This window comes from Callorhinchus milii, unplaced genomic scaffold (assembly GCF_018977255.1).
Source record: "Callorhinchus milii isolate IMCB2004 unplaced genomic scaffold, IMCB_Cmil_1.0 Scaffold2, whole genome shotgun sequence".
In the NCBI taxonomy this organism is placed as follows: domain Eukaryota; kingdom Metazoa; phylum Chordata; class Chondrichthyes; order Chimaeriformes; family Callorhinchidae; genus Callorhinchus; species Callorhinchus milii.
Window position 1 is genome coordinate 100031596 of NW_024704743.1, and position 60948 is coordinate 100092543.

Consider the following 60948-nt stretch of genomic DNA (forward strand, 5'->3'; position numbering starts at 1 on the left):
GCTGTTGGTGGGACATTGCTGTGTGCAACTGGTTGCTGTGTTTCGTCCACAAAATATGGTTAATCCTTTTTTACGATATATCCTATGAAGCACTTTGAGATGTATCAATGATGTGATAAGGTGCTATGGCAAATGCAAGGATTATTATTATTATTTACTAAGTCATCAGAAGAGCTATATGTGGTTTCTTGCCTCTTGCAGGCATCCTTGTCAGCATTGAGTGGCATTTACATCACACAGCAGTGACAAGGAGAACAGAATTGATATTACCAAATTATTCATGGAAGTTCACTTCCCAATTGATAACTATAGATCATTTAAAAGACAGACCCTGTGACCAATGCTCAGTCAAGTCAACAGCACATAAGCTCAGTACCAGTCCACCCCTTTGCACAGATATAGAATGTGTAATGAGCTTTGCAACTCTTGCTTGGTGGAAACCTAATCCACTGCTGGGAGACAGTGGAGAAATCATCATGAGCGGTTTGACATTGGGGCACTGTGGGATCTATCTGAGTTCCATGTTCATACTCTGTGTCATATAACTTTAAATAAATCTTCCAGTATTACTGTCCTGTACTATTGTTATTTTATTGAGTTTTGCAAAAAGAATCCATGTCAAGATAGGTCATAAATTGATGGGAATATAAATTGGGAGGCTTTGAAAATTAAAAACACATCAAAACCATTCAAGATAAACCACAATTCCATGACCTAATCACAGCTCAGAGTCGGTACTGAAAACTATGGATGTCTTAAAGTACCCAGTCAGGCTTGGCTACAGTGCCCCCAGTGGGTGAATGGTCTAATGACGGTCTTGACTCACTCATGAACAATGCCACTCAAGCGAGGTATTGAAGGGCAGTTAGCAGCTGCAGAATTAGACTGGAGTGCAAGTCAGCATCAGCAGAGAAAGGGACAGTGATGGAAGGGAGATGTTAGTACTAGTTTTGCTGTGAGAAAACCATTGAAGAAATATTTAGTTGAATCGACTTATAAAAAGTTATAGAAATCAATATAAACTTTTATATTGCTAAATTATCAATGTACAGATATAGAGAGCAAACGCCATTGAAGATTATCTTGGCTTTATAGAAACAGTTCAAGAAAATAAACCCCATTGTCCATGCCAATTTGAATGTCATTCTCTGTGAGCGCAATAATCTCACACACAAAAAAACAAGTGGGATGGTAATTTCATAGAATTTTGATTCGGTATCAAATTCTCGAACTGAAGACAACAACAACTTGGATTTATGTAGCGCCCTCCACGTCAGACGGCGTCTCAGAGCGCTTACAGAGCGCTCAGAGAATGACAACACTGTAGAATGGATCTTTTAAGCATGGATGTGTACTGTAACTTATTGCACTGTTTAAGAAAAGCAGAGTTTATTTGACTATCCTGATGTCAAAGAATTGCTTCCACCAAATAATTGGAAAACATTCAGATTCAACTATGAAAATAGATGTATCAAAGAATGTAACGCATCTTGTGGACTTAATTGTCATTTACGGTTTATTTTGAACGTGTGTTTTTTCTGTATCTTATGCTTTTGTCAATTTAGTTCAGTTGGTATCACGCGTCTCTGGCTCAAAGCCCTACCATAAATTTTGAGCTTGTATTCTGGGCCGACAATCCAGTGGTGTACTGATCAAAATGTTGCATTGACAGAGGAACCCTTTTTTGATAAGACAAACCAAGATCCAGTCTGCCTGCTCAGGTAGATGTAAAGAAACCTACAATACTATTTGAAAAAGGTCCCAGTATCCAAACCAACAATACTCTAGATTAAATGACTGTTCACCTCTTGGGAGGAAATTATTGTTAAAATGGCTGCTGTTATTTTGTCCACAAAAGCAATCATTACACTTGACATCAGTTACTTGCAAACGGTTAGAGTTTTACATGATAAAATCAGTATAAAAACACGTTCTTTCAAATGCAAGTTATTGTTCTTATTATTGAATTTATGTTGACTCAATATTGTAATTCAGACATCAATAAAATGTAGATATTTTTTAAATAGAAACCCTAGTTATTCAATCAAATTCATTATTTGCAATTGTTCCTGAATGATGGACACATGAAGTCTAATTAAATGTTAAATGACATATGAAATGTTCAAATATCAAAATAAAATGGATTGAGAAACACTGGTGGATCCTGCATTCTGTGCTAATGGGTAAACAAAACCCCAAGGTATGTAAAACCTTCACAGCCATAACTTCAATTTTCCATATTGTGAAATTGAGCTCATGGTCTAGAATGATACTCCCAATAGGCGAGGACACGTTTGCAGGGCTATGGGGAGAGCGCGGGGGAATAGGACCGAATTAGATAGCTCTTTTCAGAGAGCCAGCACAGACATGGCCTCCTTCTGTACTGTTTAATTCTATGAAAACAGCGCTGGGATGAACTGCATTGTGGGCGGTGCTGCTCTTCAGATCAGACATTAAACCAAGATCCTAATCGCTTGGTTAAGTGGCTATTAAAGGGTCTGAGGTATTGTTCAAAGAAAAAGTTTGTCTCAGTGTCTTGGCCAACAATTCCTTGGACAAAATTGGTCATTCGTTTCATGGCTGTTAGTCGACATCACTGTGCACAAATTACCTACAGCATTTGCTTACCAAGCAGTCATAACAGTTTACAGAAAGCTCTTGTGAAGCACTTTGAGATGTTTCAACATAAATACAATAGTAAATGAAATTCAATAATGTATTTAGCAACCCACCAACCTTGCTTCAACAGCTTCCACCTCTGCGACCTTTATCAATCAGAACTGTGGGATCACGGGAAAACAACCTCCAAGTCACTCACTATCCTGGACGTTTTAGTCCCATTCCTTTAGTCACTGGGTCCAATTCCTGGTATTCCCTACCCAACACCATTTGTGGGAGTACCAACACCACAAGGGCTGGAGTGGGTCTGAGCCCTTGTGTTGGTACTCACCACTACCTTCTCAGGGAAGCCAATCCTGCCAGCATCGACCACATCCTGAGATAAAAAAAACCCCACTTTGGTGCAATACTAACACCATTCACCTACAAAACAGTCACTACACTGTGAAGTGCGTTGAGACATTCTCCCAACGTGAAAGGCGCAAATATCAAATGAATGGATCACCTCTGTTACATTATGAGAGGGCGTCCCAAGCCATGAGAAGCCACCTGCTCAGACTATTGTGGATTGAGGAAAAGAAGAGCTCCATTCATGCATACTTCACCCAATGCCACATTCATAATGTGTGCGTCCAGATAATGAGGTCAGCAATGCAGGGCATCACAGTTAAGCCCAATCTCATCATCCAGTGTTCACAATTTTCAACAAAGTCATTGGATAGAAAACATGAGCTGAAGCCTGGCTGTCTTGCCCCCACTGCTCAGTAGCTGCGGGATACTGTAGCACTCACAACACACACTGAGGTTGAGATCAGCTAATTTAGTAGAGACTGGGATGCAAATAAGTAATCTTCCATTTTTGTGACCTAGTGCTGAACCGGTTCCTTTACCATCAAAAGAACTTAAGGTCTCCTGTTAACTGGGTTTACCTCCAATTTAAAATTCATCCATTAGTCATATGGTTGGTGATGCAGATTAGTTGCTGTGTTTTTCTTCTGTATAACATTCAATTTTATTTCTAATCAATTTTATTCAGTGCTTCAAGACATTCATTTCATGCAAAAAGTATTATACAAATACAAATTAAAAGTATGCCATAAAAACAAAAAAAGTTTTGTATTTTGTCTTTAATTCCATGGTTTTAAGAAGAAATCTCCTACAACATGAATAGTGTGTACACACACACACATGGATGTTATTGTAGATTGTGTTAAATACAATATGATGGCTTCACAATCCAACAAAAAATACTGATGTTTACTGAAACTTTGTCATTACTGCATTTCAACAAGCAGTTTAGCTGTGGTTTCCTTAAACTAATGTACATGATGAAAAGTTGCCAAATCTCAACTTAATGCCAATACAACTTCACTCAGTAAGAAGCAGGAGAATTGTACCCCAACATCACCATGGTTCGGGGGGGAAAATACACAAAATGACATTATAAAAAGTCACCAATGGTACAATTTCTTTCTTCAGAGTTAAAAGAGAAGTATTCAAAGAAAAGGCATTTAAATTACTATCCTCGCCAAAAATCAAGAGGATATTGAGATCATCCTACATGACATGAGATTTAAAACTTTATTATAAAATGTGCTTCCAAAAACATAAAAAGACCCTTAGCAATAGGATGTTTAATTGTGTTCCCACGAGTGTCTTGGCAAGGGTAACTAAAACATTATCTTCTTTTTTCAAAACAATACAACACTCGAGAGCTCCAGGATAAGCGCACTGAAGCTATTATTTAAGACAAGTTGAAGTAACAGAATATGATTACTTCTGGAGCTTCCTTATGATCAGTACTTTACATACATCCATTTTAAAGTGATTAATTCTCTTTTCATATGGTGTGTTCTCATAAACACACTAATTTACATCTTTCACAGAAAGAACAAACTTATTGTAATAATATTGTGCAATGCCCTAAAGTAAAATTCTTCACTTACTGTGTTCCGTGTTGCAGGACCGACAAACATGAGTGAATCCCATCAACAGAACAAAGGCTTTTATCACGAAGGGTATGTGGCAGAAACTTGGGAGTATGACCAAATACCTTTGGAGCAGAGATTCAGCTGCAAATCTTCAGCTAAAAGTCAAACTTTTCTCTGATATATTCTATAACGTTGCTGCCACATATTCTATTCGTGCTTTCAAAGTGCTGATTAAAATGTGAAAACTTGCGTTCTATGTTGGGCGAGGTGAAGCGGTACCCACTGAAACCAGAAGTGAAATGAACTTGGGAACTGTTGTGGAATATCATTGAGTTCCAGGTTTCTTTCATTGTACTTAGCAGTCTCTGGGCACCACTTTTCGGGGTATAAAAATTAGTTAATATAGCTCTGCTGTAAAGCATCAACTTAACCCTGTAATCCAAGCTACTTGATCAAAAACCTTTCTCGAAAGTAGCAACAATGGTGGTGAGTGCAGTGGGTTAGACACGATGTGCAACATTCTTACATAAGGACACAGTGGATCAAAAAGAGGGACTTTCCTTTCTGATGTAATGAATAGATAAAATGAGGACTAAACTATGTTCCTGAGAGAATTCTGCTGGTATTAAACTGCGTGACCTTAACTTTAAACATAATGTTACCACAATAGAATTCTTGGTCCTTAAAATAAACTGAATATATCTTTAGAAATCTATACCTGAATCGAACTTGAAAAACACTGTATAAACACTGGAAAGTCTTTCGAAGAGTGTGACCAGCAGCAATATTTAGGCTAGTTCTTCTAGCCTGATGTCAGGGAGCGGATCTCGCCAATAGTTGAAGTAGCTGTACTCGGGGTAAATGAAAGCAGAACACTGTTCTTGACTGAGCAAAGGGAAAACATGCTCAACAAGTTCGCTCAGCCGAATGTACCTAAAGATGGAAAGAATTAAGATGGTCACTCTCGAATGACATGCTCCACACAACAAAGAGCCAATACTATGTTTGAACTATACATTCGTCTTGAAGGCTATTACAATACTCACGAAGATTTATTGCCTTTGGTTTGTTCCTGTATCAGTTCGCCTCTTGGATTTACTGTGAAGATTCTATAGTCCGGGACTCCTACTTTTTTGTAGGCATAAACATCCTTTAAAATAAAAGAAAATGCTGAAAATCCACTTGTGATCAAAACCAAGCAGTCTGGGTTTTATTCATCAGAATTGGGTCAGCTGTAAAATCAATTTAAAGCGTGCACTCTCCAGTTTGCATGCATTTTACATTAATAATTATTATTATAATAATAATACGTTTCAGCCACTCTTGTGGTCTTGGTCAGTGACAACAGTATCACCTTACAGACAGTTGTGTAAAGTGAACGCGGTCATAATGAACAAGGTTGAGACTGGCCAAACATATAGGCATCATTTTATTAATTTGGATTGAATTAAACTCCACATCCTGGAGAAGCCAGTGCATTTACAAAGAATGGAGACAGGCCCATTCAGTCCAAAGTTATTTATCTCCACATGTATATATATTATATTACATATACATATTATATTACATATATATTATATTACATATACATATATTGTATGTTGTATAATATATCTAAAAACATGGAATATATATTTATAATGTATTCCATAGATTTTAAAGTTTGAAGAAAGATTGGGATGTTGTGAACTTACATTTGGTCTGTTCCCAAAAGCAGCATAGAAAGGTTGGTTGCAAGGATTAAATAGATTTTTGATGTCCTTTAAACATTCAATCTTGAACTTTTCCGGTTTCTTCTCGATTACCTCCCTGTGACCAAGTAAATAATGGCAAAAATCATTATCAAAAAACACACACAACTGCATAAAATGAACTAATGCACACATGACACGTTCACTGTAAAACACATTACATTTTACATTTTTGTGGGTAGAGGTTTACCTTTGGTTTAAAGTTGTATGTAGAATCAACAGGAAGAGCCAAGAACACTGGCTGCAAAGAGCAGAGAATGTAGTACAGCAAATAGATTTCCAGAAAGAGAGCTGCTGAAAATCCTGTGACGTACCTATGAAAGGCTGAGAAGAGGCTGCTGGGTGCCAGCAACAAGGGTCCTCGCGGAAGGATCGTCCCCTTGTCATTCACCCAATGTAAATATCCTCTCGTCATGTCTGCCATCCCAATGGCACGTGCTGAACAGTAGAGAAACTTGTAGCCATTCCTTTAAATAATCATCACAGAGAATAATGAGCATCTTCGAGGTAAATCATTGAGTAGGTAACACGTCAGTGATATCAATCTCTTCTGGATTAATTAACTGTTGAAGACGGGTTGTTTAAAAGCAATCCAAATAAACAAAGATCACTGTTCCTTGAATAGTTTACAGTCCAGAATATTTCATGGAACTAATGTTTAGTTTATTTTTGTTAGTTTCTTTTCCCTTCCTAAAGGAACAGGAAAACACATATGCAAGTGTGTGTATTGTTTGCAGGACTTTGGAAATAGCACTCCAGATTCATCCATTCTCTCAACTACTCTCTCTGCCTTGATAGTGCGGCTAAAATATGGAAATTTACCAAATGGGGGAAAATCACATTTGTTCACTAGCACAAGATTTTTCATCTAAAAATTAGCTGTAAATATTTCAGATACTATTACATAATCAAGTTGCATCACCTTGTACTTGGGTACTTTACTGCGCATCATTTGCTTTGGGGTTTGAAGCTATACATTTGAAGGGAGAACCAATATGCTGGTATTTTCCTTGACAAATTGCTTTAGTTTTGCTCGCAAATCTAATCTTTAGAAACCAGAAGCCTACATTTCTCACATGAAAAGTCAGTCTAAATTTTAAGTGCAGAATTTGGGAAGATTCTTCATTTCAATTTTAATTTGGAAGCTGATTTTCCACTGGTTTGTTTAAGAACAATGAGCAAACAGCTTCCAAACTAAGGCTGAATCTTTAGCAAGTCCTTAAATATTCAGACATCTTAATGAATTTCTGGCACACATCATTCACAAAATATACAGTCAATTCACTTTACAGTATATTCTGTGAAGCACTCTGAGATGTCTCGAAGATGTGATAAGGCGCTATATCAAATGCAAGGATTATTATACGATAAAATGTTCCAGTGTAAATATCCAAACTTTCCTTCAAGAGAACAGAATCGGTGGAGTACAGTCCAAAAGAAAACAATGACTTCACGGACAGAAGGAGCTGGATGGTTGAGTCAATGGACTTCATGTTCAAAGCCTGGTGTTAATGCAAAACAAACCTACATGGATGTCTAAATCAACCAGTGACAGTACAGACAGGCTCACTTTCTTGCCCGATTCTTACTACTGTTACTTTGCTCACACTCGACTAACAGAGGTACGTACTCGTGTATTTTATGGTAAAGTTGAGCAATCCCTGGATGTGTCCAGTCCTTGCCCAGCTGAGGAAGGATCTGCCCCAAGGCATCAGACCTGCAAGAAAAAAAACAAAGGTTAATGCAACACACAAATGGCAGAATATTAATACAGTCCATCTTTTATTATCTAGATCTATTTTTAAATAAATCCAAAACACAACTACATTTTTCTATTAAATAAACAGCACCAATATAGAGATTTGAGTATTACTGGCTCTTAATGTCACATTTATGATATCAATGGCTCTTAATGCAACAGTTTCTATGGTGGCCTGAGTTCCCAGTGACCAAGTTACAGTGCAGGGAGGAAGCATACATCATACACCACACAATGTTAACTTTTTAAATATCATGAATTGCGACATTCACCCCTAATCTGTGGGAAAGGTCCTGTGCAGCTACGGAGTCAGGAACCTACATTACCAGTGCATATGGATAGGCTGAGTACTCAGCCTTCCCATACCAAAAGGTGCATTGTTTTTGTCCTCTGGAGTAAACAGCAGCAAAGAATACAAACTCCTTTAGATTTAAGCAACATACCAAAAAGAATGAAATTGCATTTTAGAAAATCAAAAGATGTTAACATAAAAAAGGAAACTTTGTGCAAACAGTTTTCCATATACAGTGCAGCCTGCTAGAATGCACTTCTTTATAGTGAGGATTTTATAATAATATTGATTCAATTTCTAGCCTGTTCACTTTCCACGTGCTGGCCAGCTCTCACACAAAAACGACTTCTACGTTGTCAAGTTGCCGCCAAAGCCACAACGCACATACGATAAACACAGAAAGTGACTGATGACCTGGAAGATGGCCTTTCTTTAGTGTGGGAAAAGTTGCTGGGCAAGGAATGAGCCGGCCATCTGCTCATATACGGAGTGAAACCACCTCTCATGTCTCTTGTTACATGGATCCCAACCACTGCATTATAAGAGGGCTCCTCCATGGTCAGATCTTTTCACTTCACTGTTCTACCTGCATGTCACTCATCAGAGCTATTATCAGAGTAAATTGGTACTAACATGAATGCTTCCATATACAAAACATACTTGGTTATGGTTCCATCAATATCGGATATGATGACTTTATCATCCCAGTTCCAGAGGTAGATTGTTCCTTCACAGCGACAGGTACCTTGATACTGAGTTGTTATGCTGAACACTGCATCATTTGGCCCCTCTTTCAACTTAAGGCTGGCCTGTGGAATGCAAACAGTAAATGCGAAAACTATAATTATTTATGTATTTCCTGGCTTCCCATCTCACAAAGGATACAGTTCAAGATCCTGGTCCTCACCTTCAAAGCCCTCCATGGCCTCGTACCCCCCCCTACCTCTGCGACCTCCTAACCCCCTACCAACCTGCTCGCTCCCTCCGGGCTCCGGCCTGCTTCATATTCTTCACCTCACCCGTCCCACCATTGGTAGGTGGGCCTTCAGCCACTCTGCCCCCACCCTCTGGAACTCCATCCCGCAGTCCCTCTGCCTCACCCCCTCCCTTATGACCCATCTCAAGATCCTCTTCTTCGACTGTGCTTTCGATCACCCTCCATCCCCCACTGCCCTCCACTACCTGGATCCCCAGCTCAGGTCTGAAACACTGACTGTCCAACACCTTGAGACATCCTCCCAACGTGAAAGGCACTATACAAATGCAATTTTGTTGTTGTTGCTGTATATAGTTATTGTGATTCAGACATCCTTGCACATTTGTGGTTAAATACATAATTGAAGAAATGCCGCTTACAATTTGATTGGAGGACAATCTCAGAGATTTCTTGTAGGAGATGGACCCTCCAGGAGTGGCATTCGCTGCAAGTTTTACATCCCTCTCTGTGGATTCATGTCGTTTATGTGAATCTTCATCACTGGAAAAGTCTTCTTTGGACTCACTAGAAATGTTGAAATGGAATGAAAAAGCATGAGATATCCTGATCCACATCCGGAATAATTCCACAGATGACTGATAGGTGGAGCTACAGCTCTCTTGTAAGTACTGTACATTCAGCCAGCTATCACAAGTTCTACATATGCATACACCTATGTGTGGAAATGTCCCAGTCTCTGGATTGGAACGTACATTCTTCTCCCCAGTGGGTCACACCCTGCTCACCCAATTCTATAGTGTATGAGGCACAGGTAGACAAGAGCCAAGGCTGATGATCCCAGCAAGTGCATTGAGTTTAACCAGCTGAAACCACATAGCTTGGCATTGAGAGCAGAGTCCAGCAAGTATTCCACTAGTTGAACAGCTAGGACCACCCTACCTGTTAGATGCTTAGCTTGCAGAGTGAACAGCAGTAGAGAGTTAGTTCTATATACTGTACACATGAATAAAATGACTTTCTTGGCCCACATTGATGGGAGTAAGAATGCTTGAATAAAAAAATCTTAATTTCAATAAAACCACTATAATCCTGGCAGTGGATGGATAAAATTAGTCATTTACTTCATGGATGTTTGTAGGAATTTGCTGTGCACAAATTGGCTACTGTGTTCATCTACAAAATAGTCACTATACTTTTATAGTAACATTCTTTGAAGCCCTTCAAGATATTTTGCTGATGTGATAAGATGCAATATTAAATGCCAGGATTATTATTAAACCCTAATAATACTCAAGGCTCACACACAGAATAATTGCTTGGGAGAGATACTGAAAGATCCTGGCACCCAGCGAACTGTACCTCAATATCAATTATAGCCCACAAGTCAAAAGGGGAGAGTAAACAAAAATCACTTTTTCTAAAAAAAAGCAAGGCCACAATTTGTGGAACATTGCTATGCACAAAATGGCTACTCGTTTGCCAACAAATAAACAATCACTATGCTTGACAGTAAAATTTGGGAAAGTGCTTTGAGATGTCAACAACAACGTGAAAAGCCGCTATATCAAATGCAAGGATTATTTAACCTTCTAGCGATAGGATTTCCATCTGGATCAGCTTTATTGTCTTCATTCAGTTTTTCCTGTATTGCTTCTGGCTGCCAAAAGAGAAACAGAACTTATCATTGCATTTCATTTAAAATGAAAGCCAAAGCAAGATATTTCTTACACATCACAGGATGTATGACAGCAATTTCGCCTCTCACCCATGGACAAAAGTATTAAAAGATTTTCCTCCGACAGCCAACCGGACAAAGGTGAACACTAAACCACACAGAATAGATAACCCAGAACTCAAAATCCTTTTGTGCTGGTGTCAACCTGGGAAATTAGCAGTAGAGGCTCCACAAATGGCCCGAGCATTTGGCTCGGTGTCAGACTCCGCCACTGTCATGTGGTCCGGGACACTACCCCGCGTGAAGGGCGCTATTTCATGCAAGTTGTTATTGTTCCTCCGGGGACAAATAACTTGCCAACAAAGATCACACTTTGAAAATTGTAATGCAGATTGTGGGTGGAATCAATTTCCAATGGAAGGGGGGAGAAATTTTGGTCAGAAAAAACACTCCTAGAAAATTGACTGGAGTTTAATTTTGCCAGAGTGACAAAATTAACCATTGGTTTGGAATACATCAAGTCTAGTATTACCTGAGTGATTGTATTCTCTCTCTTGCGCCAGAACCACCATCGACCGGACTTCTTTGGCATCTTCTCTTTAGCCCAAGCATCAATTGTGGTCTGCAGGCAGTGAAGCAGAATTGGTACTTTTAGAGCTGTGTTCATTTAAGCAACAAAATCCCCATAGTCCGTTAAAATCCCCATAGTCCCATAGGATGACCATCAGAGAATATTAATTCAACTACAAGACCCCATTCAGTTTCCTTAAATTTAAAGATTTTGTGTTTGATTGATTACAAGAGTGGGTTAAACTCAGATTATATTATCTAATGTGGAGGACTATGTGGAGCCCTATAGCTCGGTAGTTAAGAGCACTCGTCTCGCAAGCGAGAGAACCTGGATTTGATTCCCGACAAGGTGAAATGCTGGGCAAGTTTCCTTACTCCCCAACCCTCTGTTTACCTAGCAGTAAGTAGGAACCTGGTTGTTAGTCGATTGGCGCATCACCTTTCCTTCAAAAATAAATAAATAAAAATTTGGTCAATCAATACACAACTGTTTGTGGGACACTGCTGTGCGCAATTGAATGCCATGTTTCGCCCACAAAATATACAGTCAATTCACTTTATAGTATATTCTGTGAAGCGCTTTGAGACGTCTTGAAGACATGATAAGACACTATCAAACGCAAGGATTATTATTACATTGCATGTATATATATTTTATATATTTTTTTAAAAATCACATAAGCTTGAAATCCATCTTTACTCATAGTTCCCTTTTACAATCACCTGAAGTTATTTTCCATGGTTCACAGACTTAAAAAAAAATCGCTCAATTATCTAGTTTACAGGCAGTTTGAGATTGCTCAATCCATCCACTAAACTGCCCCATTTTTTTTAAATATATGAACTGTACATCTTGGTGGTAGGGGAGTGGGGGACAGAAGAGGGGAGGGATAAGTGTAATGGGGTCATACAACCGATGCACTTTGGCTAACAGTACATCTTTAGTTCCACAAAAGGGATAGGTGATCTTAAAAAACAGCATTACCTAGCAGCTAACAGATTTTTTTGTTTGATCCTCTTGCACGGACAGGATGTATGTTTTGTAACATTAAACAATTGGGCTGTTCAAGTAATCTTCATCTTATACTTTACCTTGGGGAGGCTCTTCTGGAAAGCTTGCATGCTGAGGATCATAGGAGCTGCCAGCGCCCAGTTGAAGTATCTGTAAAAGTACACATTTTAAATAAATCATGTCCTCAATAATAACAACGAATCCTAGAGTTACGTGGATTAGTACAGCACGGAAACAGGCCATTTGGCTCAACTAGGAGGCAAAGGCACCAACTCAGGAGTTTAACATTTATGGGGTAGATTATCAGTTAGTTCTTTGGTTGAAAAACTTTGGGCTCCTTAGAATTTGCAGGTGTAATAACACGTTCCAAAAATGCTTTGTGTGATAAACTATTCTTATCTTGCTCTAAAGAATCTAAACCATCCTTGCCTTAAATGTAAGGCCAATAACTATGAATTCTGTTGTGCTTCGTTTAAGAATTTTTAAAAAANTCAATGCCTCAATTTATTCAGAGAAGTGGACTGACACCTAAGGGATACTATATATTTACTGAAAACTGCCATAAATAAAATGCACAAAGCATAAATTGCATGCGATTTGAGAATATTTTACTCTAAAGCTTGGCTAGGAAATTATGATAGGATTCCTCATTGTGAATAAAATGTAACTTAATAAACTGCAGATCAATAAACTAACCAGGTTAAAATAGATGAAATTAAAAACTGAATAGATTGTTGATTCAAGCAAATGTATTTATTAAAAATGCATTAAACTGGAAGAAAAAAGCCAAGAGCAACTTTCCTATTGGTTGCCATAAAATTAAGCAATATTTTAGTCCAAAATGCACTTCACACAAACTCACCAATAAGAAGATGGTCAGTAATATTGTTTGATTACTATACCTGTTACGAATTCTTATAACAAGATTAGGATCATCTATAAGGCTGGGATTTTCCGCAAATTCAAGATGGGTAACAACGTGCTTCAAGAATTTTTCTGAAAAACATTTTTTGTTAAAATGCTATTAAAAAGTATTGAAGCTGAACTGTCCTATCATGCTGTTTACTAGTACGATGAGGTCAATTTGAACAACTATAAACAGGATTACACAGATGTACAAACTGTGATATAGAATGAAAGTGGGTAATTCGGCCCAAATAGTCCGTATTTATAATAATAATCCTTGCATTTGATATAGCGCCTTATCACATCTTCTAGATCTCTCAAGGCGTTTTACAGAATATACTGTAAAGTGAATTGACTATATATTTTGTGGGAAGCCAATTGCGCACAGCAGTATCCCAAAAGAGTCATAGATTGAGTGACCAAATTATTTATTTATTTTTAAATTGTATTTTTTTATATAAAGGGATTATTATTCACGGAAAAGCGATCCACCAATTGACAACAACCAGGTTCCAACTTACTACTAGGTAAACAGAGGTGTGTGGAGCAAGGAAACTTGCCCAACATTTCGCCTTACCCAGGAATCAAATCGAGGTACTCCAGCTTGTGAGACAAGTGCTCTAATCACTAAGCTACAGGACTCCACATAGGTTTATATCCACCCTCGCCCCACCTCCTATTAGGATGTGAACCATTCATTCAAGTTGCTTTCTAAACCCTTGATCCCTTTGATATACAATTTAGGAGACACGGTTCATTAATAGGTGTATTGTATCTTTAATCCACAAAAATTAAAGGGCCACACTATCTACCTAACGACCATGTAATCATAAATGCTGGAAAGGAAGCCTTCGCCCTGATTTCTCAGTCACTGCTCATTTCAGGCTTCACAATTGCTGCTTAGAGGCAGCCGTAAAGACATCAGGACCAGGAATGGTTGCCTGGATTATACTTAGAGGCTTAACAACACATGGTCCTTTTCAGTACATTTCTAACCAGCTATTCTAAAATACATCATATGATGTAGAAAACTCAAATATAACAATTCCGCAAGTGGAGGAACACTTTCTGCTGAAGCTTTCAGTTTCAATCTCAGGTCCTACCTTTGGAAATCTCGGTATTTTCGCTGAAACCCCCACACAGAGAGAGAACAACATCTGGCAGGTCAGCTGCTGAATCTGAAAGGCATTCTGTGCCGCTGTCCATTGCTGCACTCCCAACCGACTGTGGGGACTGAGAACCAGAATGCGTCTCCAATTCGGTCCAGAGTTTGGAATTGCTATCAATCTCGCTACAGAAAGGGAGGAAGGAAAGGAGAGGAACAAGGTAGCGATTTTTAGTTTTGGTACTGAATCAGACTAACTCGCACTGTGCTGTTCCACAGACCTATTCTGAAAACATTATGGCTGTAAACATCCCCAATGTTGAACCTCAGTAAATGTTTGCAAAAGGAAATGTCCTTCACCTCATTCGTATTAATAATAGTAATCCTTGCATTTGATATAGTGCTTATATTGTACAAATAGGATTACCATATTTAGAAACGCCCCAAATTATTCCACAACACGATTTTAGTGCACATGCAGTTGGATCCTGTTGTGATGTGATAGTTTAGGCACACAAAATCATACCCTGTGTTATAATGGGTCGTGTTATAATGGGTCGTGTTATAAAAATGGCTGCTGGTTAGCACTTCTGGGTCATCAGGTCACCTCAAGTTTGTCTGATATTTGTCCCCTTGACTGTTCTTCTGGGGAACTTAAGTGTTCTGTCCTCCTGTGAGGAGTGTTGGTAGACTATTTGACCATGGAAAGCAACTTAGCGGAGCTGGATTCTGCTCACCTGTCAATCAAGTGAGGAGCAGGATCCCTCCCTCACTAACAACCATGCCCCAATTTATGCTCCAGCTGAGATTAGTTATCTCAGAGAAGACCAGAAATTCAACAAACTACCATTTTTGATCTCTTTGGTGCATTAAGCAGCACCATTACCTTCTCAGCTGTCAGGAAAGCTTGCAGTCTGCTGCATCAAAACCAAAATAATGAAGGGAATTATTAGACAAAGATAACACTGTACCTTTTGGGAAAATATCGAGCTGCAACTTCGGGCTCCAAAACAGTCAGATCATCCAAATAGATGTCATCGGGCCCCTGATGCTGACTTCGTTTACGGAGACCTGTTTAGCAAACACAGTTGGAATAGAGGCACCCATAGCTGCTAAATGTGACATTGACTTTCCAAACTAGTCCAAGGACACAATCTGCTCCCAACTCAGTTGGTCACCAACTTTTCCTGTTAGAAATGGACAACACCTGATCACATGCAGCACTCCCTTTAGATTTTCAGAAAAGAATCCCCCAAAATATAAAACTCCTGATGATTTGTAGATCATCAGCAAGCAACTCTCTATGTAGTGCAGAGAAGATACAAGCAGATACAATATAAAATTACATTTGTATAGCGCCTTTCACGTCGGTTGGAGGGTAGGCGAAGGCATGGTCGAAGAAGAGACGTGCCTTGAAGGAGGTAAGAGAGAGAGAGATGTGAAAGGAATGAGGGATGGTGTTCCCAAGGGTGCGGGCGGAGAAGCTGACGGCCCAACCGCTAATGCTGGGGATGGCCGGGCGGGGGACGTGGAGCAGGCTGGAGCCTGCTGAGCCAAGGGAGTGGACAGTTTGATAAGGGGTTAGTAGGTCACAGAGTTCGGAAGGGTCAAGGCTGTGGAGGGCCTTGAAAGCGAGGATTTTAAACTCTATCCTCTGAGGGATGGGGATCTTGTGGAGCCGGGCAAGGGTGGGAGTGATGGGTCACGGAGCCTGGTGCAGGAGAGGACACAAGTTGCAGAGTATTGGATAATCTGCAGCTTGTGGAGGGAAGAGTTGGGAAGGTTGACAAGCAGGGTATTGGCATAGTTGAGCCTAGATGTGATGAAGGTGTGAATGAGGGTTTCGGTGGCCTGAGGGGTGAGGCAGTGGGGGAGCCAGGCGATGTTGCAGAGGTGGGGGAAGGCAGAGCGGTCATGGCATGGATGTGGGGGAGAAAGGACAGGTGAGGGTCAAATAAGATACCTAGGTTCCTGACTGGCTCAGTGATCTTACTAACCTTCGTCGATCTACAATTTAAAAAAAATTCATTTAGATTTCTCAATTGATAAAAAAGGTGCTCCTGCTTAAATAAATTTTTATTTATTTGAGAACTGAGTTGATCCTTTCATTGCCCCCCTGAAACCTGGCCACTCCACAAGATAAACATAAAACTAATGTGGCACACACAGAAATAACAACACCATGTACATAAAATTGGCTCAATTTTAAAACAGGTGGATCTAAAAAGTTAAAAACCTTGTAAGGCATGACATTGTTTGGTGTCAGCACAGACACAGATGGTTAAAGAGTTGCATTCCGGTTACCAGGATGACATAGCTTTATGCCAACCTGTCAATATTAATTATGTGGTTTAAATGAACATTTACTCTTATTCCAGAGGAAGTGATCTTGCTCCAAACTAATAGCAAGAGGGAAACCATACTTTCCTCCTCCTCTCCCCTTCCAAGGAAGATGCACGAGCTCAGTTGGTTAAACCACACTGATCCAAACCAACCATATTAATAAATTAATCCCATCACAGAATTATTACACTGTACAACCAGTGTAGGTTCTTGGTTTTAATTTCGCACTTTTGAAAGATCACGCAAATTTTATTATAATTGTGCAACATTTTGAACATAAAACATTGTACGAAAAAAAGGCCTTTCAGTCCATCAAGACCATGCAAAACCTAACTAATAAACTTCTCCTTCCCGGCTCATTTAATCCACTGCAAAGTTTGCTGCATAAACCCAGGAAAAAACACAGAGAGCTGCAAAATATCTATCCATCCCCCTACCCCCACCCACAGACTACTGCCTTCCTAGCACAGATTATGTTTTCCATGTACAGAAAAAATATACCTTTTTTCTTTGATGGAGAATCAGTTTTTGCGACAATCTGTGCATCTGTTGCTGCAGGAGAGGAGCTGTCCACCTGCGATTCAATTTCGACTGCAGTTTCCTTTGGATATGGTGATGGCATGATGACAGGATGTTCCTGCAAAGTGTCAACCCTGCTCTCAGTAGCAGCTTCCCCAACATCTACCAGAGCCCTGGGCTCAGGTTTTAGTACTGCAGGAGCCATGGCTTCCGAGTCAGCATCCTCGTTCATGGCATCAGCACTCAGGATAACCCTGAAGTGAGTGCTATCAGACGGAGTAATTGTGAAGGTTTTCGGCTCTTCCCATCGCTCTCTTTTGTTAATCTACAAAGACAAAGTGATAAGGACAATTCCACTCGAATCCTGAAAAAGCACCATTTGGAGCTGGCACAAAGCGGAAGACTGCAATTTTTAAAAAAAATCATAATTTGGTCACTCAACCCATGATTGTCTGTGGAACACTGCTGTGCGCAATTGGCTGCTGCTTTTGGCCACAAAGCACACAGTCACTACGCTTTACAGTATATTCTGTGAAGCACTTTGAGATGTCTCGAAGACATGATAAGGCGCTATATCAAATGCAAGGATTATTATTATTGTTGACCTACAAAGTCATGAATTAAAACCTAAGTGCATATTTCCCTTTAACCAAAATTTTGCATATTAAACAGGTTCTGCAATGGAAGATAAATAAAAATAATAATCCTTTCATCTGATATAGTACCTTTCACACTGGGAATGCATTTCAAAGGACTTCACAGGATTTACTGTAAAATGTAGTGACTGTTTTATGTAGGAGAATGCAGCAGCAAACTAAGATAGTTGGTAGCATTTATGTTACCTTGTACCACTGACACATCTTTAATAAGATCCTTACAATTGAGTACTTTTGAAAAACTATTTTCTAAGTTTCTGAATAAGCTGAGGGGAGTTACTGATCAAAGCAGAATAAAATCATGAGCAATATTGGAAACGCCCTCACTATCAACGCTATTAACAATCAGGCGTGTACTTTTACCACAAACAATGACTTGGGTACATATTTTAACAAATCGATACATTGCAAATTCACATTAAATGATCAGACATGTATTTAATTATTGAGCTTTCTTAAAAGATCAAAATATTTAAAAGGAGCAGCTTCAGTTTTATTTAAGAATTGATATTTTGCTAATAACAGTGGAAGAATTTTGCTTAGTGCAACGGAATACATTACCCTCGTCGACTCTGGAAATTCTCCCCATGACCACTCCATATGAGATTCGGACATCAGCAAGTTAGCAGAAGGTTTCACCATTAATTCAGAGTCACTTTTGGGGGAAAAGGACTGTAAAGGAGAAATTCTGCACAGAAGGGAAAAAAAGCTGTAATTTTAACAGAGTTCCACATGTTTCAGAGCAAACTGTTAGTTATTTATCGTTCTAGTTAGTCAGCAGATAGAAAGCAATAGGGAACTTAATTTAGGACCACATTACATACCCTTCAATGGCCTCCCAGTCGCCATCTGAATGTGGGTAATTGTCTTTGGGTTGAAATTTCAGAGACTCCAACTCATTTTCCTTTACTGGAGAATATGCAGGTCCCCTGGATGAAGATCACAATAAAAAAAGCTTAGTATCCTTTTTTTTAAAAAAAACATAGGAACACAAATTTACATTGTTTTTCATGGAAGCGCTGAGCTACATTTATACAGTGCATGCAAGCACTCAGCTAAGTTTACACAACCCATTTACTCATTGATAGAACACAGAGGAGATATCAAACAGAGCGTAATCATTCTCTTCTATTATTTTAACATAGACCGACTCACATAGTACCAAAACCAGCAAAAAGGAATTCTAAGGGGCTACACACAAAACCAGCGAAAGGAGAAAAAAAGTTGCTTTGCACATATTTTTACCTAGGTGAATATACTGTATTCTCTTCATCAGAACTAATCTCCATTTCAAAGATGTCTTCATTTCCAGCTGATGGCGGCCGTTCATCCTTTCTGCCTTCTGCTTTAGTCTTCTTTCTGCGCCGCTTTTTCTTTTTCACTGAGCCGATGCTGCCCATAGCCTCTGGTTCAGCCTGCTGCCCAACATTCCCCAGGCATGGTTCACTTTCCATGTTCGCACATTTTCCCAAATTCCACTCGAGAGCCTTGAAAAACTGACCCTCTTCTATAGGAATTGGAGAGGTGGCCAGGTGAGCAGGAACTTTCTCCTGAAAAGCAAAGAAACAACAGCAAATTATAGGACAAGATTATATAATAAAAAAAGTACAGCTTTGCCCCAACCTGGCGAATCACTTGGTGTGACTTGAGGCTCAAGAATTTCTTAAAGGACAAATTTACAACATTCTGGATCTAGATGGACGTAATCCAATGACTATACGAGCAGGCAGCTCAACATCACTCTTACAGGCCTCCGAAGAAATCTTTGGAAGCCGAACTGAGGTTTGTTCACTACAGTTGCAGGAAATCAGATGACTGTAGGAATAATTCCTTACAGAAGCAGAAATCACAAAGAAAATGTTTTTCAAAGCTCATAATTAAAACCACATGCCTATGCTGTGCGTGCATGCCCTCGGAATATCTCCTGTACAAAGAGGACACAAACCATCCAATATGGTTTGCTAGAGTTTGTAAGAATGGCTAGTTTCTATTGATGTGCAAATGAGCTTTCGCAAACCACATTATATGTTTATGAATTAAACTTTGGCAGGCACTTATCAGAAGCTGTCATAATTAGCTGCACAATAATCACGCACTGTAGCCACCTATATTAAAAAAAATGACAACAGGATATATTTGATTTACCTGATTTTCCTCTGTTTCTTGTACAAAGAAGGCTTCTCCATTGTCTCCCAGCTTCATGTGAAGATCAACTGAGTCTCCATTAATCTCAATGTCAATCTGTGAATCCCAAACCAAAAACAAATAAATTCTGTACAATCATTTCCATTAAAAAAATGCAACACAGAGCACATTACTTGACCATTACCGATTTAAAACGTTATCTTTCAACATTTCAAATCTTATTCTATGTGTGAGGAAAATGTGATGTTCATTTAATAAAATCCCAAGAAGAACCATCACCACTGTAATTGGAGAACAATGTTCATAAATTTGATTTAACATGCATTATCTTCGTTAATTATACAGGTTCTCTACTTGGGAGCAGCAAATTTATAAAGGTTTCTGGTAATATTAATGAAGCTACAAATTTTCCACTTCAAACTGAACCCAGGGAACACCCACATATATACAGAAGTACAGAATTGCAACATACTTTGCGGTTAATGATACTTTGAAAGACTTGTTAACTACCTTGCCTCAAATATGATGTACTATACTCCCACACATCTATTGCCACTTAATTATATCTTATTGCAAATGAATATTTTTAGACAGGAATAAACTCATACTTTATAACAAATATAGGATACAGCAACAGTACTGGCGATCAAGTTTATTTCAGGAAGCAGTAAATTAATGTCTCTCAGGGGAGAAATAACCCGAGAACATAATGGAACTAGTTCAGTTAATTTTATATAAATACGACCACTAATTGAATGTTGCATAGATAATAACCGGATCCACAGCTCCCTCAGGTTTTCCACTGCCTTCTCGCAAAGATCTAGTATGTGGGAGTCAGGCTCAGCTACAATAATAATATACAAAAAACGGCCCTCTTCCTGCCCTCCACTCCTCCTGATCCCTGCCCCGGTCCAAATCCTTGACTGTCCAGCACCTTGGGATGTCCACCGGAAGTGAAAGGCCCTATCCAAATCTAATTTGTTGTTGAGTGATACAACGCTGTTTTGAAATGTTAGCCTGGAATGCAAGTTCAAAGTCCCAGCATGGGGCGTGTACTCAAAACCTTCCTGTTACCAACAGTGCAGGGCTGACACCTAAGCAGACAATGAGTCACAATGTCACCAAATCAGCAAAAAGCTTAATAATACACAAAAAACTCACTGGCACTGTACCTTGGAGTTATCCCCTGACAGTAGATGGCAGGGCATAAAATAGTTACACTCAAAGTAAGGACAATCCTGGTTAATAGCTTTGACATCAGGGAACATCTGTTTGGAACTTTCACTAAGCAGGTAGAGTGGATGAGGTAAAGCCTACAAATGGGGAAGCACGTGAAAGCAATAGGCTTGATGGCACAAATAGCATATTCTTGTTCCATGCTTCGTTTTAGAATATTAAAAAAATGCACCCAACCAGACTGGGGATTGTATTCAACTACATCCACTAGGTTATAACACCACACGACTTGCTTATTTATCCATTATTCTCAATCAAGAAACATTAAGCATTTTGGTGCTGACTCAACTCAAATCAGTAGAAATAACTCATTTGGATTTCCAGCGCTACCCCACGTGAAGGGTGCTAATATAAATGCACATTGTTGTTCTAAATCACTTCAGAGCTGATTGTGGGAAGTTGTTGTGTACAAACTGGCTGCCATATTTACCTACAAAATAATCACAATACTTTACAGTTAAATCCCGTGAACTGCTTTTGAAATGTTTCAACGACATGATGAAGTGTTATATCAAATGCAAGTATTATTATTGAAGTCAATTGGCTACAAAGCATTGACTCAAATACAGAACCAGAAGTATTTAGTTACTTGGTTGTGATTTTCTAATGTAACAGTATACCCTGGTTGTGCTTTCCCACCACACAGACATGGATTTTCAGGACAACAGCTAAAAGTTGCGTGTCAGCATTAAATATACAAATGAACACAAGAGATCTGAGATTCACCCTCCATGACAACAACAACTTGCATTTATATAGCGCCCTTCACGCCTGGCAGCGCCTCAGCGGGAAGGTGACCGTAGGCAAGGTCAAAGAGGAAGGCCTTCAGGTGCGACCTGAAGATGGGGAAGGAGGGGGAGAGGTGAAGGGGTTGAGGGAGGGAGTCCCAAAGTTTCAGGGCGGAGGATTCGGGGGACATGGAGAAGGCCGGACCCTGCGGGTACTGCTGTGGGGAGATTGGAGGTTAGCGAGATAGGGGTTGCCAAGGAATGGGGATTTAAACACTAGAGTGAGGATCTTGAAGTCAATCCGCTCTGTGACAGGGAGCCAGTGGAGTTTGACAAGGACTGGAGTAACAAGGACTTGGGGTACCAAGTTTGGTGCAGGTGAGAATCGGGCGGCAGAGTTTTGAATGAGCCGAATTTTGTGAATAATAATCGTTGCATTTGATATAGCGCTTTTCACGTCTTCTCGACGTCTCAAAAGCGCTTCACAGAATATACTGTAAAGTGAATTGACTGTATATTTGTGGGCGAACGCTGCAGCCAATTTCCCACAAACAGTCATCGATTGAAAATGACCAATTTATTATTGTTTTGTTTTGGAGGGATTATTATTAGGTGTGTGGAGTAAGGAAACTTGCCCAAGGTTTTGCCCTGCCTGGAATTGAACTCAGGTCTCTCACTTGCAAAGCGAGTGCTCTAACCACTGAGCTACAGGACTCCACGAGTAGTCCAATCGAAAGATGACAAAGGCATGGACAAAGGTTTTGGCAGCTTTTGGGGTGAGATATTGTCAGAGACGGGCAATGTAGCGGAGGTGGAAGAAAGCAGTGCTGGTCAGGGACCGGATGTGGGGGAGGAAGGATTACTGAGGATCGAACCTGATGCCTAAGTTGCCACGGAGGGTTTTAAGGACAGATTGGGTAGATTGAGGAGGTCAGAACCGTGGGACAGAAGACGTCGGCAGGAGCCAAAGATACGGCTTCCGTCTTGTTGACATTTAACTACAGGACATTTGCACTCATCCAGCTCTTGACGTCTGACAGACAAGCTGACAGAACATCAGGGGACTGGGGGTTGCAGCTGGAGGTGGAAACGTGGAGTTGAGTGTCATCCTCTTACACGTGGAAGTTAACCCCGTGACTGTGGATGACATAAAATGAGCGGGAGCATTTAGATGAGGAAGAAAAGGGAGCCAAGGATGGATCCTTGGGGTACCCCGCAGGTGACCGGGTGGAAGCAAGAAGAAAAGCCATTTGCAGAAATGTAGTGTTGGCGGTTTGTAAGGTAGGACTCAAACCAAGTGAGTGCGGTCCCACTGAGGTGGATGATGGGAAGACAGGCGGTGGTGGAGGAGGCATGATCGACTGTGGTGATGACAAGTTTTTAATGTATTCAATGACAATTTGCATCTCATTTGAATGGAGATGGTCAGTCACTAGACACTGAATGTGGCACTGGATTTAATAGGTTTTAATTTTTAAACTCAGAAGATGCAACTAGACAGCACTGGAGATGTTTTGATGTGAATGGGCAAGTCTTTAATTCTAGCACTGCTCTTACTCCCTGGCTGAACCAGTTAGCTCAAGCAGATCAAACCTGCTATGCATAACTTGTACCTTGCCTTTAAATTGCACCATCACATGTGGTGTCCCTCAGGGCTCTGTCCTTGGTCCCCTCCTTTTCAACATTTACATGCTTCCTCTTGGTGACATCATCTGCAGACATGGGCTCAACTTCCACATGTAGGCGGATGAATGACATCTAACTCTACCTCCACCCTCGACTCCAGGACCACTACTGTCCTCGCAAACAGCCTGTCGGACATCAAGTCCTGGATGAGAGCTAACTTCTCCAATTGAATGTCAACAAGACTGAGGCCCTCCTGTTTGTCTCCCATCAGCGCCTGCATATCTCAGGCGCTGCAGCATTACCCTTCATGGATGCATTCTGCACCTCTGAAGCCAATACAGAACCTCAGCATCCTGTTTGACCCTTAACTGTCCTTCATCCCCATATCGGTGCCATGACCCACTATGCATTTCCCCCACCTCCATAACATTGCCTGTCTCCGGCACTGTCTCTCACCGCAGGCCTCCGAGACCCTCATCCACACGTTCATTGCATCCAGACTCAACTATGCAAACTCCCTGCTTGTCAGCCTCGCCAACTCCTCCTCCATAGGCTGCAAATCATCCAGAACTCTGCAGTCTGTTTCCTCTCCCACACCAGGCTCTGTGACCTTATCACGCCCATCCTCACCCAACTCCACTGGTTCCCCATCACTCAGAGGATACAGTTCAAGTTCCTGGTCCTCACCTTCAAAGCCTTACTCCTCCCTATCTCCATCACCTCTTAAGCCCCTACCGACCAGTCCGCTCAGTGGACTCTGGCCTGCTTCAAGTCCCCCGCCTTGTCCGCCCCACCATTGGCAGACAGGCCTACAGCCTTTCTGCCCCCACCCTCTGGAACTCCACCCCACAGTCCCTCTGCCTCACCCCCTCCGTTGCCTCCTTCAAGACCCGTCTCAAGAACCTCCTCTTCGACTGTGCCATTGGTCACCCTGCTATCCCTCTCCTCCCCACCCGCCACCCCTCCTGATCCCAACTACCAGCTCGTGTGCGGATCCCTGACTGACCAGCAATTTGGAATATCCTCCTGATGTGATTGGCGCTATAAAAACTTAATTTGTTGTTGTATAAAAGAAGATCTTCAGACCAAATTCTGCTAAATCTGGGCATGGTATCAGTATGTGTAACAAAAGTTCATACAACACCTGGTATTTGGTTTTATTGACTAGAATTGGTGGGACAGAGAATCTGAACAGAAATTCCACTGAATGTTGGGTCTTGTTTGGAACCTTTTTTTGTTTACAAGTAGGAACTCACGGTTAATCATCATTAACTTGGAAACACTGAATAAGGCAAGTCCTTTTATAAATATCCCACTAAAACTGTAGTATTGTATTCATGGATAATTACACTTCATGCAAGACATGCTATTTAAACACTTCCTTATGAGTAATAAATATGTCTTGTTTAACTTCTGACTAATATCTGTCACGCAAACATAACTTGCTGACCACTGGTCCTGCTTCCAGGTCGCATCTGATATCGCTTCTGGCACAGATCGGCTGGATTCCTGTACATTGCATGCATACAAAGGAAGCTGGTATGATGGTGTCAGAAATGTACCACACTTGCGGTATCCATGAATCCACAGGACACTAATATTATAAGTGGACTCGCACTCCAGTGAGGCACCTTACAATAGCATCACAATGTGGTGCTCCACGCACACCCAAAACATCTTCCTTCTCCTCCAGCTTTGAACCAATTAATGAAGTTAACGGATCATCATGTAATCTAGATTTTTAAAGGTTTTTTTCCCTTTTAAAGGCCTTAACAAGAGCTACAGTGTGAAATGGAGTCTCTACGTGTTTTGTGGGCAAATGGAGCAGCCAATTTAATGAATAAAATGGCAAATAACTGGAAAGTTTGATCAGTAAAAATGGCAAAGCTGAATAGTATTTAAAATCTTCCATTTTATAAAAATCACGTCAACAGGAAAAAAGGTTGTTTGTTTCAGCAAGCCACATGTTCACTTCATTCAGTGAAATGAAGTTCTGTGCGTCTGCATAAAATAGACAAGACAAAGCTAATGAACAACATTGTGAATATTTTATCATCTCTGTTTGTAATGTTAGATTAGATGGTAGATTCTTCACAAAGAGGGTCACTGTTTAGCTCAAAAGCTTGACCATTAAAAGCCACTTGCTCTGATCATGTGAGTTATTCCCATTCTAACTCAGAGATTAGAGCGAGAGCAGCACTGTATCAAAAGGGAGAAGGAGATGTGAGCAGGATTATTCAGCAATAAACCCATGCAAGCACTGATAACTGCTTTGGGGTAATTTCCAGCTTAGGGTGGGGCTGACTCGATCTACCCAGTCATTCTTCTTTAGAGGAGGAACGTCACACTAAGCTCACGCACTGGTGTGAACTAAGGAGACATAACATTTAAAAACGGTAATGTTACCATAAATATCAGTGCACGTGCTGTTTACGTCAGACACCCTTTTCAGCGGCTAGATCCGGTCCAGTTTGTCTCAGCGCGGCACAGGCGCTAGGAATAGCGGGAAGCTACACGTGGGCATGTGGAAATTTTTGGCCCATGGAAACAATGCAGGTTTATATTTTGTAACTGATTTATGGGTTCGTATGTGCACTATATTTTTCTATACACATACCAGTTAGAAATTATACACACATAATGAACCTTGATTCAGGGGCCACCCTTACATAAAGGCCACTTTGATCCAGTCCCCAAGTGGCTGCTGAAAACAGATTAGACTGTTTTTGGCTCCTACATGTTTCTGAAAGTGAATGTAATGTACAACACTGGCATATGTCATCAGTACTGGCAGAAGTTTTAAAGAGTTTACATTTTTACTTATAACCATTTTTCAAGAATTTTTCAAACAAACCTCTCTGGCCATGACAAACAGTGAAAGGTCTGAAATGTTGAAGGCAAACGTTTTAAGCCTTTGAAGTTTTGAGGTTTGACGTATGCCGGTTTTGCAAAAATATTCACGAGCAAAGCAAGAAAATCAAAGGCAGTCTATTTTACATTGCAAATTATTAATCTGCTTGGATAATAACTGCATCAGCTCAGTGACCGACTTGTGGGTCAGGAGACCTCTGCTGTTCACATCACTTCCGGTGTACAGGAAGATAGATATATCAGCAGTGATAATGATGCAGAAGGCAGCAAATTTAAACATGAAAAGCGAGCCGACTGGCTAAGCGCATGAATAAATGGGGCAGTCGTGCTGTAAGCAAGTTTGTTGTTGTTGCATTATAATGGTGTTTGAATGAACTACAGTCACTTCACTCACTATCTAAGATAAACATTTTTTGTGTTTAGACTTGCAAACTTACCACTTTCTCTTTTGAGCGGAGAACCCCTAGCTTTCCAAACCGCACATGAAATGGTGAACACTGGTAAGTGCCATCCTGCTGTCGGACCACAATCACATCTATGCAGCCTGAGAGTGTTGCAGGATTTAGTCCTTTGTACAATTCCTTGAATGTTACCAGAATCTGCCCAACATAGTTCATGGTTTGTGTCTGGAAAAAAAACATTACAAAGTAAAACATCAATCCCAATAATTTTGCACCCGATTTAACACTGAACATTTCTTATTCTGTCAATTTTGCAAAAATCCCTCAAGCTTGAGAACCATATGTCACACAGGAGATAAGAGTTCCCACCAGTCAGACAGCTGAGCTGAATGGCCTCTTCAGTGAATAGCATTTTCATTTCTATGCTTCTGGGATCAACCTCCATATCCAAGCTTGCACTCGCAGTCCAGAATTACTCTCCAATGCTATGCGGAGTTCATTCGTATCACTAAGAGGTGCTAACCTTCAGATGAGATGAACAGGGAATTAATCCTTGTGTAGGATATTGCTGGTGCAGATGAACCATAAGAGTGACTACAAAGTGTTAAGCGTGGTTCAGTTTTTAGCATTTATACCTAAAAGTCAGAAACCCCTTGTCAGGATTTGAGCGGTGATGCGCTACCCTTTATTGTTGTAGATCCTTTAGATATGACACTAAACCAAGGTCACTTCTGTTGGTTAAATAATGTTAAAGATCTTAATGCCTATTCAGCTACATATATGGAACTGAAAGCATGCAAGGTACTACATCAAAACAGATAAAATATAAGGGAGAAACAAGTGGTTAAAATATAATATACAAGACTGAAGTATAAATTTCTGGTAATTTTACATTGATAAGCTTAACATAAGATTGTATACTTTGTAGGTTTACAATTCAGATGGAGGTGACAGGATAACTCTACCTTTGTAGGTCACCTACAAAATACAGTCACTGCACTTCACATGTGCACCTTGCCTCCTCTGTTCTTGTTATATTGAAGTGAGGATCTCAAGGGCACTTGATTGTAGATCAAAACAAATTTATTTTAATCCTGGTTAATCATTACAGTACATTTAGAACATTTTGTCCATAAGAATATCAATACATTACATAGTTCAGAAGATTTGGTTCTAAAAGCAAGAGGCATGAGCAGGCCACGAGGCCAAAATAATGTTAAACTTGTTTTATTGAAGATTACAATGGGGACAATCCAGTCTTTAGAGTACTGAAGTACAGTAATGATATGCAAAGACTGAAGATTACTTAATTCTGGTCAATGATCCCACAAGGACACAAGCACAGCTAGTACGAAAAGCAACAATGCCAAAGGTATCTGGGACCAGACTCACAGCTAAACATCTAGTTTAGTAAATGACGGATTATAAAAGGCAAGTACAGACACATGGTTATAGATTCTCTGCTACCAGACTATGAAAATGACATCTGTGGAATGCAGTTGATTAGCGTTGAGAAAGGCAGGTGGCTATGCGGGACAGACAATAATAATCCTTGCATTTGATATAGCGCCTTATCACATCTTCGAGACGTCTCAAAGTACTTCACAGAATATACTGTAAAATAAATTGACTATATTTTGTGGGCGCAACATAACAGCCAATTGCGCACAGCAGTGTCCCACAAACAGTTGTGGATTGAGTGACCAAATTGTTATTATTTTTTTGAGGAATTATTAGCCCGGAAAAGAGATCCGTCCATCAACTAACAACCAGGTTCCTATTTATTGCAAGGTAAATAGAGGCATGTGGAGTAAGGAAACTTGCCCAACAATTTGCCCTGCCGGGGATCAAACCCAGGCCTATCCAATAGGGAATTGGACAGAGATCATTAGTGGAAATCTTGATTCCTCCTACTGTCACGTAGGAATACTTCAACTGTTACCATGCCCCAGAACAGCCAACTCAGAATATATTACCATAAAAATAACTGCAATGTTCTGGTGTGTACAGTCACCGAGCACTGCCTTTATCCTTCAACCAATGGGGGAATTCTGCTCTGCGGTCACTTACATTGAATACATAGAATCTACCAGGACCCAAACAAGTCATTCAGCCTAACTATAACTAGTCCATGCCAGTGTTTGTACCCCACATGAGCCTCCACTCCTAATCCCCCTCTGGAGCCTCCCCAAAGACCACTCCTTTTTTCTCTTATTTATGCATCAAGTTTCCTCTCAAGTGTGCACAGTTGTGGCGGAACTTGATGTTCTAATGCGGGGGTTGGCGGGAAGAGGAGAAATACGGGTAACAAAGATGAGATCAGATGGGCCAAACAGTCTTTTTCATCCAAACAAATCTCATGAGGTCGTGAACTGCTCCACAGCTGAATCTGTGTAACCGCAGACAGGTAACACTTACGCAAACACAGTAGTAGACAGGGGAAATAAAACACTTCCCCTCTTAAGTGGAGGGTTGAGCTCTGAATGCAAAGGAACCAAATGAACTAGTGAGTTATAGTTCAAAGGCGTGCCTCCTTCGATGTGCCAATGGCGTATTTTTGGAGCACCACACTTCCTGCAGCACAGTACATTAAGGTTAGCCTCCCATCTACGGAGGAACCCAGACAGACACCGGGGACAGCTCGTGGTTTCATATTTCCCAAGTATTTTTAACTTGTGAATGATAATTAATCACCCAGTCCCTTGCCTTCACAATTGGGTGCCCCAGTTTGACATGCTTAAAAGGATTGCTGTCAGGAATTTCCGACTTGTTGAAAGATGTCATCTAACAGATCAGCCTCAATATTAACACACCAGCTCAAGCAGAAAGCCAGCTGGTGTTAACAGTGTGTTTTGTTATTTCTCAATAAATTGCATTTCTTGCTGGTGGTTCCTCCTCTCTGCCAATTATTCTTAAAATAGAAATTATTTACTTCCTCTGGTTTACAATTCCACAGGTTCTGTCTGATTGGTTGCTTGCCCAAGGTGGCCAGTATTAAGGTGTGAAACTCCTGAATACTTACTTAATACTTGCGTCGACTTACAAAATAGTCATTACATTTTAAGCAAATTCCGTGAAGTGCTTTGAGACGTTCTCCTGACATAAAAGGTACTATATCATATGCAACAATTTATTTTATTGAGGACTATCAATATGGACCTGTTTGACCACTGATACAGATGAGCCCAAGGCTGTTCCTCTGTTTAACAGCACAGACCTGCAACTTTCTTTTCTATGTGGCTCAGCGCTACACCTACTGCCTTTACTCAATTGGCCATCAGGTGAAGCTCGTTTAAGATGCTTTTTTAACATCCCTTTTTGAAATCACTCCTCACCGTTAGACCCCCTGCAAAATGTCTCCTCTCGTGAAGCCCAACTTATACGGTAGTACAATTCCACATGAACTAAAAGTTTCCCTGCACTCCTCTCCCAGGCAGCCAGCCCTGTATCAGCAGGTTATTCATTTTAGGAGAATAGAAGATGTTTATAAAACACTGGTTAGGCCTCAGCTAGAGTACTGCGTTCAGTTCTGGGCATCACACTTTAGGAAGGATGTCAAAGCATTGGAGAGGGTGCAAAGGAGATTTACCAGGATGGTAGCAGGAATGAGGGACTTCAGTTATCAGGGGAGGTTAGAGAAGCTAGGGTTATTATTATTTGGCCTCCTTTGTGCTGTATAATTTTATGAAGAGGGTAGAAAGGATCAATAAGCTCACAATTTCCCCAACCATCTCAGATAATAGCCAACAGCCAATATTTGAGGTTTATGATGACAGCAAACAAATACAATGCTGTGTTTACGGAAAAGGAAGGGGGAGTGAATGAAAATAATAACTAATATAAACTGTTCCATAACTACCATGGGAGATGGATGCATTACCAATCCTCAGAATTGAGCAAAAATTTTAACCCAACATACACTTAGTACATTCATGCTAACCTGACATCAGCACACTGTGATGTTCAGGAGCCTAATGATTCTATTGCTAACTTTGAAAGCTGCACGTAGAGTATATGGCCACAAGTTTCAGGAATTGGGAGCATACCCCATATATGCATTTCTTGCAGTCACTTCCATCAGTAGAAATCACATTGGTGGATGGGAGTGAAATGGTATTGAATGTGGCACCAATGTTGGAGGCACCAATTCTTCTCCCATCACAAAGGATTTTTCAGTTCATGCTTCTAAAAGCAATGATGTAATCAGTTTGCAAGTTGAACATCGCGTCGCTTACAAACCAGTGCATCTAATATACTTGCCCCCCCCCACCCGGGCAAAGATGAGGAGATATTATTAACCCAGGTTTTATTTTTCCAAATTGTCTTCAGCTCAGGGTAATAAATATGGGAATGAATAAAAGGACTGATTGACAGTGATGAGGAAGGGAGGGTGGGTGGAAACAAACTACAGAAACAAATGCAAAGAAAAATTAATTAAATATCTATAGTAATCCTTGCATTTGATCTAGCGCTTTATGTTGTTGAGATGTCTCAAAGCACTTCACAGATTATACTATAAAGTATATTTTAGAAGTCAAAATGAATAAAGTGAAGCATCATGTGCTGCACCATGTCACGGTCCACTGGGTGAGGGGGAGTGTGTGTGTGTGGGGGGGTCAGAGAGAGAAGAGAAATAGACAAGAGGACAAGTTACAGGAACAGTATCTATGACTGAAATTTAGCATGCAGCTAATCAATTTTTTCTGTATAGAACTCACAGCGCAATAATTTCTGCAGGAACCAGCTACCAAAGCGTTTACCTGTCTGTATTGCTGCTGTTTGGACACCACTTCTGGCAATACTCAGGAGTGATGAATTAAATCCAGGTTCGATATAATAGCACAAAATGAGCTCCATAAAGCACTAGCTGCTTTTGAAAATGCTGTGAGTCATTGTAAGAGACTTTCTTCCAATAGCTGGAGAAATGCCAAGATGTTTTGCCTGCTATTCAAATGATCAGCATCAAACGCATATGATCGGAAACGAATTAAAAACAAGGGGATTTAATTAGCACACTTTACATTTGCAGGATCAGACTTAGCACATTCAAATTTATTGCTATTTTGCAATACAAAGAAATTAGGTTGGGCATTACTGGGAACATATTAAGTAACTCAAGTGTTTACAACAAGAACCTTGTTTATCTCATTCTCTCCATGAACATTGACCCATATACTATTCACTACTGATACCAGTATTTGGAAGCATAACACTCAGAGGTTTCTAAGCTTCCACTCTACATGCAAAGGCATTGCTGCTGCAACTATTTGCTTTGGCTAGCATTACTATAATATGGTTTTCCTCCGATATTTCAACAGCAGATTTTATCCGTTACACTTTCGCATTTTTGAAAAGAAAACTGCATCTAGTTTCAAACCAGATAAAAAAAAACATACACGACACTGTATAATCAAAAAATGCTTCAGATTCTCAGACTACTTCCACAGCTGTGGTTGCAACTTCCAATATAGTTCACTCTCTGCTTTAAGCAGGAATAAGATTAGATTGGCAGGGCATTTTTGAGTGAAAATAAAAATCCCAAGACCAACTTGATTTTGGAGTGGAAAAGGAAATGTTCAAATGGAGCGAGGCAGCATAATGGCAGGACACAGTGGACTGAGGTACACCCATCTCTCTGCTGAACTGAATTTCATCTGAGTCAGGTGTGAGGCAATGGAAAGCTGAAGCCAGCCACTTACGCACACAGAATGGGCCTAGGAGAGGGAGGAAGAGAATAGAGAAAAAAAATCTAACAACTCTCATGACTGCTGATCCAGTCCAAACCCAATCTAATGTGCGTTTCCTTCCTCTAGCCCAGTTGTTGCCAATCTTTTGGTAGGCCAACACAACAAAAATCTCAATCGAATATTTCTTGATTTACAGCATAAATCAAGAATATCCAATCAAGAAAAACCTGGAAACACATCATAGATTGAATGGACGTACCTAGTCTTGTGTGAATGATTGGGGAGGGGGGCACTTCTTGATGGCCCAGGGCAAACGGGCCATGGGTTGGCTAACACTGCTCTAGGCCATGAATATGTGAAGTTTCATTGAATGTATGTTCATACAATCTGCTTTTGATAGAGATGCTCATTTTCCAATATGACAGTTAAGAGTGGGAGGGAAGAGTCATGAGAAAAGAATGTAGAGGATGACTCACGACATCCTGTTCAATAGAACATTGAGTTAAGATGGCATGAGCTAATGACTTGTTTTAGAAGCAAGAGATTTATTTTGGCAGTGCAATAGCACTCTGAAATAACACACATTTCTCCCATACAATTCATGTGTCAGTACAAGCAAAATGACATGGGTGGTAGAATCTGAGGCTAAATTAATTTAGCAATATCACTGGGGTGTTACCTTTTTAACTGTCTGACTATCTCAGTACTGTACCTTTAAATTATTTAAGCAGATAATAATTTAGCTTCATAATAGCCACCCCTCCAAAAAAGCAAGCTTCTATTCCAAATATTTAGCAACATGAAAAATGAATTTTTAGCATGCATGTGCTTCACAGCAAGTATGTTTTCTAAGTCAATGTTCAGTGCATTAAATTTCCCTGCGTTAACCATCCCAAAAGACACCTCAATTCTTTCTTCCCACCATAAAATCTGTGAATTACTTTCAGTAACTATTGTGTCACTAATTAAGTACAATGCTTCCTATGCTTTTGTACAAAGAAAAGAAAGCATAAATCAGTTGATGCTGAATCAGTAATAACAATAATAATCCTTGTAGGGTTTTCCTTGATGGGAGAACATCTCAAAGAGCTTCACAAGATTTTAATGTGAAGCGGAGTCACTGTATCTGTAGGTGAATGTGAGTCCTGTAGCTCAGTGGTTAGAGTACTCGCTTTGCAAGCGAGAGATCTGGCTTTGATTCCCGGCAGGGTAAAACCTTAGGCAAGTTTCCTTACTCCACACGCCTGATAATAATCCCTCAAGAAAAAAAACAATAATAAATTGGTCGGTTCAATCCATGACTGTTTGTAGGATACTGCTGTGCGCAATTGGCTGCCACATTTCGCCCACAAATATACAGTCAATTCACTTTACAGTTATTCTGTGAAGCGCTTTGAGACGTCAAGAAGACGTGAAAAGCGCTATATCAAATGCAAGGATTATTATTATTTATTATTATTCTGCAGACAATTTGGGCAAAACAATGTCCAACAAACAACCATGAAGTAATTGACCAATTTTATTTGGGGAATTGTTGGCCAGGACATCAGGAGAAACTCCCTTCTCTTTTGCAATGGGATCTTTAACATCTACAGAAACATTACATTTCTACTTATTTACATTTTCCTCCCTTAGCTTCGATTTTCTAGTTCACACGTTATCCTTGTCCAGTAGGGTGTTGGTGGGCACCAATAGCAGCTTGGAATGACATCTCTCCTTCTGTGGAAGGTACTTGATGTTCATTCAACAAGCACCATGTCTGAAGGATTTTTTTTGTTTGGTCAATCAGGTGTCTAAAACACGTGGAAACCCATGACTAAGCTTAAGTGCCAGAGTCTAACCAGCTAACACCACATAGCTTGCCATTGGGGGCACTGCCTTGCAAGCTTTACCGCTGCTTGTCCAGCTAGGACCGCCCTATCGGTTATAGTTTTGGCTAGCAGGGCTAACGGGAGTTGGGACGAGTCCCTGCCCCCAGTGACTGGTCTGCTCCTCCAAGTCCTGCCGATCAGCCAGGCCGCGCTGTCATCAGCAATGCCCTGAAGCACTGCGGAGCCACCTGGCTCAGGAACTCGACAACTGAGACCACCACAGAAGGTTGTCTTGATTCTGACATTCCATTGCCAAACATCACCTTGGAGCCAGTTCAGCTCCAAGGAGACCCTGCTTACCTCCTCTTCAGAGTGTCACACGGAGAAACTAGGCGAGCGGCACCCTCATTCACCCTGAACTGAGTGAATAGTGAAATTATTTGATAGCCTCTTTGATATTGCTACTTATTTTAAACCACTTTGAGAATAGAGACCTGCATTCACAGCTATGTTTATTTGACTTTATGTACGATGCAGAGCTACCCTGTCCACACCGAGCACAAATGTATAAGATGAAGCAACTTTTCTTCTGGTTTAGTTCCAAGTCAGTTGCTGTAAAAACAAGCTGTTCACTTTTAATAAGATGAGCTTTTCAGCTCTTGTTTCTACAAATTGTTACCAGTAGAATTGTAAAGGCATCAGACAACAAACCAATATCACCAGGACAACTCCAATAGCTGTACAGCCTTAAACTTTACACTGAACTATTATCCCCTCATTTCACCCTTCATATCATTTCCAAATTCTTCACAAGATACCCAGGTGACAACGAATGAACCCATCAATTAACATTCCAGGGCCAATCCAGGCTTGGTCGTGTAACACAAGCACAAACAGAGAGGAAACCTTTGTGAGACTTTAAATGGAATGCAGTTTACGTTAAAAGTTTAGTAGCTTAAAATGGTTAAACGCTTGAAGTGGTTCAAACCTCGTATCTTTTAGATATTTTGTTTACATCACAATGTTATTCTGTACACCATCACCACATCTCAACTATTTGTAGGTTAGAGGAAGTCTCGTTCTCAGAGGCCCTGAGGTTTTTTTAAAAAAAAACTTTTGCAATAAGGAGAATTAAGTAACACTTCAGTGCTTTGCAACTGCTAGGTGTTGCTGATTGGTTATTTTAAATTTGACTTTCATTTTCTGTTATAACATTACAACATACCATACTAGGATGTAAAATCATGTCTCGTAAAAAGGTGCAGAAATAGTTTACTAGCATTGAAAGTACAGACAAAGCAGGCTTTTTTTTTAAAAAAGAGAATTTTGGGGGACACCACATTTAGCCTCAATGTCTAGACACCTCAAGTAAAAAGGCCAGGGGAGCAGACATTGCTGATCTCTTCCTAGTGACCAGCTGCAATTCTTGCCCCTCTTCTCCAGTCACCCTCCCCCCATCCATTCAAATAGTCTGTTTATACCCAAAGAACTACCACTCGAGTGGGATACCAGAGGACTGTGGCTTGTTAACAACCAGTTTAATAACTTGGTTAACACATTACTGTCAAGCATTCTGGAAACTGAGGCAACACAGAATGCACACACTTTGCAGCCAGTGGACTGTTGGAGGGCAAGAGAGGGTTCAGGGATTCCAGAGGTGGAGGTAAAGTAGCTGAGGGCTTGGCTTCTGGTGATAGGACACAGTAGGCCGTTGACTTGCTGCAGGTTCAAGTATGTTGAGCAGGGCGGGGCGGGGGCAGGGGGTGAGGTGGAACTGTACAGCCAGACAGCCTTTGATGTTGGGTGGTTTGCAGCTGCAGTGATACAATGAGTGTTGCTAATCGGAGGCCTTGTCAAGCAGTTTGTGCGCTGCATATTTGCAAGCAAGCCCTTTTCTAAAATGTTCGTCGTTTTTCAGGCTTCTTTTCTGCACAAGTTCAGATCACCACAATAGTGTGCCACAAAGTAGTCTACAAAGAATCTTGCTGAACGAATTGCCCTTCTTCAGATGACTTTTTTCCATTTATCACCACCTTCAAAGCTTCATCCCTACCACAGCGTGGCAGAACATGGGTTTGGGTTTATACCCGCCACCATCTCAGAGCTCCGCATTGTGGGAGGCTGGCGAGCAGAACACAGACAACGACAGTCACCTTTGGCTGCATTACTTTTGAAAGCACATACTCTCCCTATTGGTTGCTCAAAGCTTGTTGTGACTTCCCACCTATCAATAGGAAAATAGTTCCTTGTGCAAGGACAAAACCATAAATCAAAAATAGGAGAAAATGCGCTACAGTATGGAAACAGGCAATTAAAACAAACTAATCTGAACCAAAGTACATGCAATGGTAATCTAGCTCTGATATCACTGAGTTTGGGCATTGCAGCACAGAAAAAGGAGAAATGATCTTGGACATAACAGTCACCAACGGAAGTGGCTTTGTGACTTCAGTAGACATAACCGTAACTAGGAATATAACCACAATCGCTATTTCAGAACTGTGTAATTTACCAAAGAAATGTTGGTGCCCTGCAATATACTTTAACAACATCTTGCACTTGTACAGTGCCCTCCACACCGGGCAGCATCTCATAGCGCTTAACAATGGTGGAGCTCAAGGCCGAGCCAGAGGGAGGGGGAAGGTGACCGTAGGCGCGGTCGAAAAGAAAGGTCTTCAGACGCGACCTGAAGATGGGGAAGGAGGGGGTGAGGCGAAGGGGTTGAGGGAGGGAGTTGGTGGAGCGGAGGATTCGGGGGCTGCGGAGGAGGCTGGACCCAGTAGAGCGGAGGCAGTGGATACTGCTGTGTGGAGAGAGATTAGAGAGATAGGGCGGTGCCAAGGAATGGAGGGATTTAAACACTAGAGTGAGGATCTTGAAGTCGACCCGCTCTGTGACAGGGAGCCAGTGGAGTTTGGCAAGGACTGGAGTATTTGTTTTATTTACAGTACCAAGTTTGGTCCAGGTGAGTTTTAAATGAGCTGGATTTTATGAATAGTGGAGAAGGGGAGACTGGCGAGGAGGGCGTTAAAGTCCAGCCGAGAATTGACAAAGGAATGGACAAGGGTTTCGGCAGCTTTTGGGGTGAGGTATTATCGGAGACAGGCAATGTGGCGGAGGTGGAAGAAAGCGGTGCTGCTCAAGGGACCGGATGTGGGGGAGGAAGGATAACTGGGGATCGAACCTGATGCCTAAGTTGCGCACGGGTTCAGAGAGTTTTAAGGACAGGTCAGGTAGGTTGCGGGGGTCGGAACTGTGGGACAGAAGACGTTGGCGGGAGCCAAAGAGTATGGCTTCCGTCTTGTTAACGTTTAACTGCAGGAAGCTTTAACGGTATCCTTAAAATAAGGGCACACTCAAGATTAAACATGAACACGAGGCCTGTAGTGAAGAATGCTGTGAAGCAATTGTTTACTTTTATCAGATTGTGGCTGAAGTTCAGTGTCAGATGAGTGAGCTCAGAACTCCCGAAGCATGGCTGGTAAATGGAAAGGAAGCAAAAGTAACTACCATCAACTTGGAAATTGGCCAGCAGAGCAAAAAGTGAATGAATGAAAATTCTTGCTGTAAATAAAACGGAAACTGTGAAAAGCACAGGAGGGGTCAAGCTGAGAAAGCCAGTACAGGAGCAGAGACTCAGGATCACAGTTACATCAATCACTGTTCCAACCCCAAAGGCTCAGTCACCGTAGACCAATTCCTGAAGGAGAAATTCTTAAATTAAGTTTTATATTTAGTCCTTTTTTTAAAAGAACTCCACCAACATCTGAAGGCACAATTGTTTTCGAAAATGAAGGAAGTGGACTAGCATTACAATGTGGTTTAAGTACCAGTCATTGGTACAAATGGGCCAATGAAATAAGGTAGAAAGTTGCCATCATCAAAAATTGCAAACTAACTTAAGGCACAAAATTTACTGTATAGAAATTCTATAGGTTTTCCCTCAAACACTTTTTGTGGGTAAATCTGCTCTGAAATTCCCTCCCAACACCGCCTTCCAAATCCATAACATATACAACAACAACAAGATTCCATTTATAGAGCGCCTTTCACGTCGGGAGGACGTCCCAAGGCGCACACAAATCTGCACAGGCTGGAATTACAGAATGTTTGCCCCTCCCAGAACCCAAAAGTAATAAGGAATGGAGGCACGTTACCAAAAGGGGTTATGAATCAGTACTCATAAGCTCCTAATAGTTAGTAATGGGTCCAATGGTTGAAAAAATCCCAGTTGCAATATTCAGGTCAACCACACAAAGTTAAGTACTTAAGAGACATTCAGTACTTAACACATCAAACCATTGTCAAAGCTACAGTGGAGTCCTGTAGCTCAGTGGTTAGAGCACTCGCTTTGCAAGCGATAGACCTGAGTTCAATTCCAGGCAGGGCAAAACCTTGGGCAAGTTTCCTTACTCCACACGCCTAATAATAATCCCTCCAAAACAAAAAACAATAATAAATTGGTAATTTTCAATCTACGACTGTTTGTGGGACATTGCTGTGCGCAATTGGCTGCCGCGTTCGCCCACAAATATACAGTCAATTCACTTTACAGTGTGTTCTGTGAAGCGCTTTGGGACGTCCTCCCGACGTGAAAAGCGCTATATCAAATGCAAGGATTATTATTATTATTATTATTATTGTCAGAGACTCACCCACAACCAGGAGTTTCCAGAGGAGATGGCTTCACTCTCACTATCTGTACTCTCTTCTCCAGAACAGTCATAATCTTCAGTGAATAAAGACATTTGAGGTATTTTTCCTTAACCTCTACCTCTTAGTTCCTAATGTTAGTCTCATCCCAGGATAAGCCTCCTCAGGAATACCAGCCTACCAGTATCTTGCTGCTTTTGATGAAGCGTGGATGAAGCAAAGAATAAATCTATTCCCAAATCATTGTGTCTGTTGGGGGGTGGGGGGGGGGGGGAAGGGTTTGTATCGAACCAGCTGCTCCAACCTATTACTAAAAGAATCAAAGTTCACAGAATTCAAATCGAAATCTATCTCTGATGCAAGGTGCATCAGGGCATGTGTCTGATGCAGGGAGTTTCATGGTGTTGTAAGAACTAGTTAATAATTACAACAAATCCTGTGTCATTAACAATAATGCAATAAAAATGCTATCAATGAGCGCTTGTGGACAGACATTTGTCACAAGTTATAACAATATGTTTATTGACATAAGTTTCTATTGTACTGATTACAGTCAGCAATTAAACCTTGGACCATATCTGTGCCCACAGAAATGTGGGGTTTCCAGTGAAAAAATCTTCCATCACGAAGTTTTTGCAATCCAGTATTGGCAGTGATAGTTTGAGGTTAACCCACTGAATGGTGACTCCGCCAGTTTGAGATAGGATGTTTTAGTAGTTGCATAGGATTCTTGTACATAGGGACAGGAGAAACAATAATAATAATCCTGGAATTTTATATTACGTCTCAAAGCGCTTTACGGAATATACTATAAAGTGAATGTATATTTTTGGGGGCAAAACTGGGCAGCCAATTGAACACAGCAGTGTCCCACAAACAGTCATGGATTGAGTGACCAATTTTTTTTAAAAAAGTGTTATCGGCCCCAGAAAGTGATTCGCCAATTGACTAACAACCGGGTTCCTACTCACTGCTAGTTAACAGAAGGCATGTGGAGAAAGGAAACCGTCTAAAATTTTGTCCTATACGGGAATTGAAGTGAGGTGAGTGCTCTTACCAATACTCTACAGGTTCAGTGCTTTATTTCTTTATTTTGTGTAACATAGTGTTTTACAAGCAGGGACAAGTACATTCCTCATTCTTTGCAATGTTGGTACTTGCATAAAAGCAGCTTTTCAGCATGTGCCCAGATAAACCAATTATTTCTATCTGCAGCTTTTTTAACTAACCCTCAGAAAGGTTATCCTATGTGAAAGGCACTTATATCAATACAAAGTGTTGTTGTTTTACACAGTTAATCAGTGAACAAGAAGTAGGCCATTCAGCCCAGTGGGTCCATTCCAACGAAAGGCAGCAGTTTCTCAAAAGAACTGATTTGTGATTTGAGGCAAAACTGAAAGCTGTTGCCTGAAGTGTGCCCACAAGGACATGCCTTATCTGGGACTCAGTGGTGACCTTAGTCGGGTAGTACATGGGGTGGGGAGGAAAGAGAAAGTACGAATCAATCTTGGTGGAACAGGCTCAATGGACTGAAGAGGTTTCTCCTGTTCCTATGTATAAAAATGCTATGCAATTACTAAAACATTCCATCTCAAACTGGTGGAGTCATCATTCAATGGGAGATGCTGATAATGCACTCTGCTATATTGAAGCTCATCAATTTTCTTTGGAAGGAGTTCTTGGTACCAGCTATCTATCTGGCAAGAGCTCAAATCCAAATGTATTCACTGTCCAATGATCAATCTCGACAAATCTGGCTGGACCTCCTCAAAATCTACCGCTCCACTCTAGCCTCGGCCAAGTCGTCCTTCTAATCCAGGATAATCCTGGAGGCGAAGAACAACCCCAGGCTTCTGTTCTCTACCACATCCCAACTCCTCCGTCCCCCCCGCCACCCCACGCAGGTCATCTCCTCCAACCTTCACTGCGAGGAGATGCTGGATTTCCTTGAATCCAAAATCAAGGGAATCCTCCCACACTCCGACTCCTACCCATCCTCCCCGACACACCCGTTTCTCCACCCTCTGTCACCAAACTCATCCTGTCCCTGAAACCCACCACCTGCTCCCTTGACCCCATCCCCACTCCACTCCTTATCTCCCAGCTCCACCTCGTTGCCCCACTTCTCACAGACATCATCAACCTGTCCCTCTCCTCTGGCTCTGTTCCCATTCCCCTAAAAACTGCCACCATCACTCCCACTTTGAAAAAACCCTCCCTTAATGCATCGCAGCTATCAAGCTACCGGCCCATCTCCAACCTCCCCTTCCTGTCCAAGGTCCTTGAAAGAGTCGTCGCCTCCCAGCTGCGCTCTTTCCTCTCCACCCATTCATTATTCGAACCCCTTCAGTCGGGTTTCCGTGCTGCCCATAGCACAGAAACCGCCCTGGTCAAGGTCACTAATGACATCTTGACCATCTGCGACCAGGGCTCCCTCTGCCTCCTCGACCTATCGGCCACATTCGATATGGTCGACCACGCTATCCTCCTCCACCGCTTGTCCTCCCACGTAAACCTTCAAGGCCCTGTCCTTGAGTGGTTTAGGTCGTACCTCTCCCACTGTCTTCATTTTGTTTCCACAAACGGCTTTTCCTCCACCCCCGCACTGTCTCGTGCGATGTCCCTCAGGGCTCTGTTCTCGGTCCCCTCCTCTTCACCCTCTATATGCTCCCCTTTGGTGACATCATCCGCAGACATGTGGTTAACTTCCATGTCTTGGGTGTCATTGCGGATGACACCCAACTCTACCTTTCCTCCTCTACCCTCAACTCCACAACTTTCTTCAGCTCAACGTGCGCAAAACCGAGGCCCTCCTGATTGGCTCACGTCAGCGCCTCCGCACCTCAGGCGCTGACAGCATCAGCATCCAAGGCTGCACTCTCCACCTCTCAAAGCCAGTCAGGAACCTCGGGGTTCTGTTCGACCCTGAGTTGTCCTTTCTTCCCCACATCCGCACCACAACTGGCACCGCCTTCCATCACCTCCGGAACATCGCCAGACTACGGCACTACCTCACCCCTCACGCTGCTGAAACTCTGGTCCACGCCTTTATCACCTCAAGGCTGGACTATGGGAACTCTCTCCTCGCCGGCCTTCCCGCCACCTCCCTCCACAAGCTGCAGGTCATTCAGAACTCTGCAGCTCGTGTACTGTCCCGCACCAGGCTTCGGGACCACATCACTCCCACCCTCGCTCGCCTCCACTGGCTCCCCATCCCCCAGAGGATCGAATTCAAGATCCTCATCCTCACCTACAAGGCCATTCACGGCCTTGCTCCCTCCTACCTCTCTGACCTACTATCCCCCTACTTACCTGCCCGTACCCTCCGTTCCTCTGGCTCCGGTCTGCTCCACACCCCCCGCCCCAACCACCCTACCATCGGTGACCGGGCCTTCAGCCTCACAGCCCCGAGGCTCTGGAACTCCATCCCCCAGAGCCTTCGCATTGCTTCCTCCCTTTCCTCCTTCAAGGCCGGTCTCAAGACCTTTCTCTTTGACCGAGCCTTCAGCTCCCCTCTCGACTCTCTACCCCCTCCTCGCTCCCTCCCCTCACCCTGACCATTTCCCCCCTGCTCGGGTCCTGACCCAACTGTCCAGCGCCTTGGGACGTCCTCCCGATGTGAAAGGCGCTCTACAAATGAAAACGTCTTGTGGTTGTCTTGTTGATGGAGAGGGTGTTGGTGAGGGATTTGGTTTTTGATTCAATCTGGAACCTGTCAACTCCAGTTATCGCAGTCAATTCAGAAGTTAAAGATTCCGACTAAATTTACTTTAACACCTTTTCTTATACCTTCTTTTTTATTCAATTTTCTCCCACCTCGAAGGTATGAGACTTCATATCCTTTAACTGGGATAGATTTGGCCCCGTAGGTAACTTCTGACGTCTTACCTTAGTGGTGGCAATAATTCACGTGTGATTGTAAGTGACAACAATCTGCTGAACCACTGAAGGCATCTTAGTCAAACCCGATTCTGATCGTATCATGTATGCTCTAGCAGGAATTTCTGGGTTGGAGCTAGCTTCAGTCTGACTTTAACTTTCTATTCTCTCTCTTCCTTGCTGGCCCTCCCTCCACCCACCACCCAGACCACTGACACCAAAAGTAGTGACCCAACTCTTGACATCAACAAACTAAGCATAAATGGGACATGGGACTCATTTCTCATCTTGTATGCCTTTAAGGTTGTGGCTTCACCAATCAGTTCAGCATCTCTGATTTCATACAGATTTCCCTGAGTAATCAGGTCACAATAATCTGGATTTGTCACATATAATAACTGCAAACTAGAAGTAGATGAAAGAGAAAAGTACACAAGCATCATGAGAATAAAAATCTAGAGCATGCATTAGCATTCACAATCTGAGTGCATTATGTAGTAAAGGGCGAAACCTTGGGCAAGTTTCCTTACTGCACACGCCTAATAATAATTCCTCCAAAAAACAAAAACAATAATAAATTGGTCATTTTCAATCCACGACTCTTTATGGGACACTGCTGCTGCCGCGTTTCGCCCACAAATATACAGTCAATTCACTTTACAGCATATTCTGTGAAGCGCTTTGAGACGTCTAGAAGATGTGAAAAGCGCTATATCAAATGCAAGGATTATTATTATTATTAACCACTATCACAACACAATCACTTGCAGGGAAAGAATAAAGTGTGCCAAGATGGGCTTCAAGAGGATTACTCATGCTCAAGCGGAGCAAACCTTATGGATTTGCCATGCTTCAGCTACATATATTGTAGATATCAACAACTCTGATATATGCATATCAGTATGTGGGTTGGATTCCTGGCAGGGTGAAATGTTGGGTAAGTTTCCTTACTCCACATGCCTCTGTTTACCTAGCAGTAAGTAGGAACCCGGTTCTTAGTCAATTGGCAGATAATAATCCCTAAAAATAAAATAATTTGTTTACTCAATCCACGACTGTTTGTGGGACACTGCTGTGCGCAATTGGCTGCTACATTGCACCCACAAGTATACAGTCAATTCACTTTACAGTGTATTCTGTGAAGCGCTTTGAGATGCCTAGAAGACATAAAAAGCACTATATTAAATGGAAGGATTATTATTATAATAACTACTGAGCAAATATCAACTGACATTTGTCACAATGTAAACCTTTGCAGACAATCACTCACTCACTCTAAGGTCCCCTCTGAGACATCTTTTGAAGGCTGAAGAGTTCTAGTTTGTCTAATCATTCTTTACAGCCCACCCTACAAAACATGTCCAGTATAGAAATGGGGGGGTAGGAGAATGTGACTGCAATGTTGCTTCATTAACTCAATCTTCACATTGCATATAAACCCTAGTAAATACAGAATACAAGACGAAGCAGCACACATTGAAATGCCACAAATTAAGCAGTGCGTAAGTATCTGTCAGTAAGCTGCAAAGTAGCATCAGTAATGTCACCAATCCTTTATTACTCATGCTTACCACCTGCAAATGTTCTTTATCTCACTAAATCTTTTTATAATAGATAATTTATACCACAACAGGAATACTTTGTCTCTTAACTATCTGTTGTCTTATGTTTTTTTTAAGACATTCAGAACCAAACCTTGTCTGGATTACTCATTTTACTAAATAGAGTAAAAGTTGTTATGTACTGCACAGGCAAAAATTCTTTCAATACTACATCCAAATGTAACACAATAAAGTACTTCTTTGGAATAGTGGCTCCCAGTTGTACGAAATCAATGGAAAAAGCCTGGGAGCAGTTCTCTTCATGACCTCTCAGCCAGTGAAAGTGAACAACATGATGAGACTCGAGTGGCAGGAACACTGGGTGAAAATATTAATAAAATTGCCAACAGTAGATTTCTTCTGGAATATCCACAGTTATAATACTTGCATTTGTTATAGCTTCTTGGGACGTCCTCCCGACGCGAAGGGCGCTATACAAATGTAATCTTGTTGTTGTTAACACATCATTGAAACATCTCATAGTGCTTCTATGTCAATAGAAGTGAGTGGACTATTGTATTTTGTGGGCTAAATGTGGCAGCCAATTGTGTACAGCAGTGTCCCACAAACAGTTGTGGATTGAGTGACCACATTTTTTTTGCAGTGGGGGGGGGGGGATTTATTACCCCCGGAAAGCGATTTGACAATCGACTAAAAATTGGGTTCCTACTTACTGCTAGGTAAATAGACGAGTTTGGAGTAAGGAAACTTGCCTACGGTTTCGATCCCGGGTCTAAGCACTACGCAATGGGACTCCACTTCATTTAAAACTGAAATAACAAAACCAGACCAGGTTTCCCCCACTAAAAATAGAATTAAAACAGAAAACTTAGTGTACAATGTCAATTACACAAAATAAAGATTTTTCCCCCCTCCACCCCTCACTCAGTCTCACTGCTCAAACATTAGAAACAAACAAAAAGCCACCTCTACCATTATCAGCACACTAATAAAATACAGACTACTTGAACCAAATAACTAGTCCCCATCTGGATCTTTCAAATTAATTTACAAACAGTAGCAAACAAGGCCAAGATAAAAGGTAGATTTGTGCCCTAAATGAGAACTTTGTTTAGTAAAATTAAAATTCTATGTAAGGTAATAATATTTGTATTTTGATGTAGCACCTTATCACAAGACTAAACAAAGCGCTCACACAATATACTGCAAAGTATAGTATGTATTATAGATGAACACAGCAGTCAATTTGCACACTTTATTTTGCACTGAAAGTTTGAGGATCTGGTTTAAAAAGTAACCTGGGTCAGCAGCTAAACTCACTACAAGAGGTGTTGCCCTCTTAACCAATCAGTAACAAAACAACAGGCTGACCCTTCACACAGTCCTGTGCAGGAGAGAGTCTGCAGTCATCATGGGACATGATAAAAGGCTGATCTTGTTTTTTTCGTTGGACATTTTCCCAGTGATAGAATGAGCAGACTTTGTTCACTTTTAGATCTGCATTCTGCAGGAAAAGGAAAACATGACGCATTATAAATGTAAACATACACAGAGTATGTCAAGTTATGAAAATGAAGAAATAGTCCTGGTTGCATGCTGTAGTTTATCAGATTATCGGGCAATTGCTACAATACCAGTCTTTATGAAGAGAAATATCTGAATGCATTTCCTTGAAGCTAAATGAACCAAAGATAATCAAATATATTCAATGAAATCTGGGTACTTTGCACACATGTGCATCACTAAAAATAATCCTGAAACCGCAAACCATGACTTATTTTATGCAAATAGTCCATGCAGGTGTTTGGTATTCCACTGTATTTTCTCTCTCCCACCCGCCTCTTCAAAGTGTTATCTCATTCTGGGATCATGGTCAGAAAGGCTCCCTCCAGTATCTCAGCAAATAGTCATTCTTAGAGCCCCATGTTTTTGGCAAATATGAAAAACACCAATTAAAACAAAAAGCACTCAAAATTAAAATAAAAAAATCATTACAAATACAGGAAAAGTGTTAAGACCGTCAAGGGAGTGCGTTTCAGGAAGCAGAGAGCAAATATTTTAAATTTGGAAAGCCATCAAGCCACTTTGTGTGCGCATGTGTGTGTGTAAAAACATATCCAGTTTTCAACAATAATCTCAATTATGTCTGAAAGCGATTTGAATAACCATCGTCTTCCGTAGTTCTCAAATTCAAGTGTGAATGTGTTCAGAATAAGACGTTCCCGAAAGCAACAGCCAAGTTCTTTGACACCTCAAACTAAATGAATCCTATGAAATTCCTACCTGAAAACTCAATGAGTTTTTGAAATCAAAGGTCTTTGTACTATTTTTAAGAGAGCTCCAAAATAGTTTATCTGGGGCACATTACAAGAGTTGAAAACAGGAGGGAGGGGCAGGAAAGTGTTATCTACTATTCTGTAAGGAAAAGACTGTTTTGCAAAGCAAATTGTCAGTAATACTTTCCATTTGTTAGAATCTGTATGTAAATATATGTTAAAAAATGGTTTAGTATTCAGAATGCCAAGCTTATTCTTGAATTGAAAAAATGTGATTGTTTGATCACTGAAGTTTGTAGTGATCAATGACTGTGGTCATTTGGTAGAGAAGACAATTGGAAAATTTGTGCCATATGATGCAAAGATATTTCACATTATTGAGGCTACGGGGAAAGAATAAATACAAGAAGCTTTGGCAACAAACCTGCTGTGAAGCCAACTCCCGTTAATAATATTTAATTTGGGCAACAATTTTCCACCAAACAGTTTGATATATCCACTAGAAATATTACTTTGAATTAAAACAATGCCCTGCTTGGCAGACTATGAATACTTACAATTATGCTATGGCTAAATATATGCATGGCACTAGAATATTGAAAACCACAGTGCACATAATATGGGCGATTCATACATAGTAAGTGGAAAAAATGACTTTAAGGCAGTGCAGAAATGTAAAACCGATAACCAAAGGATATTTTGCTCTGTAAACGGTTTTCCACACAGTGAGAACCAGTATAACATATATGTGTCTGCCTAGCTTAGTTGGTAGCACTCGCCTCTAAGTCAGAGGTTGTGGGTTCAAGCCCCACATCAGGCCTTTGTACTCAGTCCAGGTTGACACTCCAATGCATTGCTGGGGATGCACTGCTTGGGGGAGGTTCGTGCTTCAGATGACACATTAAACCATGTTGCGTACATTTAAAAGATCCCATGGCACCATTCAGAAAAAAAGGGAGTTTCTCCCGGTGTTCCAGCCGACAATCCCCAGAAGATAAAATTAGTCATTCACTTGTCATGGCTGTTTTTAGGACACTGCTGCGGGCACATTGGCTGTCACAATTGCCTATATATATACACACACACACAATCACTACACTTCACAGTAATTCATGTGAAGCGCTTTGAGACATCCTACTGATGTGAAAGGCAAATACAAGGATTTCTTTTTGTTTTGAAATTTATGGCCTACAGTTTACCTACAAGCAGTTGCTATCACTCAAACTCTTGGGACATTTTCTCAACTTGTTCCAAATTTCAGTGGATCCATTTATTGCACCAGTGGTTTACACTTCCTGACACTCCTCACTATATATTATCATTGCAAGTAGTATTGAAGAAATACTTCACATTAGTATAAGAGAATAAATGAACCAGCAATATATCACCTATGAGGTCAAGTCACACTCAATCCCAAGTACATTGCAGAAATCCTACTGGTATTTCAGTCACTTCCAGTACTTAAAGAAGAAAATACAAATGCAAACAGCAAGAAAATCGTGAAATTATCTCAATCATAGAGTCAGTTGAGAGAGAAGCAGAATGTAATCTGGCTTTAGCATCTCTTAGTTTTGCACTGCTGATTACCATCCAGTAACCTGTTGGAAAAGGTACATATTGGTGCCAGACGAGAACTGGTTTGGGTTCAGTTATAATGTTCCAATGGTCAAATATTCTAAGTACTCACCGGCCTTGGGCTCATACATAAGTGGCCACTCGTGTGAGCTTCTGATGCCAGGGAACCCCAATGAGACACTGCAGATTGGCAGTTCTTCAAGAGTTTGGAAGTATTTGAGATTTTTTCCCTGTCCCCAATTCGCGAAGGAACTATGCTGACTCAAGTGCTTTATTACAATGAAAGCATTCACAATGCGTGGTTTGCAAAACATTATTGTCTAATCGTAGAGTCTGGTAGATGGAACTTTCCTGGCATTATTCTCTTTCCAAAAAGCTAAACTGTAGGAGCGAAAGCAAACACAGTTGCCTTGGATACTGAGCATATTAAAATATGACTGGACTAAATTCAAAAGTCAGTGGGCATTTAGCTAAGGAGAAATGAATTTAAGACCAAAGCAACAAAGAGGTGGAGTTCATAATTATTTAAAGAAGTGTTTTGGACATCAAATGCCAAGAATCAAAATTGACATTTGGAACAGAAATGCATAAGAACTTCAACTTGAAATGACCAAATAATTGGCAAAGATATAAAACAAGGGAAAGTGTGGGACACTGAACAATGTAGATAACTCTTTCAGAGCACAATGGGCTGAATCGCCCACTTCTACTCTTTCCCTCAGCAAGTACACGGTATTAGAAATTTCCAGTCAGTTTCTTTGCTGCAACTGCTGCTTCTCAGATTTCAAAGCTGCCACGTAATCTGCCAAACCAATTGCTCTCTGTACTGCAGTCAGCAGCTCTCCCATTAACCCCTTCATTACTTAATTCTACGAGAAAAAGCTTTTATATTTCAAGGTGGTTACAGAGAGAACTGCAAACAGCTCCCCTTTTATTATTGTGACAATGCTGTAAAAGTTACAAGGCATTTTAAAGCTGTGCCTCAAAAGGAGGACAAAAAACACAAGGCTGTACTGTGGGCAATGACTTTGGGAATGCAACTACTGCTGAACATTACCATTTTCTTCACATTTTTAATGCAGTATTTTATCTGGGGATTGTCGGCTGGGACACTGGGAGAAACTCCCTTCTCTTTTTGAATGGTGCACAAGTAAGAAAATCTACAAAACTATGAACAGATGCCTGCATTCAGAATATTCTCAACATAAAAAAAACAAATGTGATGTTGCTGCAGTTCAGTGCAGAAATACACAGCCGCATTAATTTAAAGGGCAATTAACCTTTAACTTTTGCTTCTACTCCCTCTTTCCATATAGTCTGGGCAAACAAACAAAAGAAATTCAATGAAGGGTTGAAAACCACAGAACTCATTTTACAAAAGTTCTGCTCTTTGGATATGAAGTGTGGGGGTAGGAGACAAGTTACCTGTTTAAAGAGAAGCTGACCTAGAAACAGTTCCCTTGAGGTTGGTTAACTGAGCCAAACCCAATTTAATTATAATCTTCTTGAAACCACATTGTACTCCAAATTCGTTTACCTACACAAAAACGTGTCTCCTTTGTACATTTTCAATCTTCAAGGTCCTTTCACATTATTAAAGGATACATATCAAACCAGAAATTGTGTTTGCAGAGGAGACAACCAGCCTGGATGGAATACAAGGATGGCATTGGGAATCAGAATTCATCATAGCAGATGCAAATCGAAGAGCATTTCAAAACTATGCCCATTAAAATACATAAAGTTATTTATTTACGGGCTGCAGCACTATTGAAACAGAATTATTTCACAGTAAAAAAAACTTTATATCCATCAGCTAATCCCATAACAAATCTGGTCAGCTGATAAAATCGGAGAAAATTCTCACCCAAAATGACATGAAGATAGACAGTAACAAAATTGACAGCAATCGCCTAACACAACTGATGGATGTATCTGGGAAGTCTCCAAAATGGTATGGAGTGAGGTATGACCTTTAGATATGTTCTTCAGGTACAGGCAAATGGCTAGGTTCAAAATTAATTTGCTTTGCTAGCTACATCCTATCACAAACGTACCTTCCATTTGTTCTATATATTATTTTTAGTTTGAACTCGACTGCATCAACCATCACGTGCATTGTATAGGACTACATGGGCCCATGTTCTTGCTTTATGGAGAGAGCATTTATCAGGTGTCTTTTATCAGGCATTTATCAGAACAATTATCTGGCTTGTGTTTATTGAAAAGACAAGACAACCTGAACAAACTGTGGTTCATTCAACAGGAAACGACACTTTGGCAAAGCATGAAATTTACGCTTAAGCAGGAAGTTCTACTTGTTTGTTAGAGTTCACTGCATATATAATAAAATACCACATCTAGAATTATTACATATATAGTACAATATCACAAAATAGTGTGGAATATATGCCTCAAAATGCGGCAGCCAGGTTCCCACACAGCAATGTCCAAAAGCAGCAATGGAGTGAGTGACCAATTTTATTTAGGGGGTTTTTAGACACCGGGAGAAACTACCTTCTCTTTTCGAATAGTGCCATGGGATCTTTAACATTCACCTGAACTAACAGATGGGACCTCAGTTTAATGTCTTATCTGACAGACAGTTCAACATTCAACCATAATTAAAATGAAAAGGTAAAAGCTACACAAATGTTCCCTCCATAAGTGGCACCAATGCAGTTGCCGTGTTCCTGTGCAAAAGTACAAATATGGAAAGGAAAGTGGGTGTTGAAACCTGCAGTTTTTGGTACATCTATACTAATAAAAATGAAATGTCTGTGTGTCTTCCAATAACGCAATAACCAATTGGCACAGAGACATGATTATACCTCATTGGAAAGGTCTTGCTTGGGAATTTTTTTTGTCATGGGCATTTTTTTTTCAGGGCTCCCCTATCGATGATGAGCTAATTTAAAAAAATGCTTCAATTAAGCCCCAAAATATGAGGTACATATGGTATTCTGCAACAAAGTAACAACAGAGAAAATTACACCCCCTTCTAGACAGATATATCTATACTAATAAAGACGAAATGTCTGTCTGTGTTTGTGTGTGTGTATCAGCTGAGTATAAAGACAAAATGTATAAAGGAAGACAAGCATTACAGTAACATCAAACAGCTGTATTCTGCCTTCTTTGGATTTTCAAGCTTTGAATAAGAATATGAGGTGCTTTGAGATGTCGATGATACATTAAAATACATTAGAATCTACAGCACAGAAACATTCGGCCCAACTGGGCTATGCCGGTGTTTATGCTCCACATGAGCCTCCTTCTGCCCTTCCTCAACTAAGCCTTCAAGCACAACCTACTATTCCTTTTCATGTACCTATCTAGCTTTCCCTTAAATACATCTATGCTATTTGCCTCCACAACTCCTTGTGGTAGCACGTTCCACATTCTCACTACTATCTGTGTGAAGACATTTCTTCTAACTTCCCTATTTGATCTATTTGTGGCTATTTTATATCGATGACTATTTATATGATGTGATAAGCCACTATATCAAACGCTGTTATTATTAATAATAAATGCTGTGCAATTCATAAGCCTTTTATTTACTTCACCCCAAAAGCCTCCATCACTTTTCTATCTCCAATGTTGAACTGCTAATAAATGAACTGTACATTAGCACGTTAAGTTCCCCCCCCCCCGCCCAATCAGATATATTGTCCACCATTACTAGAATTTCAGTTCTGCCAGACCAACACTAAATGAGCAACCACATTTTTTAATTGCAAGTTGAAATTGTACATTTACAGTGAGGAGAAAACAATGAACCTACTGTTAGTATATTAGCAGGTTCATTCCACAATTTCATACACTGCAAATTCTGGATCACAGCCAGAATTTGTGGGGGGGGGCGGCGGGAGGAGAAAGAGTACAACAAAGGTTCAGAATTGTCGGTCTACCAGATGTCTGACCTTTTAAATGAGACATTAAAATTTAATGTGAACTCCAAGTTGATATCTTTTTGTTTGCTGATGCTGATACTGCAGGACACCTTCACACACCTTCATTGCAATGAGCAATAAGTCTCCAAAGTCATTTAGAGTTTCCTATTAGTTATGCTTAAGTTAAACAATCACATAGCCTTGAAATACTGAGAAAAGTACTTATGTATTCAATGATTTTGTTTATCTAAAGTTAATTCATATTAAGCTCTATTTAAGCAGCTGGAAACTAGCAGTCATGCTCTCCATCATTAATAATTCCTTTACATCCTTCAAAATCCTAGTACTGCAGCTCTACACTATTCTGTGTATTAAGTACGCGAGTTAACTCAAGATGAAAATTTCTTACATAACACAATCAAACCTAATCATCTTTTTCCCAACAATCTCTTTCTGTGTTACAAAGGGCCATGGATTGCAAACAATTAACCAGATATCTGACTTTTAACAGAGACAATTTAAAATCTAGTGTGAACTCAAGAGCATGTCCTTTTGTTGGCTAATGTTCGATTTCTGCTGCACATTTGCCAGGAATGGCCAAAATGTACATGCACTGAACACCAAAAGAGGGCATTTGTTCCCTTGACCATCCTGATTCAATGTGATGTGGACCAGGGAGGTATAAAAATTGGGCTTCCATTCTTTCCTGCTGGGAACAAAACCATTTCAATCCCAGCAGTTAACATTAAATCACATACTTTAAGCTAAATGGAGTATAAGAAATGCATGCATTCAGGAAAGTATCCCACTGCTTTTTTTAAAAATCAAATTATATCTTGAATAACAGTATTTAAAAACAACTGAATAAGCTATCAGTGTCTGGTCTACTCTTGTCTACATTTTCTAGTAAAGCCAATATTATAGTGGTCAGTCACTCCATGGCTGTTTGTGGGATTGCTGTGCACAAATTGGCTCCCGTCTTTGCCAACAAAATACACACAGTCACACCACTTGAAAGTATATCCTGCGAAGCTCTTTGAGATGCCTCGACTATGTGATAAGGCTCTAGATCAAATGCACGGATTATTATTTTTATTATTAAAAATGTAAAAAATGCCTACTCCTCCAAATGAAGATGCCATAGACAGATAATTAAACTGCACCCAAACAGAAAGATAAAACATCACTCATCTTCCTGTTTGTTTATTAACTATCAACTAACAGCTAGTTTGTTGAATTGCGTATATCCATGGCACATGCAATGTATGTCTACATGGAAAGATACACAAAGAATCCTAGGCAACATAATCTCAAACCATGAACAAATAGCAATACCAGATAGGGATTTTGCTTTAAAATTGCTTTTATATTTCAAAGGATTTCTAAATTCATAAATGCAAAAGATACCATGAAAATAAATATAGGGGTTTCTCAACAGATACACCTAGCCAAATACACTGGAAGACAAGCCCCAGCAGAAACCAGATAAGTTTCTACAGTTGCCAACAATTACCTGCAAAGTGCATTGAGATGTTTCAACATTACAAAAGGACGGACCTTTCCTTTTGAGTCATGAAGCTCCTTACCACCTTCAGGCCCCAGGTAAAACTATGACACATAACCCCAACAGAGTACAAAGAAGTGTTGTATAAGAGTTCATAGAATCACACAGCACAGAAGGAGGCCATTTGACCCATCGGGTCTGTGCTGGCTCTTTGAAAAGAGCTATCCAATTCAATCACACTCCCCCACTCTCTCCCCATAGCCCTGCAAACTTGACCTCCCCAAATAATTATCTACTTCTCTCTTAAAAGCTGTTGTCGAATCGGCTTCCACCACGCTTTCAGGCAATGCATTCCAGATCCGAACAACTTGTTGTGTAAAACAATTTCTCCTCACCTCCCCTCTGTTTCTTTGAACAACTATTTTAAATCAGTGTCCCCGGGTTACCGACCCACTCGCCAGTGGAAATATTTTGCTTACGAGTCTCTTATGTGGCACTTTATCAAACGCCTTTTGAAAATCCATATAAACTCCCATCAACTGCACTACCTTCATCCACCCTCTCCGTTACTTCATCAAAAAACTCTTATCAAATTTGTTAGACATGATTTGCCTTTAACAAACCCATGTTGGCTGTCCTTTATTAACTCATATTTTTCCAAGTGAAAATTTATTTTGTCCTGGATTATAGTCTCCAGAAGTTTCCCAACTACTGATGTTAGGCTGACTGGCCTATAGTTCCCGGGTTTATCCTTCTGCCCCTTTTTGTACAGGGGAGTAACATTTGCAACCCTCCAGTCCTCTGGCACCCTTTCAGTATCCAAGGAGGATTGAAAGATTGTGGCCAGAGCCTCCGCTATTTCCACCCTTGCTTCTCGCAATAACTCAAGATGCATCCCGTCCGGACCAGGTGACTTATTTACCTTGAGTACCATCAACCTTTTTAGTACCTTCTCTTGGTTTTTTCTTTTCTAAGTTCTCTACCCTCTCCTCCAATACTGTGGCATTGGCTACATCTTCTTCTTTTGTGAAGACAGATGCAAAGTACTCATTCAGTACATCAGCCTGCCCTCTGCTTCGCAAGACAATTTCCTCTTTGGTCCCTAATTGGACCCACCCTACCTTTGACTAAATTAAGTTGTACAGGACAGCGCAGGAAAAGGAAGACCTGTGAAACCTCACAATTGAGATAAAACAAAATGACAAAATCTTTTCTGACTGAGCTAAATGATCTGATTGACCAAATAAGTCATATGGTCTGGCGCTAGGCAACTGTATTTGAGTGATGTGCAACAAGCAGTAGGTGCCCATGAGATGGTTTCTTCTACAGTCATGCGGGTAGTAGTCTGGACCTCCATTAGCATCACCTTAACCAAATAATCTATGACCGAATAATCTTGGTCCAAGGGATGAAGCACAAAAATAGGTGATAACACACGTTTGGGCAAAAAGGTCCTTCGACCCATTTGATCACATCCTTCCAAAATATCCAACTTACCTTGCTCCTATCACAGCATCAAGCTGTTTTTTTTAATATAAAAACTGTGCCCTGGCCTCAACCGCCCTTCCTGATAACAGGTTACAGTTGTTAATTACCCTCTGGATAAATAAATATTTCTGGAGTCAACTAACAAACCGTAGACCCCTCATTTCAGCTCTTTCAACTTCCCCTTTGGCCAGTTCTATCCTATCCATTTGGTTCACATCTCCTATTCTTCTTACCCATACCCAACACCTTACATTTATCTGTACTGAATTTTGCCATTCATCAGCCCATGTGCGTACCCTATCAAGCTCAGTAAGACCTTTGCTGCTTCCGCTAATTCCATAGTTTTCCCCAATTTCATCTTCCCCCACCCCTCTCCCTTGCGCAGCACCTGAACTCTTCTTGTAAAGCACTCCGAGATGTTACTCTGCAGTTTATGTGAAGGGCATGTGAATGTAAAATGTAAATTGTCCGCAAATGTAACTACATTGCATGAGGTCATTCATGAATACAAGGAACAGATCCCTCAGGCACCCTGTCTAATACCTCACATTGCAGGCCACCAAGACCCTCATACACGCATTCATAACTGCACATACTCCCTGCTTGTCGGCCTCTCCAACTCCTCCTTCCATAGGTTGCATAGTATCCAGAACTCTGCAGCCCCATATCCTCCCCCTCACCAGACTCCATGACCCCATCAACCCCATTCTCGCCTGACTCCACTGGCTTCCCATCACACAGAGAAAACAGTTGAAGATCCTGGTCCTCATCTTCAAATCCCTCCATGGCCTTGCTCTCCCCTACCTCTGCGACTTTCTAAGCCCCTACCAACCTGCTCGCTCCCTCCGCTCAGCGGACTCCGGCCTGCTTCACATCCCCCGCCTCGCTCGCCCCATCATTGGTGGGCGGGCCTTCTGCGACTCTGCCCCCACCCTCTAGAACTCCATCCCGCAATCCCTCTGCCTCACCGGCTCCCTTGCCTCCTTCAAGACCTATCTCAAGACCCTCCTTTTCGACGGTGCCTTTGGTAACCCTCCTTCCCCCCTGTTCTCCACCCTCCCTGACCCCCAGCTTGGGTCCAAAACACTGATTGTCCAACGCCTTGGAATGTCCTCCCGATGTGGAAGGCGCTGTACAAATGTAATTTTGTTGTTGTTGCTGTACTTCCCTGACTCTTTCAGGGTGCTTTCAGCTGCTCTAACAGGACAGCATTGCTGATTTGGCTTTCCACTGATACCTTTGACCTGGTTCTCAAATGGTACTATACTGCCTAAATGCTAAATACAGAATCAATCACACTTCCTGTTCGTACAAACACCAGGAAACAAATGATTCCCAAAAAAGATTCTGGATTGAATGTTGCATTTTATGTGAAGATCTTTTTTTAAAAAGATGCATTGGAACAGTTCTGTGGTATTAATATTGTGGACTTCCTCGCCTGATAGATACCGCTAAAACTTTCTTGCCTGTCTTTGCCTTGCATGTTTAAAAGCATCAGACAAAGAACTCCAGAGGTGTGAACAATCTGATTCAAATAAACATGTCTAGAAATTGCATCCACCTCAATATTTTACCAATTATATTGATTGGTTACACCACTTCCATTTTTATTTTAATATCAGGTTTCAGCACAATACGTTAGCCCCTCTCTGTTAGCCCTTAAAAGCTTCTCCCTCCCAACATGCCCCAGTTCTGATGGAGGGCCGTGCACCCAAAATGGTGACTCACTTCCCTTTCTCCGTAGCTGCTGCCTGACTTTCTGAGTAGTTCCCACCGAATTCTGTTTTTGTTTTCAGATTTCCAGCATCTGCAGCATTTTGCATTTTGATCAGCACAGTATTGCTGTCTAACACAAAAAAATAAATTGGAGAACTTGCTAACCAAGTTGGTGCGATAGAACTGTGTTTGTGGATAACAATTTATCCAGATGCTTTAGCAACCATCCTTTTTGACTATGTGGGTACTCATTTAGTACCTTCTCCACCCAAATTACCTCACCACGATTGTAGCTTAAACAAAAAAAATCCTAGAACGACAAAGTAACCAGCCATTCAAATTAGTCACAAGCTTCCCTCAAAGGCCTAATGAGCTAAGATTATCCAGCGTGTGTTTATCGTCGTCACGCCTAGCCTTTGGAACTCCTTCTCTCCAGCCCTGGCCGCACCCCTTCTAATCTTAAATCCTGTCTTAAAAAAAAACTATCTCTTCGAGTGTATTTAGGGTCGCCTCCCCTGCATTGTGACCAACCCTGTCCTTGTGAAGGACTCTGAGACAATATCCTGTGTGAAGATAGAAACAGGAGGACAACCTTCAGTGAGTCGAGCCTTTCCCACCATTTTATGAGCTCATGGCAGATCTATTAATCCCATCTCCCCACCCTTTCTTCATATCCCTTAATTCCAGAATTGTGTTTGTAAACATCTCAATTGTTTCTGCTTATAATAATAATAATTCTTGCATTTTGATATAGCGCTTTTCACGTCGGGAGGACGTCCCAAAGCGCTTCACAGAACACACTGTAAAGTGAATTAACTGTATATTTGTGGGCGAATGCGGCAGCCAATTGCGCACAGCGATGTCCCACAAACAGTCGTGGATTGAAAATGACCAATTTATTATTGGTTTTGGTTTTGGAGGGATTATTATTAGGCGTGTGGAGTAAGGAAACTTGCCCAAGGTTTCGCCCTCTGCCTGGAATTGAACTCAGGTCTCTTGCTTGCAAAGCGAGTGCTCTAACCACTGAGCTACAGGACTCCACGCTTCTATGGCCTTCTGAGGCAGTCCAACCACATCCTCACAACCATCTGTGTGAAGGCATATTCTGGTTTCACCTAACCAGCTAACCTCTAACTTTAAGATTAAGTGCCTTTGTTTTGTCTCCCTCCAGCAGAGTTGAATCATTCCTCATCTGATCAATACCCCGATTTGAAATACTTAAATCAGATCACCCCTTTGTTCACATTAAGAAATATAACCCAAGTTGACCCAGCCTCTTCATCATAACAAAACACCTTGATCACACATATGAATCACTGTTGAATACCTGCTATGTCTGGCACAGTATATTTGGTGCAGCAATCAAACTGAACACAAATAAAGTCTGACTTGCATCTGCACAACTGCAGCAGCATTTTTTTGCTTTCACATTCTAGACAACACATTTATAAAGCCCCACATTCCATTAGCCTTCAGTTTGTTTTCCACATCACAAACAAGTATTATCAGTCGAGCAAGTCATAGGTTTGAATGAGAATGTGCTGTTAGCCAATCTCTGCCAGGGAAAAGAAAAACTTTAGAAAGAAACACCCCATAAGACAATGCACTACATTAAAATCTGGGAAGAAGGATTAGCCAAGAGGGGAGGCTGGGTAAACTTGGATTACATGTGGGATCATAACAATTGGTCTTCAAGAAATTTGGGCTATGGAGACTGGAAGAGAAATTATGCTTCCTGATGGTTTTCGAGAAACCTACTAAAGTTTACATGTGTGGACATCAAGTGAGAACAGGATCAGGCGCAGCTGTGATACCACCTACATTTTAGGCTCAGCTGAAGGAGGATGACAATTTGGATAGAAACAGAAGGACTGTCAGCCACCCACACCTCAGGTGTAAACCCTCGACTGGCCAAAATTTGGGGACATCCTCATGAAAGGCACAATACAAATGCAATTTGTTTGCCGTATATGTTCTTCTCCTGTGCTGTAAATTTCTATGGTTCTATGAATCATTTTACGGAACATTTCTTCGGAAAGCTTCAATTAGTTTACGAGCAAAACACGAACAGCTCAATGGTCTGATGAAAACAATGGACATGTGATTGAGAACAAGACCGTAGCCAAGCTACAGCGAGGACAACAGTGAAGTCCTACACCACCCTGACTAACAGCATCTTGACATGGGGCTCTTGAGCCATCAGGACAGACCGCGCAGAATGTCAGTGTTTTTCTCAAAGGAATATTCCAATTGGGAGTTTCAAGAGTGGCTTTGCCTTCGTGCTCGACAGATGGGAATTTATCATCGAGTTGGATAATGTTAATCTACTCACAAAGCTCAAAACCCTGGACATTTCTGGCAGATGAGTTGTCCCACTCAAGTCATCTACCGGTTTAATTCAAGGCTACTTCATATCTTCAAAATCAACCCCAGTGACTGGCGTTGGAACTGCTCAAGAAGATTTAGCCATGTGGCAGTCAGTAGAGTAAATCATTGCCCCGACATTTAAATAAAACATGGAAAAGATCAGAAGCTGATGGGGAGGGGGTGGGGAGGGAGGGAGGGGAGGGAGGGAGGGAGGGGGAGGGGAGAGAAACGGGAAATCAACAATTTAAAGTGCAATGGTAGATCCCAACGTGCAGATTAATAAGTTGTTTGACAAAATTCAATAAGACATCGGAATTTAATATCATAAATACGCGACAGTGGCTTCACACGCTCTGCGCACTGTGCGACTTGAGTGCCATTTTCTCAGCACCACAAACCTTAGTGACTGACTGTCAGGACCAGTGCTGCTCACCCGCTCTCAGTCACACACTGACTGACTGACTGACTGACTGACTGACTGGACACATTGCGCCTGTGTCCAGGACTGACTGACTGACTGAGTGAGTGGGTGAGAACACAGCCGAGCACTGGGAGGCTGGGAGAGCCCGGCCAGACCTGCTGCTGCCAGCTCCCAACAGGGGAGCCCAGCCACCAGCACCAGCACCACCACCACCAGCAGCACCACCAGCAGCAGCAGCACCACCACCAGCAGCAGCACCACCATACACACTGTCCGCAACCCTCACTTCAAAGCCACTTCCAATGGGAGGAAACGAGGAAAAGAGGAGAGGAGAGGGGAAGAGACATCATCCTGAAAAGCGGGCTTCTCTACACACATACATTTGTAATGGATACACACACACACACACACATATATATATATAATATATATATAACATATAAACACAGCATAACATAGCAACCGGCTGCAATGCCAATGCATGGCAGTGGCGGAGGGAGAGGAAGGGGGACCGTTAGCCGGCGCAGGGCCAGGCAGGATAGCCCCGGTGCAGGTTCTCTCTCGCTCTCTCACCTTGTGTGGCTCTCGGTCGGTCGGGCGGTGCCGGGCGGTGTGTGGGTGGCGGTGTGTGGGTGCGGCTGAGGCTCAGGCGCTGTTACTTTGTGTCGCTGCCCCGCGCGCCACCAGACAGACTGACACATTGAAGCCCGAACCTTGGCCGCGCCGCCCACGTGACTCTCCGGCCTCGCCTCCCCGCCCGAGGAGCCGCCGCCCGCCTCCAGGGGGCGCTGCGCCGCACCCGCCGCACACTCCCTGCAAGGAACCTGCACCCCCCCCCACCCCACCCCCCATCACCCCCCACCCCATCACCCCCCCACCCCAACCACCCCACCCCCCCAACCACCCACCCCCATCACCCATCACCCCCCACCCCATCACCCCCCCACCCCACCCCCACCCCATCACCCCCCCCCCACCCCATCACCCCCCACCCCCCCCCCCATCACCCCCCATCACCCCCCCCACCCCCC

The 60948-nt window shown here is 41.4% G+C and overlaps 1 protein-coding gene across 2 annotated transcripts; it reads right to left on the bottom strand.

Moving 5' to 3' along the window:
• Nucleotides 1-3728: 3728 nt before the first annotated feature.
• lpin2 (lipin 2) lies at nucleotides 3729-60508 on the bottom strand. Of its 2 annotated transcripts, none has more exons than XM_042346929.1 (20): nucleotides 60491-60508; nucleotides 27119-27307; nucleotides 20221-20316; nucleotides 19321-19625; nucleotides 18900-19004; nucleotides 18637-18763; nucleotides 17402-17744; nucleotides 15529-15628; nucleotides 14556-14743; nucleotides 13449-13542; nucleotides 12627-12696; nucleotides 11497-11586; nucleotides 10876-10946; nucleotides 9709-9853; nucleotides 9013-9161; nucleotides 7932-8018; nucleotides 6616-6768; nucleotides 6245-6359; nucleotides 5597-5700; nucleotides 3729-5483 (listed from the first exon to the last, which is right to left on the bottom strand). In XM_042346929.1, the coding sequence occupies exons 2-20, from the start codon at nucleotides 27296-27298 to the stop codon at nucleotides 5339-5341; spliced, it is 2667 nt and encodes an 888-aa protein (XP_042202863.1). In that variant the 5' UTR covers nucleotides 27299-27307; nucleotides 60491-60508; the 3' UTR covers nucleotides 3729-5338. The 2 variants fall into 2 exon arrangements, with proteins under 2 accessions (XP_042202863.1, XP_007899129.1); XM_007900938.2 differs by lacking the exon at nucleotides 60491-60508 and adding an exon at nucleotides 39236-39452.
• Between the last annotated feature and the right edge of the window lie 440 nt (nucleotides 60509-60948).

Bases quoted from the DNA above. Each gene is read 5' to 3' on its own strand.
- lpin2 (XM_007900938.2), bottom strand. From the start codon at position 39,328: ATGTCTTTATTCACTGAAGATTATGACTGTTCTGGAGAAGAGAGTACA. The intron at 13,543-14,555 runs GTAGGACCTGAG...AATGTTTTTCAG, and splicing joins AAATACCGAGATTTCCAAAG to AAAAATTCTTGAAGCACGTT. The intron at 5,484-5,596 runs GTGAGTATTGTA...TTCCATCTTTAG, and splicing joins ACCAAAGGCAATAAATCTTC to GTACATTCGGCTGAGCGAAC.